The sequence below is a fragment of the Hordeum vulgare genome, chromosome 7H, assembly GCF_904849725.1.
Source record: "Hordeum vulgare subsp. vulgare chromosome 7H, MorexV3_pseudomolecules_assembly, whole genome shotgun sequence".
Taxonomy (NCBI): domain Eukaryota; kingdom Viridiplantae; phylum Streptophyta; class Magnoliopsida; order Poales; family Poaceae; genus Hordeum; species Hordeum vulgare.
Window position 1 is genome coordinate 507,394,821 of NC_058524.1, and position 72,089 is coordinate 507,466,909.

A 72,089-nucleotide genomic window follows, 5' to 3' on the forward strand; every position below is an offset into this window, starting at 1 on the left:
GTTGAAAGTTGGCATGCTATCATCATTTCACCCACATAGCATGTGTTAAAAAGTTGAGAGGGCTACGACAAAAACTGGATGCACTTCGTGTACAAAACGGACAATCTCTCTCGAAGTATCAGGGTTTCGAACGAGAACTCATCTCTTACAAAGGGATTTCATTTTTTTGAACTTATTTGAACTCCATACTTTTTGTGTGTTCAAAATGCACCATTCAAAGGAGCATCACAAAATTTCAACAATTTCTGACTTCATTTGGTATTCTTCGTGCATTAACTTATTTTTTTTGACCTAGTTGACCCTGAAATTGAAAAGCACTACAAATGAACTCTCAAAATGTTCAAAGTTGGCATGCTATCATCATTTCACCCACATAGCATGTGTTAAAAAGTTGAGAGGGCTACGACAAAAACTGGATGCACTTCGTGTACAAAACGGACAATCTCTCTCGAAGTATCAGGGTTTCGAACGAGAACACATCTCATACAAAGGGATTTCATTTTTGTGAACTTATTTGAACTCCATACTTTTTGTGTGTTCAAAATGCACCATTCAAAGGCACATCACAAAATTTAAACAATTTCTGACTTCATTTGGTATTCTTCGTGCATTAACTTATTTTTTTAGCTAGTTGATCCTGAAATTGAAAAGCACTACAAATGAACTCTGAAAATGTTGAAAGTTGGCATGCTATCATCATTTCACCCAAATAGCATGTGTTAAAAAGTTGAGAGGGCTACGACAAAAACTGGATGCACTTCGTGTACAAAACGGACAATCTCTCTCGAAGTATCAGGGTTTCGAACGAGAACTCATCTCTTACAAAGGGATTTCATTTTTTTGAACTTATTTGAACTCCGTACTTTTTGTGTGTTCAAAATGCACCATTCAAAGGAGCATCACAAAATTTCAACAATTTCTGACTTCATTTGGTATTCTTCGTGCATTAACTTATTTTTTTTGACCTAGTTGACCCTGAAATTGAAAAGCACTACAAATGAACTCTGAAAATGTTGAAAGTTGGCATGCTATCATCATTTCACCCACATAGCATGTGTTAAAAAGTTGAGAGGGCTACTACAAAAACTGGATGCACTTCATGTACAAAACGGACAATCTCTCGAAGTATCAGGGTTTCGAACGAGAACTCATCTCTTACAAAGGGATTTCATTTTTTTGAACTTATTTTAACTCCATACTTTTTGTGTGTTCAAAATGCACCATTCAAAGGCACATCAGAAAATTTCAACAATTTCTGACTTGATTTGGTATTCTTCGTGCATTAACTTATTTTTTTGAGCTAGTTGACCCTGAAATTGAAAAGCACTACAAATGAACTCTGAAAATGTTGAAAGTTGGCATGCTATCATCATTTCACCCACATAGCATGTGTTAAAAAGTTGAGAGGGCTACGACAAAAACTGGATGCACTTCGTGTACAAAACGGACAATCTCTCTCGAAGTATCAGGGTTTCGAATGAGAACTCATCTCTTACAAAGGGATTTCATTTTTTTGAACTTATTTGAACTCCATACTTTTTGTGTGTTCAAAATGCACCATTCACAGGCACATCACAAAATTTCAACAATTTCTGACTTCATTTGGTATTCTTCGTGCATTAACTCATTTTTTTGACCTAGTTGACCCTGAAATTGAAAAGCACTACAAATGAACTCTGAAAATGTTCAAAGTTGGCATGCTATCATCATTTCACCCACATAGCATGTGTTAAAAAGTTGAGAGGGCTACGACAAAAACTGGATGCACTTCGTGTACAAAACCGACAATCTCTCTCGAAGTATCACGGTTTCGAACGAGAACTCATCTCTTACAAAGGGATTTCATTTTTGTGAACTTATTTGAACTCCATACTTTTTTGTGTTCAAAATGCACCATTCAGAGGCACATCACAAAATTTAAACAATTTCTAACTTCATTTGGTATTCTTCGTGCATTAACTTATTTTTTTTTAGCTAGTTGACCCTGAAATTGAAAAGCACTACAAATGAACTCTGAAAATGTGAAAAGTTGGCATGCTATCATCATTTCACCCACATAGAATGTGTTAAAATGTTGAGAGGGCTACTACAAAAACTGGATGCACTTCGTGTACAAAACGGACAATCTCTCTCGAAGTATCAGGATTTCGAACGAGAACTCATTTCTTACAAAGGGATTTCATTTTTTTGAACTTATTTTAACTCCATACTTTTTGTGTGTTCAAAATGCACCATTCAAAGGCACATCAGAAAATTTCAACAATTTCTGACTTCATTTGGTATTCTTCGTGCATTAACTTATTTTTTTGAGCTAGTTGACCCTGAAATTGAAAAGCACTACAAATGAACTCTGAAATGTTGAAAGTTGGCATTCTATCATCATTTCACCCACATAGCATGTCTTAAAAAGTTGAGAGGGCTACGACAAAAACTGGATGCACTTTGTGCACAAAACGGACAATCTCTCTCGAAGTATCAGGGTTTCGAACGAGAACTCATCTCTTACAAAGGGATTTCATTTTTGTGAACTTATTTGAACTCCATACTTTTTTTGTGTTCAAAATGCACCATACAAAGGCACATCACAAAATTTAAACAATTTCTGACTTCATTTGGTATTCTTCATGCATTAACTTATTTTTTTTAGCTAGTTGACCCTGAAATTGAAAAGCACTACAAATGAACTCTGAAAATGTGAAAAGTTGGCATGCTATCATCATTTCACCCACATAGCATGTGTTAAAAAGTTGAGAGGGCTACTACAAAAACTGGATGCACTTGTGTACAAAACGGACAATCTCTCTCGAAGTATCAGGGTTTCGAACGAGAACTCATCTCTTACAAAGGGATTTCATTTTTTTGAACTTATTTTAACTCCATACTTTTTGTGTGTTCAAAATGCACCATTCAAAGGCACATCAGAAAATTTCAACAATTTCTGACTTCATTTGGTATTCTTCGTGCATTAACTTAATTTTTTTTTGAGCTAGTTGACCCTGAAATTGAAAAGCACTACAAATGAACTCTGAAAATGTTGAAAGTTGGCATGCTATCATCATTTCACCCACATAGCATGTGTTAAAAAGTTGAGAGGGCTACGACAAAAACTGGATGCACTTCGTGTACAAAACGGACAATCTCTCTCGAAGTATCAGGGTTTCGAACGAGAACTCATCTCTTACAAAGGGATTTCATTTTTTTGAACTTATTTGAACTCCATACTTTTTGTGTGTTCAAAATGCACCATTCAAAGGAGCATCACAAAATTTCAACAATTTCTGACTTCATTTGGTATTCTTCGTGCATTAACTTATTTTTTTTGACCTAGTTGACCCTGAAATTGAAAAGCACTACAAATGAACTCTCAAAATATTCAAAGTTGGCATGCTATCATCATTTCACCCACATAGCATGTGTTAAAAAGTTGAGAGGGCTACGACAAAAACTGGATGCACTTCGTGTACAAAACGGACAATCTCTCTCGAAGTATCAGGGTTTCGAACGAGAACTCATCTCATACAAAGGGATTTCATTTTTGTGAACTTATTTGAACTCCATACTTTTTGTGTGTTCAAAATGCACCATTCAAAGGCACATCACAAAATTTAAACAATTTCTGACTTCATTTGGTATTCTTCGTGCATTAACTTATTTTTTTAGCTAGTTGATCCTGAAATTGAAAAGCACTACAAATGAACTCTGAAAATGTGAAAAGTTGGCATGCTATCATCATTTCACCCACATAGCATGTGTTAAAAAGTTGAGAGGGCTACTACAAAAACTGGATGCACTTCGTGTACAAAACGGACAATCTCTCTCGAAGTATCAGGGTTTCGAACGAGAACTCATCTCTTACAAAGGGATTTCATTTTTTTGAACTTATTTTAACTCCATACTTTTTGTGTGTTCAAAATGCACCATTCAAAGGCACATCAGAAAATTTCAACAATTTCTGACTTCATTTGGTATTCTTCGTGCATTAACTTATTTTTTTTGAGCTAGTTGACCCTGAAATTGAAAAGCACTACAAATGAACTCTGAAAATGTTGAAAGTTGGCATGCTATCATCATTTTACCCACATAGCATGTTTTAAAAAGTTGAGAGGGCTACGACAAAAACTGGATGGACTTCGTGTACAAAACGGACAATCTCTCTCGAAGTATCAGGGTTTCGAACGAGAACTCATCTCTTACAAAGGGATTTCATTTTTTGAACTTATTTGAACTTCATACTTTTTGTGTGTTCAAAATGCACCATTCAAAGGCACATCACAAAATTTCAACAATTTCTGACTTCATTTGGTATTCTTCGTGCATTTACTTTTTTTTTAGGTAGTTGACCCTGAAATTGAAAAGCACTACAAATGAACTCTGAAAATGTTGAAAGTTGGCATGCTATCATCATTTCACCCACATAGCATGTGTTAAAAAGTTGAGAGGACTACGACAAAAACTGGATGCACTTCGTGTACAAAACGGACAATCTCTCTCGAAGTATCAGGGTTTCGAACGAGAACTCATCTCTTACAAAGGGATTTCATTTTTTTGAACTTATTTGAACTCCATACTTTTTGTGTGTTCAAAATGCACCATTCAAAGGCACATCACAAAATTTCAACAATTTCTGACTTCATTTGGTATTCTTCGTGCATTAACTTTTTTTTTTGAGCTAGTTCACCCTGAAATTGAAAAGCACTACAAATGAACTCTGAAAATGTTGAAAGTTGGCATGCTATCATCATTTCACCCACATAGCATATGTTAAAAAGTTGAGTGGGCTACAACAAAAACTGGATGCACTTCGTGTACAAAACGGACAATCTCTCTCGAAGTATCAGCGTTTCGAACGAGAACTCATCTCTTACAAAGGGATTTCATTTTTTGGAACTTATTTGAACTCCATACTTTCTGTGTGTTCAAAATGCACCATTCAAAGGCACATCACAAAATTTAAACAATTTCTGACTTCATTTTGTATTCTTCGTGCATTTACTTATTTGTTTTGAGCTAGTTGACCCTGAAATTGAAAAGCACTACAAATGAACTCTGAAAATGTTGAAAGTTGGCATGCTATCATCATTTCACCCACATAGCATGTCTTAAAAAGTTGAGAGGGCTAAGACAAAAACTGGATGCACTTCGTGCACAAAACAGACAATCTCTCTCGAAGTATCAGGGTTTCGAACGAGAACTCATCTCTTACAAAGGGATTTCATTTTTTTGAACTTATTTTAACTCCATACTTTTTGTGTGTTCAAAATGCACCATTCAAAGGCACATCACAAAATTGCAACAATTTCTGACTTCATTTGGTATTCTTCGTGCATTTACTTATTTGTTTTGAGCTAGTTGACCCTGAAATTGAAAAGCACTACAAATGAACTCTGAAAATGTTGAAAGTTGGCATGCTATCATCATTTCACCCACATAGCATGTGTTAAAAAGTTGAGAGGGCTACTACAAAAACTGGATGCACTTCGTGTACAAAACGGACAATCTCTCTCGAAGTATCAGGGTTTCGAACGAGAACTCATCTCTTACAAAGGGATTTCATTTTTTTGAACTTATTTTAACTCCATACTTTTTGTGTGTTCAAAATGCACCATTCAAAGGCACATCAGAAAATTTCAACAATTTCTGACTTCATTTGGTATTCTTCGTGCATTAACTTATTTTTTTTGAGCGAGTTGACCCTGAAATTGCAAAGCACTACAAATGAACTCTGAAAATGTTGAAAGTTGGCATTCTATCATCATTTCACCCACATAGCATATCTTAAAAAGTTGAGAGGGCTACGACAAAAACTGGATGCACTTCGTGCACAAAACGGACAATCTCTCTCGAAGTATCAGGGTTTCGAACGAGAACTCATCTCTTACAAAGGGATTTCATTTTTGTGAACTTATTTGAAATCCATACTTTTTTTGTGTTCAAAATGCACCATACAAAGGCACATCACAAAATTTAAACAATTTCTGACTTCATTTGGTATTCTTCGTGCATTTGGTGTTTACCACTATCGGGAGGTTCATCTCTTCGCTCCTAATGTCATGCATGTATGCAAAATTTTCCGACATAAAGGAATGCGATGCTCCTGTATCAAACAATACAGAAGCAGGTACTGAGTTAACGAGAAGTGTACCCATCACGGTAGCAGGTTGGTCTTGAGCTTGACCCATATCAATGTTGTTGGCCTGACCACGAACATAAGCAGGCTTAGTGTTGAAGTTGCGGTTCTGGTTGTTGCCACGGCCAGTTGCGGGAAGTGCCAGCTGATTCTGATTCTGCCTGCAGTCTCTAGCACGGTGACCTGGACGGCCACACTTGAAGCACAACCCGTCCTCAGGACGGGAAGGAGGAACTCGAGGCGGTGGAGCTGGGAGCCTCGGCTGCCTAGGCGGTGGAGGAGGCAGGCGAGGTGCAGCATAGGACGGCCTCGGAGTAGGAGCAGGTGCATGGTACATGTTGTTGGGAATCCAGATCTTCCGCTTCTGTGCAGATGAGCCCGAAGATGAGCCCATGTCACGGTTGCGCTTGCTGCTATCTTTGTATTCCTGCAGACCAGTCTCAACCTGAATAGCCTTGTTCACGAGGGTGGCGAAATCAGCATAGTCCTGAACGAGGAGTGTCAGCTTGATATCAGGGTGGAGGCCTTCACGGAACTTCTCCTGCCTGCGTGCATCAGTCGCAATGTCTTCTTCAGCATAGCGAGATAATTCCAGAAATTCCCGCTGATAAGCATCCACAGTCTTGTTGCCCTGGACCAAGTTGCGGAACTCACGCTTCTTCCGGTCCATGATTCCCTGGGGAATGTATCGAGCACGGAAAGCAGCCTTGAACTCTGCCCAAGTGATGATAGTTCCATCGGGCTGAGAGCGCCTGTGGCTGTCCCACCATTGAGCAGCGGGACCCTTCAGAAAGTAGGCGGCAAAGTTGACATAGCTCGCCAGGGGCACATTGGCAGACTCCAGCTCATAAGAAATGTCACGGAGCCAGTCATCAGCATCTAGAGGCTGAGTTGAGCTGCGGTAGATCGCAGGGTTGAGACGGCAGAAGTCTTGCAGTGTCACGCCTTGTGGTTGGTTCATGTTCGGCCTTTGGAACTGATCCATGAGCCCTTGCATAAACTGGCGGTTCAGCTCAAACTGTTGGATCATCCCCGCCATATACTCAGGAGGCGGGGGTGGTGCATCGTTGGCACGGCCACGCGGGCGGCCAGCTGGTCTAACCATCCTGTTAAATATTTAGCAGGGGTAGGTTAGCTTAAAGTAATCGAAAGGCATCGCACGCATTCCTGAAGTAATCAAGCAAAATGAAAGGGAAATGCGATAGATACTCCATAGTAGTTGAGTTCGACATACAGACCCATACATAAGTTCGATTACAGACTAACGATTAAAAACTCGAAATTTGGCGATAGCCCGGACGCATTTGACGATACCCTAGACTCAGTAGGCGGCGCGCAGGCACGCGGTGGAAGAGTACCACAACGAGATGTAGCGATAAGGCTACATCAACGTCGGAGAGGACGATCGAATCCTGGTAGCTGGCGGTGATAGAAGGTAGGGACAGGACCCTGTGTCCCGTTGTGACTCTGATGAGGGTACCGCATCCAGTCGAGCAGCTGAGGTCCAAGTGCAGGGGTTCTACCCCCAACATCAGTCCACTCGAGAGCTGATGGTAGCTCTGTCCTGCTCGGCTCGCGGATGCGCATAGGTGGAACCCTCGGACAGTGTGATGGCTGCAGCTCTGTCAACGCGTCGTAAAGACGAGCGCGCGTAGCATACAGCTCCACAGTCAGAGCTCGGAAAGCACGATCCATTGCCTCAGTGTACTGCACCAGAATCCGCGCGTCGTAGCGACGCGTCACGTAGGGGGCGCAGACAGCGACGTAGGAACGGTCGCTGCGCTCCCGAACGTCAGAAGCGTAGGCAGTGAGATCAGACCCAGTCTCATCCCCAGCAGGAGCATGCGGGATGTATCTGAAAGGGCTCTCCTCCAGGTGAGGGTACGCTCCACGGAGTCGGGTGATGGCGATGTAGGCCGCATCGTGGACGGCCATCTCGACCGACACTCCAATACCACAGAACACGTGGCGCTCGAGGGTCTCGCCGCCCCTCTGGTCGAAGATGCGAACCTCAGCCTGGTACTGGTACTGGTTATACTCGCGGAAATCCTCGAACACAGTGTACTCGGGGTACCAGCGATATCCCAGCCTGGTCAGGAGATCGACCAAAATGGCCGGGAACCCAGTCGTCTCAGTGGCCTGGGTCAGGCGCACGTGCTGCCTTGCGGGACGCATCTGAAAATAAGATTGACGGATGTCAATGACAGTGTGTGTAATACATATTCAGGAGAAAAAGAGTAGATAGTCCAGCGCTCCGGATTGATGTGATTCGAGAACCTAATGTTAGAGTTAGTAAAATCTTTGACCCGAAAGAGAAGAGAAAGTAGAGCCCAGAGTATAGGAAAGGAGTAAAAGATACTAATACCACCCAATTGAGATGTGGGCCCGTAAGCCACAACATCAGTGTTAGTAAGTTTTTCAAACACTAGACTCAACTTCGGCCAAGGAGTTGGAAAGGGGGCTACCTACAGGCAGTTGGCTCTGATACCAACTTGTGACGCCCTCGGCTTAATCGTACGCTAATCATACACGCAAATGCGTACGATCAAACCCAAGGACTCACGGGGAGATATCACAACACAACTCTAGACACAAATAAAATAACATCAGCTTCATATTACAAGCCAGGGGCCTCGAGGGCTAGAATACGAAAGCTCGATAAGCACACGAGTCAGCGGAAGCAACAAATATCTGAGTACAGACATAAAACATGGGGTGCCTTAGAGAAGGCTAGCACAAAAGATACAACGATCGAACGAGGCGAGGCCTCCTGCCTGGGAACCTCCTAACTACTCCTGATCATCAGCGGCCTCCACGTAGTAGTAGGCACCGTCGGGGTAGCAGTCGTCGGTGGCGGGGACCTCCATCTTCTGGGCTTCATCATCTGATCGCAGCAAACGGATCAAGGGGACAAGGGGGGAGCAAAGCAGCGGTGAGTACTCATCCAAAGTACTCGCAAGTCTTACATCAGAACTATTCTAATTATGCATCAGTATCAAAGAAGGGGGTTTATATGTGGACTGACGGCAGCAATGCGAGAATAGAGAGAGAAGGCCTAGTCCTATCGAAGACTAGCATCTTCAGGGTCTTGCAGCAATAGACGAGAGTAGAACAGGGGGGGGGACACATAAATAATCATATTGTTGCAGCAATATTAAAGTGAGGTCACGCCTAAGGATCCTCCCTCGACTCCCTGCGAGGGAGCAATCCCGAGGCAAACTAATTCCAGTTAAGTAACAATTGTAGTTGTATAAGATCGGGGCACAACTCCAAGTCGTCCTGTAACCGTGGACACGGCTATCCGAATAGTTAATTTTCATCCCTGCAGGGGTGCACCACATGTCCCGTCACGCTCGATAACACTCTGGCCGGACATACTTTTCTGGGTCCTGCCCGGCCTCGGAATATCGACACGTCGCAGCCCCACCTAAGACTAATCAGAGAGGCCAGCCCGCCGGTCTAAATCCTAAGCACAAAGGGTTCATGGGCCCAGTTCCCCTTCACGCTCCTGCACGTGGCGTGGGCGGCCGACGTCAGTCCTAGCATCCCTTAATCACAAGCGCGATGCATCTCGGGACCACTCGGGCGCGTGCCGCTACACTGCTGGCATCTGAAAAGCTTCGGCTGATACCGCGACGTCGAGTACCCATAATTCTTCCCGCGTAGCCGGTTAGTGCGAAAAGGTCTCCGACCAACCCAGATCAAATACCCAAATCCATTAGCATTTTAATTAGGCCAACAACACAGTCTCGCGGGAATCCACCCGTCTTACATCTAATCACCAATGATCCCAGTAACAGGGTCGAGTAACTGTGTGGTTGTAACATCGGGGGAATCCGAGGTATCACCCTCGTTGGATTCCGAACGACGTACCCGGCAAGGTGGGCTTAGAGGAATCACCCTCGGGGGTCCCACACTCGCGGGGTGGCACGACAGAGACGTCATCGGGAATGGTGAAAGAGGAATCACCCTCGATAACCACGACCGACTAGCTATACTACAGAGATATCATCAGGAGTACTTAGCGAGGTGTCACCCTCGGTACCCGATAGTATCCCTGTAGCGTCGTACAACGAAGGGGGTGAACGTGCTGTGTCGGGTCTGGCTCGTCGATCAGAGATCGAGATTTGAAAACAAGCGGGGCAACTGATCTACGGGGTCAGAGGGGATGACTGCTCCACCTATACTAAGCAGATTAAAGGTACAGGACTGAAAGTAGCAGTTCATCAAAAACAGGCTATGCATCAGATATAGGAGCTAACTACAACAGTAGCAAAAAAAACTAATGCAAGCAGTAGGAAGAAAGACATAGGCGATATAGGAATGATCAAGGGGAATTTGCTTGCCTTGCTGCTCTGCGGCAAAGGACTGATCGGCAGGGTCGTAGATGTACCCGGCAGCAGCGTCAGTCTCGGGGTCTACCGGTAAGAAGAGGGGGAAGAAACAATAAATAATAGCACCGATGCAACACAAAGCATGACATGAAAAATATGCAGGCTAGACATGAGCTAACGCAGCAACATCCGTCATAGACGGGTCGGAAGAATATCTGACGATATTTTCCCGGGTCTCGGGCTACTACCGGTTACACTGGAAACGATGGAAAAGTTCCATGTTTGCTATGCTAGGGACGCGTGACAGACGAACGGGCCGTGCATCCGGGTTCGTCTCGCTTTGCTGATCAACTTTCATGTTGAAATTATTTTGATCTGACTTACGGATTATTTAATATTAATTCTTAAAGTTTTATTAATTATTTAAGAATTAAAAACAGATTTAAAAGATTTAGTAAAATCCTATTATGACATCATCGCGATGTCAGGCTGACATCACATTTGACCGGTCAACTGACCAGCGGGTCCCGAACGTCATAGGCACAAGTTTTTATTAAGATTAATTATTTATTAATCAGATTAATTCAACGAGGGACCCACGTGTCATACTCTAATTATGTTAAATAATTATTTTAACTAATATATCTATTTATTTATCTATTTTAAGAAAACATTATTTTTAATTATCGCGTGGGGCCTCCCTGTCATTGACAGCGGTGCATTGGCCCCACCGGTAAGTGGCCTAAGGTTATTTCCTCATTTATTTTTTTATTAGATACCTAACCGCTCAAATACCGTATTTCTCTAAATACCCAAATACACAAATACATACATCACATCTCATACATACATTCATACATACGCATCTAATACACAATTTATTCCTTTTCATTTTTCTTTTCTCTCAACACTCATCTCTCATCTCTCTGTTAACAGAGAAGTTCTTTAGCTACTCCACCTAGAAGAACACGAACTTCGAATCCTTCTACCGGAGTCCACCGTCGACGGATCGAGGCCCCGTTTGCCGGAACGGAACCGTGACGTCGAGGAGAACGGTAATGTGGGAGGAGCCCGAGGAGGGGCTCACCGACGGTGACGTGACGGCCCGGTGAAGCCGGAGTTCGCGCGAGGTGACGGTGGAGACGGTGACGGTGAGGTTCCGGTGGTGATGTGCCGGCGAGGAGGAGCCGGTGTGGAGGCCCCGGTGAGGAGAGGCCCCCGGAGATGGGGCCGCCGACGGTGAGGGGCTCGGCCGGCGTGGTGAGGGGGCCGAGAGAGGCCGGCCGAGGTGGAGGCCGAGGGAGCCGGGGCCCCCTGCCGGCGGGGGTGGAGGGGCCGCCGGGGAGGAGGATGAGGGGAGGGGCGGCCGCGGGAGGAAGGGGGCCGTGGAGGGAGGAGGCCGGCGGGGTGGAGGGCTGCCGGCGGGGAGTGGTGGAGGCCGTGGGGGAGGTGAGGTGGGTGGCCGCCGGCGGAGGGAGAGGGGCCGCCGGGGGGGGCTGCCGGCGGGAGAGGGGTGGCCAGGGAGGGGCGAGATGGGGGGAGAGGGGCGTCGGGAGTTAGGAGAGGAGGGAGGCGACGGGGTGTTGGGAGAGGAGGGAGTCACGGGACTGGGAGGAGGTCGTGGGGAGGACAGGAGGCGCGGGGGGGGGGGGGGGGGGAGCCTGGCGTCGTGGGGGTGGGGCCCCCCACGAGGGGGGCTGGCGGCGGCGGCGTGGGAAAAGGGAGGGAGCAGCGAGGGGGGGGGGTGGCGCCCAGGAGGGATTAGGGTTGCGGGAGGGGGGGCCGGCTGGGCCCTTTTTGGCCCAGCTTGGGCCGGCTGGGGGGGGGGGGGCTTTCTCTTTTTTTTTTGTTTGTTTGTTTTGTTTTGTTTTTATTTCGTTTTCTCTTTTCCCTTTTCTTTTTATTATTTCTTTCTTTCAGTTTTCTTTCTTTCTTTTATCATTACTATTTCTTCAATACTTTCCTCTTATATGTATATCCTTTTAATACTTGTAATGAACCGATAAGGTGCTTCCCATTGCTTTCAAATCATCGATCCGGACAAACGCGAATCCACGCGGGTCTGAGATGGGAATTCGATGACGTGGCATCATTAGCGGTGATCACTGTAGCTTAATTACAATTACTACTGTAGCAAAAGTCGAGGATGTCACAATTCTCCCCTACTAACAAGAATTCTCGTCCCGAGAATTAAGAGGTAGAGGGAAAGAGCCCGGGGTATTCATCACGAAGATGATCCTCGCGTTCCCAAGTGGCTTCATCTTCAGAGTGATTTGACCACTGCACCTTAAGGAACTTAGTGACCTTGCGACGAGTCTTACGTTCAGCTTGGTCGAGAATGCGGACCGGATGCTCTTTATAAGAGAGGTCTTGTTGTAGCTCAAGCATATCGTGATCCACTGCTCGAATAGGGTCCTTGAAGCAGCGACGGAGCTGAGAAACATGGAAGACATCGTGAACCTGAGAAAGGTTCGCCGGCAGTTCCAATTGATAAGCCACTCTTCCACGCCTTTCGAGAACAGTGAAAGGACCAATATAACGAGGAGCTAACTTGCCCTTGATTCCGAAACGGTGCGCACCTCTCATTGGTGTGACACGAAGATAAGCCTTTTCGCCAGGTTGATAGACCATATCTTGATGATGACGGTCATACTGACTCTTCTGACGAGACTGAGCAGCCTTCAGATTCTCATGAATAATGCGGACTTGATCTTCGGCATGTTGAATAATATCCGGACCGAAGAGTGATTTTTCCCCAGTTTCTGACCAATTCAGAGGAGTCCGACACCTTCGCCCATACAATACTTCGAAAGGGGCCATCTTCAGACTAGCTTGATAGCTATTGTTATAAGAGAACTCGGCATACGGGAGAGATTCCTCCCATTTCTTACCGAAAGAAATGACACAAGCTCGAAGCATGTCCTCGAGAATTTGGTTGACTCGTTCAACTTGTCCCTGGGATTGAGGATGAAATGCAGTGCTGAAGGACAGATGAGTCCCCATAGCCTTCTGAAAACTTTCCCAGAATTTTGAAGTAAACAAGCTGCCACGGTCCGAACTGATTACCAACGGAATACCGTGAAGTGAAACAACTCTTGACATATAAAGATCTGCCAGCTGACTAGCATTAATCGTTTCTTTGACGGCCAGGAAATGTGCAACTTTGGACAGTCGATCAATGACGACAAGAATAGCATCATTACCTTTCTGAGATCTGGGAAAACCAGTGACGAAGTCCATTTCAACGTGATCCCATTTCCACTCGGGAATAGAGATAGGTTGCAGAGTTCCAGCAGGCTTTTGGTGCTCTGCCTTGATACGCCGGCATATATCGCATTCTGCCACATAGCGTGCAATGTCTTGTTTCATATTGGGCCACCAGAATCTTTGCCGGATGTCTTGGTACATCTTGGTACTACCCGGGTGAATAGACAATGGTGTGTCATGAGCTTCTTCCATCACCTTCCCAGTCATCCTGAGATTTTCCTTCTTATTTGGAACAAATAGGCGACCCTTGAAATACAAGGCGCCACCTTCATCAACAGTGAAAAAGGAGGGTTTACCCTTCGCAATATAACTCTTAATCCTGTCGACATCATCGTCAAAGTTTTGTATATTCTTTATGGAGCTCACAAGATCTGGTTCAACCACTAGGTTACTGAGGGAACCCTGATTAACAACACGAAGGTTCATCTTTTGATACTCTTCAGGAGGCGGAACAAGGTAACCCTGAGGAACAATGTGGAGGTTCAGCTTACGGAATTCCTCTTGCAGACGATCGTGAACCTGATGAACCTGGAGGTGGTTGCAGTATGACTTGCGACTTAAGGCATCAGCCATTACGTTAGCCTTGCCAGGGGTATATGATATACTACAGTCAAAATCTGCTATACGCTCCATCCATCTTTGTTGACGCAGGTTCAGCTCCGGTTGAGTGAACAAGTACTTCAGACTTTGATGGTCGGTGTAGATTTCACAGCGATTACCGACAAGGTATTGTCGCCATTCCTTCAATGCATGAATGACTGCGGCAAGTTCGAGATCATGAACTGGGTAGTTCTCTTCATGAGCACGCAGTTGACGTGAACCATAAGCGATCACCTTGCGATCCTGCATTAGGACACAACCTATTCCTTGACGAGAAGCATCACAGTATATGACGAAATCCCTTTTCGTATCTGGAGGAGCAAGTACTGGAGCGGACGTCAGTTTGTCCTTGAGTGCCTGAAAACTTTCCTGACATTTATCAGTCCATTCATACTTAACACCTTTGTGAAGCAGGTTGGTTAAGGGCTTCGCAATCTTGGAGAAGTTCTCGACGAATCGACGGCAATAGCTGGCGAGTCCGAGAAAACTTCTGACTTGCTTGACATTCTTCGGGGGAGTCCAATCAAGAATAGCTTGAATTCGTTCGGGGTTGACCGCAATACCATCCTTGGAAATCACATGACCAAGGTAAGTCACTTCGTCTAGCCAGAACTCACATTTGGAATACTTCGCATAGAGTTTATGCTCCCGAAGCTTATCCAGTACAAGACGAAGATGTTCAGCATGCTCTTCTTTGTTCTTCGAAAACACCAGAATATCATCCAGATATACCACGACAAATTTGTCGAGGTAGTCCATGAATATATAATTCATCAGTCGAGAGAAGGTTGCCGGTGCATTGGTTAAGCCGAAGGACATGACGGTGTACTCGTATGATCCATATCGAGTAACAAAGGCGGTCTTTGGAATATCCTCCTTGCGAACACGGATCTGGTGGTATCCCAATCTCAAGTCGAGCTTAGAGAAAACGGTGGAACCAGCAAGTTGATCATACAAATCATTTATCCGAGGGAGAGGATATTTGTTTTGAATAGTGGCCTGGTTGATAGGACGATAGTCTTGAACCAATCGATTTGTCCCATCCTTCTTCTTAACAAAGAGAGAAGGTGCTCCCCAAGCAGAGGAACTCGGACGGATGAAACCCAGACGGAGCGAGTTGTCAATTTCTTGCTTAAGTTCAAGGAGTTCATGTGGTGGCATTTTATAAGGACGCTTGGCAATAGGAGTGGTACCGGGTACCAAGTCAATGACAAACTCGACAGCTCGAGCAGGGGGAATCCCCGGAAGTTCTTCTGGAAAGACATCTTGAAACTCTCGGACCACTGGAATGTTTTCAATCCCTTCAAGAGGCGACGCATTTAATGCATTCAAGGCATATAGCCGTGCCTCAGCATTACGGACGAGATGAGCATGGTAGCTTACTAGTTCATCTGAAGGGTGTAGGAGGTGGACGGTTTTGGTGGCACAAACGATCGATGCTGTATGAGCCTTCAACCAGTCCATCCCCAATATGAGATCAATGTTGGATGACTTTAGTAGGATGGGGTTGGCAAGGAATTCTAATCCTTCAATTTCAACTGGAACATGGGGGCAAACCACAGAGGTTCGACATTCGCCCCCAGGGGTGTTTACCACTATCGGGAGGTTCATCTCTTCGCTCCTAATGTCATGCATGTATGCAAAATTTTCCGACATAAAGGAATGCGATGCTCCTGTATCAAACAATACAGAAGCAGGTACTGAGTTAACGAGAAGTGTACCCATCACGGTAGCAGGTTGGTCTTGAGCTTGACCCATATCAATGTTGTTGGCCTGACCACGAACATAAGCAGGCTTAGTGTTGAAGTTGCGGTTCTGGTTGTTGCCACGGCCAGTTGCGGGAAGTGCCAGCTGATTCTGATTCTGCCTGCAGTCTCTAGCACGGTGACCTGGACGGCCACACTTGAAGCACAACCCGTCCTCAGGACGGGAAGGACGAACTCGAGGCGGTGGAGCTGGGAGCCTCGGCTGCCTAGGCGGTGGAGGAGGCAGGCGAGGTGCAGCATAGGACGGCCTCGGAGTAGGAGCAGGTGCATGGTACATGTTGTTGGGAATCCAGATCTTCCGCTTCTGTGCAGATGAGCCCGAAGATGAGCCCATGTCACGGTTGCGCTTGCTGCTATCTTTGTATTCCTGCAGACCAGTCTCAACCTGAATAGCCTTGTTCACGAGGGTGGCGAAATCAGCATAGTCCTGAACGAGGAGTGTCAGCTTGATATCAGGGTGGAGGCCTTCACGGAACTTCTCCTGCCTGCGTGCATCAGTCGCAATGTCTTCTTCAGCATAGCGAGATAATTCCAGAAATTCCCGCTGATAAGCATCCACAGTCTTGTTGCCCTGGACCAAGTTGCGGAACTCACGCTTCTTCCGGTCCATGATTCCCTGGGGAATGTATCGAGCACGGAAAGCAGCCTTGAACTCTGCCCAAGTGATGATAGTTCCATCGGGCTGAGAGCGCCTGTGGCTGTCCCACCATTGAGCAGCGGGACCCTTCAGAAAGTAGGCGGCAAAGTTGACATAGCTCGCCAGGGGCACATTGGCAGACTCCAGCTCATAAGAAATGTCAGGGAGCCAGTCATCAGCATCTAGAGGCTGAGTTGAGCTGCGGTAGATCGCAGGGTTGAGACGGCAGAAGTCTTGCAGTGTCACGCCTTGTGGTTGGTTCATGTTCGGCCTTTGGAACTGATCCATGAGCCCTTGCATAAACTGGCGGTTCAGCTCAAACTGTTGGATCATCCCCGCCATATACTCAGGAGGCGGGGGTGGTGCATCGTTGGCACGGCCACGCGGGCGGCCAGCTGGTCTAACCATCCTGTTAAATATTTAGCAGGGGTAGGTTAGCTTAAAGTAATCGAAAGGCATCGCACGCATTCCTGAAGTAATCAAGCAAAATGAAAGGGAAATGCGATAGATACTCCATAGTAGTTGAGTTCGACAAACAGACCCATACATAAGTTCGATTACAGACTAACGATTAAAAACTCGAAATTTGGCGATAGCCCGGACGCATTTGACGATACCCTAGACTCAGTAGGCGGCGCGCAGGCACGCGGTGGAAGAGTACCACAACGAGATGTAGCGATAAGGCTACATCAACGTCGGAGAGGACGATCGAATCCTGGTAGCTGGCGGTGATAGAAGGTAGGGACAGGACCCTGTGTCCCGTTGTGACTCTGATGAGGGTACCGCATCCAGTCGAGCAGCTGAGGTCCAAGTGCAGGGGTTCTACCCCCAACATCAGTCCACTCGAGAGCTGATGGTAGCTCTGTCCTGCTCGGCTCGCGGATGCGCATAGGTGGAACCCTCGGACAGTGTGATGGCTGCAGCTCTGTCAACGCGTCGTAAAGACGAGCGCGCGTAGCATACAGCTCCACAGTCAGAGCTCGGAAAGCACGATCCATTGCCTCAGTGTACTGCACCAGAATCCGCGCGTCGTAGCGACGCGTCACGTAGGGGGCGCAGACAGCGACGTAGGAACGGTCGCTGCGCTCCCGAACGTCAGAAGCGTAGGCAGTGAGATCAGACCCAGTCTCATCCCCAGCAGGAGCATGCGGGATGTATCTGAAAGGGCTCTCCTCCAGGTGAGGGTACGCTCCACGGAGTCGGGTGATGGCGATGTAGGCCGCATCGTGGACGGCCATCTCGACCGACACTCCAATACCACAGAACACGTGGCGCTCGAGGGTCTCGCCGCCCCTCTGGTCGAAGATGCGAACCTCAGCCTGGTACTGGTACTGGTTATACTCGCGGAAATCCTCGAACACAGTGTACTCGGGGTACCAGCGATATCCCAGCCTGGTCAGGAGATCGACCAAAATGGCCGGGAACCCAGTCGTCTCAGTGGCCTGGGTCAGGCGCACGTGCTGCCTTGCGGGACGCATCTGAAAATAAGATTGACGGATGTCAATGACAGTGTGTGTAATACATATTCAGGAGAAAAAGAGTAGATAGTCCAGCGCTCCGGATTGATGTGATTCGAGAACCTAATGTTAGAGTTAGTAAAATCTTTGACCCGAAAGAGAAGAGAAAGTAGAGCCCAGAGTATAGGAAAGGAGTAAAAGATACTAATACCACCCAATTGAGATGTGGGCCCGTAAGCCACAACATCAGTGTTAGTAAGTTTTTCAAACACTAGACTCAACTTCGGCCAAGGAGTTGGAAAGGGGGCTACCTACAGGCAGTTGGCTCTGATACCAACTTGTGACGCCCTCGGCTTAATCGTACGCTAATCATACACGCAAATGCGTACGATCAAACCCAAGGACTCACGGGGAGATATCACAACACAACTCTAGACACAAATAAAATAACATCAGCTTCATATTACAAGCCAGGGGCCTCGAGGGCTAGAATACGAAAGCTCGATAAGCACACGAGTCAGCGGAAGCAACAAATATCTGAGTACAGACATAAAACATGGGGTGCCTTAGAGAAGGCTAGCACAAAAGATACAACGATCGAACGAGGCGAGGCCTCCTGCCTGGGAACCTCCTAACTACTCCTGATCATCAGCGGCCTCCACGTAGTAGTAGGCACCGTCGGGGTAGCAGTCGTCGGTGGCGGGGACCTCCATCTTCTGGGCTTCATCATCTGATCGCAGCAAACGGATCAAGGGGACAAGGGGGGAGCAAAGCAGCGGTGAGTACTCATCCAAAGTACTCGCAAGTCTTACATCAGAACTATTCTAATTATGCATCAGTATCAAAGAAGGGGGTTTATATGTGGACTGACGGCAGCAATGCGAGAATAGAGAGAGAAGGCCTAGTCCTATCGAAGACTAGCATCTTCAGGGTCTTGCAGCAATAGACGAGAGTAGAACAGGGGGGGGGACACATAAATAATCATATTGTTGCAGCAATATTAAAGTGAGGTCACGCCTAAGGATCCTCCCTCGACTCCCTGCGAGGGAGCAATCCCGAGGCAAACTAATTCCAGTTAAGTAACAATTGTAGTTGTATAAGATCGGGGCACAACTCCAAGTCGTCCTGTAACCGTGGACACGGCTATCCGAATAGTTAATTTTCATCCCTGCAGGGGTGCACCACATGTCCCGTCACGCTCGATAACACTCTGGCCGGACATACTTTTCTGGGTCCTGCCCGGCCTCGGAATATCGACACGTCGCAGCCCCACCTAAGACTAATCAGAGAGGCCAGCCCGCCGGTCTAAATCCTAAGCACAAAGGGTTCATGGGCCCAGTTCCCCTTCACGCTCCTGCACGTGGCGTGGGCGGCCGACGTCAGTCCTAGCATCCCTTAATCACAAGCGCGATGCATCTCGGGACCACTCGGGCGCGCGCCGCTACACTGCTGGCATCTGAAAAGCTTCGGCTGATACCGCGACGTCGAGTACCCATAATTCTTCCCGCGTAGCCGGTTAGTGCGAAAAGGTCTCCGACCAACCCAGATCAAATACCCAAATCCATTAGCATTTTAATTAGGCCAACAACACAGTCTCGCGGGAATCCACCCGTCTTACATCTAATCACCAATGATCCCAGTAACAGGGTCGAGTAACTGTGTGGTTGTAACATCGGGGGAATCCGAGGTATCACCCTCGTTGGATTCCGAACGACGTACCCGGCAAGGTGGGCTTAGAGGAATCACCCTCGGGGGTCCCACACTCGCGGGGTGGCACGACAGAGACGTCATCGGGAATGGTGAAAGAGGAATCACCCTCGATAACCACGACCGACTAGCTATACTACAGAGATATCATCAGGAGTACTTAGCGAGGTGTCACCCTCGGTACCCGATAGTATCCCTGTAGCGTCGTACAACGAAGGGGGTGAACGTGCTGTGTCGGGTCTGGCTCGTCGATCAGAGATCGAGATTTGAAAACAAGCGGGGCAACTGATCTACGGGGTCAGAGGGGATGACTGCTCCACCTATACTAAGCAGATTAAAGGTACAGGACTGAAAGTAGCAGTTCATCAAAAACAGGCTATGCATCAGATATAGGAGCTAACTACAACAGTAGCAAAAAAAACTAATGCAAGCAGTAGGAAGAAAGACATAGGCGATATAGGAATGATCAAGGGGAATTTGCTTGCCTTGCTGCTCTGCGGCAAAGGACTGATCGGCAGGGTCGTAGATGTACCCGGCAGCAGCGTCAGTCTCGGGGTCTACCGGTAAGAAGAGGGGGAAGAAACAATAAATAATAGCACCGATGCAACACAAAGCATGACATGAAAAATATGCAGGCTAGACATGAGCTAACGCAGCAACATCCGTCATAGACGGGTCGGAAGAATATCTGACGATATTTTCCCGGGTCTCGGGCTACTACCGGTTACACTGGAAACGATGGAAAAGTTCCATGTTTGCTATGCTAGGGACGCGTGACAGACGAACGGGCCGTGCATCCGGGTTCGTCTCGCTTTGCTGATCAACTTTCATGTTGAAATTATTTTGATCTGACTTACGGATTATTTAATATTAATTCTTAAAGTTTTATTAATTATTTAAGAATTAAAAACAGATTTAAAAGATTTAGTAAAATCCTATTATGACATCATCGCGATGTCAGGCTGACATCACATTTGACCGGTCAACTGACCAGCGGGTCCCGAACGTCATAGGCACAAGTTTTTATTAAGATTAATTATTTATTAATCAGATTAATTCAACGAGGGACCCACGTGTCATACTCTAATTATGTTAAATAATTATTTTAACTAATATATCTATTTATTTATCTATTTTAAGAAAACATTATTTTTAATTATCGCGTGGGGCCTCCCTGTCATTGACAGCGGTGCATTGGCCCCACCGGTAAGTGGCCTAAGGTTATTTCCTCATTTATTTTTTTATTAGATACCTAACCGCTCAAATACCGTATTTCTCTAAATACCCAAATACACAAATACATACATCACATCTCATACATACATTCATACATACGCATCTAATACACAATTTATTCCTTTTCATTTTTCTTTTCTCTCAACACTCATCTCTCATCTCTCTGTTAACAGAGAAGTTCTTTAGCTACTCCACCTAGAAGAACACGAACTTCGAATCCTTCTACCGGAGTCCACCGTCGACGGATCGAGGCCCCGTTTGCCGGAACGGAACCGTGACGTCGAGGAGAACGGTAATGTGGGAGGAGCCCGAGGAGGGGCTCACCGACGGTGACGTGACGGCCCGGTGAAGCCGGAGTTCGCGCGAGGTGACGGTGGAGACGGTGACGGTGAGGTTCCGGTGGTGATGTGCCGGCGAGGAGGAGCCGGTGTGGAGGCCCCGGTGAGGAGAGGCCCCCGGAGATGGGGCCGCCGACGGTGAGGGGCTCGGCCGGCGTGGTGAGGGGGCCGAGAGAGGCCGGCCGAGGTGGAGGCCGAGGGAGCCGGGGCCCCCTGCCGGCGGGGGTGGAGGGGCCGCCGGGGAGGAGGATGAGGGGAGGGGCGGCCGCGGGAGGAAGGGGGCCGTGGAGGGAGGAGGCCGGCGGGGTGGAGGGCTGCCGGCGGGGAGTGGTGGAGGCCGTGGGGGAGGTGAGGTGGGTGGCCGTCGGCGGAGGGAGAGGGGCCGCCGGGGGGGGCTGCCGGCGGGAGAGGGGTGGCCAGGGAGGGGCGAGATGGGGGGAGAGGGGCGTCGGGAGTTAGGAGAGGAGGGAGGCGACGGGGTGTTGGGAGAGGAGGGAGTCACGGGACTGGGAGGAGGTCGTGGGGAGGACAGGAGGCGCGGGGGGGGGAGCCTGGCGTCGTGGGGGTGGGGCCCCCCACGAGGGGGGCTGGCGGCGGCGGCGTGGGAAAAGGGAGGGAGCAGCGAGGGGGGGGGTGGCGCCCAGGAGGGATTAGGGTTGCGGGAGGGGGGGCCGGCTGGGCCCTTTTTGGCCCAGCTTGGGCCGGCTGGGGGGGGGCTTTCTCTTTTTTTTTTTTTGTTTGTTTTGTTTTGTTTTTATTTCGTTTTCTCTTTTCCCTTTTCTTTTTATTATTTCTTTCTTTCAGTTTTCTTTCTTTCTTTTATCATTACTATTTCTTCAATACTTTCCTCTTATATGTATATCCTTTTAATACTTGTAATGAACCGATAAGGTGCTTCCCATTGCTTTCAAATCATCGATCCGGACAAACGCGAATCCACGCGGGTCTGAGATGGGAATTCGATGACGTGGCATCATTAGCGGTGATCACTGTAGCTTAATTACAATTACTACTGTAGCAAAAGTCGAGGATGTCACAGAGGGCTACTACAAAAACTGGATGCACTTCGTGTACAAAACGGACAATCTCTCTCGAAGTATCAGGGTTTCGAACGAGAACTCATCTCTTACAAAGGGATTTCATTTTTTTGAACTTATTTTAACTCCATACTTTTTGTGTGTTCAAAATGCACCATTCAAAGGCACATCAGAAAATTTCAACAATTTCTGACTTCATTTGGTATTCTTCGTGCATTAACTTATTTTTTTTGAGCTAGTTGACCCTCAAATTGAAAAGCACTACAAATGAACTCTGAAAATGTTGAAAGTTGGCATGCTATCATCATTTCACCCACATAGCATGTCTTAAAAAGTTGAGAGGGCTACGACAAAAACTAGATGCACTTCGTGTACAAAACGGACAATCTCTCTCGAAGTATCAGGGTTTCGAACGAGAACTCATCTCTTACAAAGGGATTTCATTTTTTGAACTTATTTGAACTCCATACTTTTTGTGTGTTCAAAATGCACCATTCAAAGGCACATCACAAAATTTCAACAATTTCTGACTTCGTTTGGTATTCTTCGTGCATTTACTTTTTTTTGAGCTAGTTGACCCTGAAATTGAAAAGCACTACAAATGAACTCTGAAAATGTTGAAAGTTGGCATGCTATCATAATTTCACCCACATAGCATGTGTTAAAAAGTTGAGAGGGCTACGACAAAAACTGGATGCACTTCGTGTACAAAACGGACAATCTCTCTCGAAGTATCAGGGTTTCGAACGAGAACTCATCTCTTACAAAGGGATTTCATTTTTTTGAACTTATTTGAACTCCATACTTTCTGTGTGTTCAAAATGCACCATTCAAAGGCACATCACAAAATTTAAACAATTTCTGACTTCATTTGGTATTCTTCGTGCATTAACTTATTTTTTTTGAGCTAGTTGACCCTCAAATTGAAAAGCACTACAAATGAACTCTGAAAATGTTGAAAGTTGGCATGCTATCATCATTTCACCCACATAGCATGTCTTAAAAAGTTGAGAGGGCTACGACAAAAACTGGATGCACTTCGTGTACAAAACGGACAATCTCTCTCGAAGTATCAGGGTTTCGAACGAGAACTCATCTCTTACAAAGGGATTTCATTTTTTGAACTTATTTGAACTCCATACTTTTTGTGTGTTCAAAATGCACCATTCAAAGGCACATCACAAAATTTCAACAATTTCTGACTTCGTTTGGTATTCTTCGTGCATTTACTTTTTTTTTTGAGCTAGTTGACCCTGAAATTGAAAAGCACTACAAATGAACTCTGAAAATGTTGAAAGTTGGCATGCTATCATCATTTCACCCACATAGCATGTGTTAAAAAGTTGAGAGGGCTACTACAAAAACTGGATGGACTTCGTGTACAAAACGGACAATCTCTCTCGAAGTATCAGGGTTTCGAACGAGAACTCATCTCTTACAAAGGGATTTCATTTTTTGAACTTATTTGAACTTCATACTTTTTGTGTGTTCAAAATGCACCATTCCAAGGCACATCACAAAATTTCAACAATTTCTGACTTCATTTGGTATTCTTCGTGCATTTACTTTTTTTTTTAGGTAGTTGACCCTGAAATTGAAAAGCACTACAAATGAACTCTGAAAATGTTGAAAGTTGGCATGCTATCATCATTTCACCCACATAGCATGTGTTAAAAAGTTGAGAGGGCTACGACAAAAACTGGATGCATTACGTGTACAAAACGGACAATCTCTCTCGAAGTATCAGGGTTTCGAACGAGAACTCATCTCTTACAAAGGGATTTCATTTTTTTGAACTTATTTGAACTCCATACTTTCTATGTGTTCAAAATGCACCATTCAAAGGCACATCACAAAATTGCAACAATTTCTGACTTCATTTTGTATTCTTCGTGCATTTACTTATTTGTTTTGAGCTAGTTGACCCTGAAATTGAAAAGCACTACAAATGAACTCTCAAAATGTTGAAAGTTGGGATGCTATCATCATTTCACCCACATAGCATGTGTTAAAAAGTTGAGAGGGCTACGACAAAAACTGGATGCATTTCGTGTACAAAACGGACAATCTCTCTCGAAGTATCAGCGTTTCGAACGAGAACTCATCTCTTACAAAGGGATTTCATTTTTTGGAACTTATTTGAACTCCATACTTTCTGTGTGTTCAAAATGCACCATTCAAAGGCACATCACAAAATTTCAACAATTTCTGACTTCATTTTGTATTCTTCGTGCATTTACTTATTTGTTTTGAGCTAGTTGACCCCGAAATTGAAAAGCACTACAAATGAACTCTGAAAATGTTGAAAGTTGGCATGCTATCATCATTTCACCCACATAGCATGTGTTAAAAAGTTGAGAGGGCTACTACAAAAACTGGATGCACTTCGTGTACAAAACCGACAATCTCTCTCGAAGTATCAGGGTTTCGAACGAGAACTCATCTCTTACAAAGGGATTTCATTTTTTTGAACTTATTTGAACTCCATACTTTCTATGTGTTCAAAATGCACCATTCAAAGGCACATCACAAAATTGCAACAATTTCTGACTTCATTTTGTATTCTTCGTGCATTTACTTATTTGTTTTGAGCTAGTTGACCCTGAAATTGAAAAGCACTACAAATGAACTCTGAAAATGTTGAAAGTTGGCATGCTATCATCATTTCACCCACATAGCATGTGTTAAAAAGTTGAGAGGGCTACTACAAAAACTGGATGCACTTCGTGTACAAAACGGACAATCTCTCTCGAAGTATCAGGGTTTCGAACGAGAACTCATCTCTTACAAAGGGATTTCATTTTTTTGAACTTATTTTAACTCCATACTTTTTGTGTGTTCAAAATGCACCATTCAAAGGCACATCAGAAAATTTCAACAATTTCTGACTTCATTTGGTATTCTTCGTGCATTAACTTATTTTTGTGAGCTAGTTGACCCTGAAATTGCAAAGCACTACAAATGAACTCTGAAAATGTTGAAAGTTGGCATTCTATCATCATTTCACCCAAATAGCATGTCTTAAAAAGTTGAGAGGGCTACGACAAAAACTGGATGCACTTCGTGCACAAAACGGACAATCTCTCTCGAAGTATCAGGGTTTCGAACGGGAACTCATCTCTTACAAAGGGATTTCATTTTTGTGAACTTATTTGAAATCCATACTTTTTTTGTGTTCAAAATGCACCATACAAAGGCACATCACAAAATTTAAACAATTTCTGACTTCATTTGGTATTCTTCGTGCATTAACTTATTTTTTTTAGCTAGTTGACCCTGAAATTGAAAAGCACTACAAATGAACTCTGAAAATGTGAAAAGTTGGCATGCTATCATCATTTCACCCACATAGCATGTGTTAAAAAGTTGAGAGGGCTACTACAAAAACTGGATGCACTTCGTGTACAAAACGGACAATCTCTCTCGAAGTATCAGGGTTTCGAACGAGAACTCATCTCTTACAAAGGGATTTCATTTTTTTGAACTTATTTTAACTCCATACTTTTTGTGTGTTCAAAATGCACCATTCAAAGGCACATCAGAAAATTTCAACAATTTCTGACTTCATTTGGTATTCTTCGTGCATTAACTTATTTTTTTTGAGCTAGTTGACCCTCAAATTGAAAAGCACTACAAATGAACTCTGAAAATGTTGAAAGTTGGCATGCTATCATCATTTCACCCACATAGCATGTCTTAAAAAGTTGAGAGGGCTACGACAAAAACTGGATGCACTTCGTGTACAAAACGGACAATCTCTCTCGAAGTATCAGGGTTTCGAACGAGAACTCATCTCTTACAAAGGGATTTCATTTTTTGAACTTATTTGAACTCCATACTTTTTGTGTGTTCAAAATGCACCATTCAAAGGCACATCACAAAATTTCAACAATTTCTGACTTCGTTTGGTATTCTTCGTGCATTTACTTTTTTTTTGAGCTAGTTGACCCTGAAATTGAAAAGCACTACAAATGAACTCTGAAAATGTTGAAAGTTGGCATGCTATCATCATTTCACCCACATAGCATGTGTTAAAAAGTTGAGAGGGCTACTACAAAAACTGGATGGACTTCGTGTACAAAACGGACAATCTCTCTCGAAGTATCAGGGTTTCGAACGAGAACTCATCTCTTACAAAGGGATTTCATTTTTTGAACTTATTTGAACTTCATACTTTTTGTGTGTTCAAAATGCACCATTCCAAGGCACATCACAAAATTTCAACAATTTCTGACTTCATTTGGTATTCTTCGTGCATTTACTTTTTTTTTTTAGGTAGTTGACCCTGAAATTGAAAAGCACTACAAATGAACTCTGAAAATGTTGAAAGTTGGCATGCTATCATAATTTCACCCACATAGCATGTGTTAAAAAGTTGAGAGGGCTACGACAAAAACTGGATGCATTTCGTGTACAAAACGGACAATCTCTCTCGAAGTATCAGGGTTTCGAACGAGAACTCATCTCTTACAAAGGGATTTCATTTTTTTGAACTTATTTGAACTCCATACTTTTTGTGTGTTCAAGATGCACCATTCAAAGGCACATCACAAAATTTCAACAATTTCTGACTTCATTTGGTATTCTTCGTGCATTAACTTTTTTTTTGAGCTAGTTGACCCTGAAATTGAAAAGCACTACAAATGAACTCTGAAAATGTTGAAAGTTGGCATGCTATCATCATTTCACCCACATAGCATGTGTTAAAAAGTTGAGAGGGCTACCACAAAAACTGGATGCATTTCGTGTACAAAACGGACAATCTCTCTCGAAGTATCAGCGTTTCGAACGAGAACTCATCTCTTACAAAGGGATTTCATTTTTTGGAACTTATTTGAACTCCATACTTTCTGTGTGTTCAAAATGCACCATTCAAAGGCACATCACAAAATTTCAACAATTTCTGACTTCATTTTGTATTCTTCGTGCATTTACTTATTTGTTTTGAGCTAGTTGACCCCGAAATTGAAAAGCACTACAAATGAACTCTGAAAATGTTGAAAGTTGGCATGCTATCATCATTTCACCCACATAGCATGTGTTAAAAAGTTTAGAGGGCTACGACAAAAACTGGATGCACTTCGTGTACAAAACCGACAATCTCTCTCGAAGTATCAGGGTTTCGAACGAGAACTCATCTCTTACAAAGGGATTTCATTTTTTTGAACTTATTTTAACTCCATACTTTTTGTGTGTTCAAAATGCACCATTCACAGGCACATCACAAAATTTCAACAATTTCTGACTTCATTTGGTATTCTTCGTGCATTAACTTATTTTTTTTGAGCTAGTTGACCCTGAAATTGAAAAGCACTACAAATGAACTCTGAAAATGTTGAAAGTTGGCATGCTATCATCATTTCACCCACATAGCATGTGTTAAAAAGTTGAGAGGGCTACTACAAAAACTGGATGCACTTCGTGTACAAAACGGACAATCTCTCTCGAAGTATCAGGATTTCGAACGAGAACTCATCTCTTACAAAGGGATTTCATTTTTTTGAACTTATTTGAACTCCATACTTTTTTTGTGTTCAAAATGCACCATACAAAGGCACATCACAAAATTTAAACAATTTCTGACTTCATTTGGTATTCTTCGTGCATTAACTTATTTTTTTTAGCTAGTTGACCCTGAAATTGAAAAGCACTACAAATGAACTCTGAAAATGTGAAAAGTTGGCATGCTATCATCATTTCACCCACATAGCATGTGTTAAAAAGTTGAGAGGGCTACTACAAAAACTGGATGCACTTCGTGTACAAAACGGACAATCTCTCTCGAAGTATCAGGGTTTCGAACGAGAACTCATCTCTTACAAAGGGATTTCATTTTTTGAACTTATTTGAACTCCATACTTTTTGTGTGTTCAAAATGCACCATTCAAAGGCACATCAGAAAATTTCAACAATTTCTGACTTCCTTTGGTATTCTTCGTGCATTAACTTATTTTTTTTGAGCTAGTTGACCCTGAAATTGAAAAGCACTACAAATGAACTCTGCAAATGTTGAAAGTTGGCATTCTATCATCATTTCACCCACATAGCATGTGTTAAAAAGTTGAGAGGGCTACGACAAAAACTGGATGCACTTCGTGTACAAAACGGACAATCTCTCTCGAAGTATCAGGGTTTCGAACGAGAACTCATCTCTTACAAAGGGATTTCATTTTTTTGAACTTATTTGAACTCCATACTTTTTGTGTGTTCAAAATGCACCATTCACAGGCACATCACAAAATTTCAACAATTTCTGACTTCATTTGGTATTCTTCATGCATTAACTTATTTTTTTTTACCTAGTTGACCCTGAAATTGAAAAGCACTACAAATGAACTCTGAAAATGTTCAAAGTTGGCATGCTATCATCATTTCACCCACATAGCACGTGTTAAAAAGTTGTGAGGGCTACGACAAAAACTGGATGCACTTCGTGTACAAAACCGACAATCTCTCTCGAAGTATCACGGTTTCGAACAAGAACTCATCTCTTACAAAGGGATTTCATTTTTGTGAACTTATTTGAACTCCATACTTTTTTGTGTTCAAAATGCACCATTCAAAGGCACATCACAAAATTTAAACAATTTCTGACTTCATTTGGTATTCTTCGTGCATTAACTTATTTTTTTTTAGCTAGTTGACCATGAAATTGAAAAGCACTACAAATGAACTCTGAAAATGTGAAAAGTTGGCATGCTATCATCATTTCACCCACATAGCATGTGTTAAAAAGTTGAGAGGGCTACTACAAAAACTGGATGCACTTCGTGTACAAAACGGACAATCTCTCTCGAAGTATCAGGATTTCGAACGAGAACTCATCTCTTACAAAGGGATTTCATTTTTTTGAACTTATTTTAACTCCATACTTTTTGTGTGTTCAAAATGCACCATTCAAAGGCACATCAGAAAATTTCAACAATTTCTGACTTCATTTGGTATTCTTCGTGCATTAACTTAATTTTTTTGAGCTAGTTGACCCTGAAATTGAAAAGCAATACAAATGAACTCTGAAAATGTTGAAAGTTGGCATTCTATCATCATTTCACCCACATAGCATGTCTTAAAAAGTTGAGAGGGCTACGACAAAAACGGGATGCACTTCGTGCACAAACCGGACAATCTCTCTCGAAGTATCAGGGTTTCGAACGAGAACTCATCTCTTACAAAGGGATTTCATTTTTGTGAACTTATCTGAACTCCATACTTTTTTTGTGTTCAAAATGCACCATACAAAGGCACATCACAAAATTCAAACAATTTCTGACTTCATTTGGTATTCTTCGTGCATTAACTTATTTTTTTAGCTAGTTGACCCTGAAATTGAAAAGCACTACAAATGAACTCTGAAAATGTGAAAAGTTGGCATGCTATCATCATTTCACCCACATAGCATGTGTTAAAAAGTTGAGAGGGCCACGACAAAAACTGGATGCACTTCGTGTACAAAACGGACAATCTCTCTCGAAGTATCAGGGTTTCGAACGAGAACTCATCTCTTACAAAGGGTTTCATTTTTTTGAAGTTATTTTAACTCCATACTCTTTGTGTGTTCAAAATGCACCATTCAAAGGCACATGAGAAAATTTCAACAATTTCTGACTTCATTTGGTATTCTTCGTGCATTAACGTATTTTTTTTGAGCTAGTTGACCCTGAAATTGAAAAGCACTACAAATGAACTCTGAAAATGTTGAAAGTTGGCATGCTATCATCATTTCACCCACATAGCATGTCTTAAAAAGTTGAGAGGGCTACGACAAAAACTGGATGCACTTCGTGTACAAAACGGACAATCTCTCTCGAAGTATCAGGGTTTCGAACGAGAACTCATCTCTTACAAAGGGATTTCATTTTTTTGAACTTATTTGAACTCCATACTTTTTGTGTGTTCAAAATGCACCATTCACAGGCACATCACAAAATTTCAACAATTTCTGACTTCATTTGGTATTCTTCGTGCATTAACTTATTTTTTTTACCTAGTTGACCCTGAAATTGAAAAGCACTACAAATGAACTCTGAAAATGTTCAAAGTTGGCATGCTATCATCATTTCACCCACATAGCACGTGTTAAAAAGTTGAGAGGGCTACGACGAAAACTGGATGCACTTCGTGTACAAAACCGACAATCTCTCTCGAAGTATCACGGTTTCGAACGAGAACTCATCTCTTACAAAGGGATTTCATTTTTGTGAACTTATTTGAACTCCATACTTTTTTGTGTTCAAAATGCACCATTCAAAGGCACATCACAAAATTTAAACAATTTCTGACTTCATTTGGTATTCTTCGTGCATTAACTTATTTTTTTTAGCTAGTTGACCATGAAATTGAAAAGCACTACAAATGAACTCTGAAAATGTGAAAAGTTGGCATGCTATCATCATTTCACCCACATAGCATGTGTTAAAAAGTTGAGAGGGCTACGACAAAAACTGGATGCACTTCGTGTACAAAACGGACAATCTCTCTCGAAGTATCAGGGTTTCGAACGAGAACTCATCTCTTACAAAGGGATTTCATTTTTTTGAACTTATTTTAACTCCATACTTTTTGTGTGTTCAAAATGCACCATTCAAAGGCGCATCAGAAAATTTCAACAATTTCTGACTTCATTTGGTATTCTTCGTGCATTAACTTATTTTTTTTGAGCTAGTTGACCCTGAAATTGAAAAGCAATACAAATGAACTCTGAAAATGTTGAAAGTTGGCATTCTATCATCATTTCACCCACATAGCATGTCTTAAAAAGTTGAGAGGGCTACGACAAAAACTGGATGCACTTCGTGCACAAAACGGACAATCTCTCTCGAAGTATCAGGGTTTCGAACGAGAACTCATCTCTTACAAAGGGATTTCATTTTTGTGAACTTATTTGAACTCCATTCTTTTTTTGTGTTCAAAATGCACCATACAAAGGCACATCACAAAATTCAAACAATTTCTGACTTCATTTGGTATTCTTCGTGCATTAACTTATTTTTTTTAGCTAGTTGACCCTGAAATTGAAAAGCACTACAAATGAACTCTGAAAATGTGAAAAGTTGGCATGCTATCATCATTTCACCCACATAGCATGTGTTAAAAAGTTGAGAGGGCTACTACAAAAACTGGATGCACTTCATGTACAAAACGGACAATCTCTCTCGAAGTATCAGGGTTTCGAACGAGAACTCATCTCTTACAAAGGGATTTCATTTTTTTGAACTTATTTTAACTCCATACTTTTTGTGTGTTCAAAATGCACCATTCAAAGGCACATCAGAAAATTTCAACAATTTCTGACTTCATTTGGTATTCTTCGTGCATTAACGTATTTTTTTGAGCTAGTTGACCCTGAAATTGAAAAGCACTACAAATGAACTCTGAAAATGTTGAAAGTTGGCATGCTATCATCATTTCACCCACATAGCATGTCTTAAAAAGTTGAGAGGGCTACGACAAAAACTGGATGCACTTCGTGTACAAAACGGACAATCTCTCTCGAAGTATCAGGGTTTCGAACGAGAACTCATCTCTTACAAAGGGAGTTCATTTTTTTGAACTTATTTGAACTCCATACTTTTTGTGTGTTCAAAATGCACCATTCAAAGGCACATCACAAAATTTCAACAATTTCTGACTTCATTTGGTATTCTTCGTGCATTTACTTATTTTTTTTAGGTAGTTGACCCTGAAATTGAAAAGCACTACAAATGAACTCTGAAAATGTTGAAAGTTGGCATGCTATCATCATTTCACCCACATAGCATGTGTTAAAAAGTTGAGAGGGCTACGACGAAAACTGGATGCACTTCGTGTACAAAACGGACAATCTCTCTCGAAGTATCAGGGTTTCGAACGAGAACTCATCTCTTACAAAGGGATTTCATTTTTTTGAACTTATTTGAACTCCATACTTTTTGTGTGTTCAAAATGCACCATTCAAAGGCACATCACAAAATTTCAACAATTTCTGACTTCATTTGGTATTCTTCGTGCATTAACTTTTTTTTTTTGAGCTAGTTGACCCTGAAATTGAAAAGCACTACAAATGAACTCTGAAAATGTTGAAAGTTGGCATGCTATCATCATTTCACCCACATAGCATGTGTTAAAAAGTTGAGAGGGCTACGACAAAAACTGGATGCACTTCGTGTACAAAACGGACAATCTCTCTCGAAGTATCAGCGTTTCGAACGAGAACTCATCTCTTACAAAGGGATTTCATTTTTTGGAACTTATTTGAACTCCATACTTTCTGTGTGTTCAAAATGCACCATTCAAAGGAGCATCACAAAATTTCAACAATTTCTGACTTCATTTGGTATTCTTCGTGCATTAACTTATTTTTTTTGACCTAGTTGACCCTGAAATTGAAAAGCACTACAAATGAACTCTCAAAATGTTCAAAGTTGGCATGCTATCATCATTTCACCCACATAGCATGTGTTAAAAAGTTGAGAGGGCTACGACAAAAACTGGATGCACTACGTGTACAAAACGGACAATCTCTCTCGAAGTATCAGGGTTTCGAACGAGAACTCATCTCATACAAAGGGATTTCATTTTTGTGAACTTATTTGAACTCCATACTTTTTGTGTGTTCAAAATGCACCATTCAAAGGCACATCACAAAATTTAAACAATTTCTGACTTCATTTGGTATTCTTCGTGCATTAACTAATTTTTTTCACCTAGTTGATCCTGAAATTGAAAAGCACTACAAATGAACTCTGAAAATGTGAAAAGTTGGCATGCTATCATCATTTCACCCACATAGCATGTGTTAAAAAGTTGAGAGGGCTACTACAAAAACTGGATGCACTTCGTGTACAAAACGGACAATCTCTCTCGAAGTATCAGGGTTTCGAACGAGAACTCATCTCTTACAAAGGGATTTCATTTTTTTGAACTTATTTTAACTCCATACTTTTTGTGTGTTCAAAATGCACCATTCAAAGGCCCATCAGAAAATTTCAACAATTTCTGACTTCATTTGGTATTCTTCGTGCATTAACGTATTTTTTTGAGCTAGTTGACCCTGAAATTGAAAAGCACTACAAATGAACTCTGAAAATGTTGAAAGTTGGCATGTTATCATCATTTCACCCACATAGAATGTCTTAAAAAGTTGAGAGGGCTACGACGAAAACTGGATGCACTTCGTGTACAAAACGGACAATCTCTCTCGAAGTATCAGGGTTTCGAACGAGAACTCATCTCTTACAAAGGGAGTTCATTTTTTTGAACTTATTTGAACTCCATACTTTTTGTGTGTTCAAAATGCACCATTCAAAGGCACATCACAAAATTTCAACAATTTCTGACTTCATTTGGTATTCTTCGTGCATTAACTTTTTTTTTTGAGCTAGTTGACCCTGAAATTGAAAAGCACTACAAATGAACTCTGAAAATGTTGAAAGTTGGCATGCTATCATCATTTCACCCACATAGCATGTGTTAAAAAGTTGAGAGGGCTACGACAAAAACTGGATGCACTTCGTGTACAAAACGGACAATCTCTCTCGAAGTATCAGCGTTTCGAACGAGAACTCATCTCTTACAAAGGGATTTCATTTTTTGGAACTTATTTGAACTCCATACTTTCTGTGTGTTCAAAATGCACCATTCAAAGGAGCATCACAAAATTTCAACAATTTCTGACTTCATTTGGTATTCTTCGTGCATTAACTTATTTTTTTTGACCTAGTTGACCCTGAAATTGAAAAGCACTACAAATGAACTCTCAAAATGTTCAAAGTTGGCATGCTATCATCATTTCACCCACATAGAATGTGTTAAAAAGTTGAGAGGGCTACGACAAAAACTGGATGCACTTCGTGTACAAAACGGACAATCTCTCTCGAAGTATCAGGGTTTCGAACGAGAACTCATCTCATACAAAGGGATTTCATTTTTGTGAACTTATTTGAACTCCATACTTTTTGTGTGTTCAAAATGCACCATTCAAAGGCACATCACAAAATTTAAACAATTTCTGACTTCATTTGGTATTCTTCGTGCATTAACTAATTTTTTTCACCTAGTTGATCCTGAAATTGAAAAGCACTACAAATGAACTCTGAAAATGTGAAAAGTTGGCATGCTATCATCATTTCACCCACATAGCATGTGTTAAAAAGTTGAGAGGGCTACTACAAAAACTGGATGCACTTCGTGTACAAAACGGACAATCTCTCTCGAAGTATCAGGGTTTCGAACGAGAACTCATCTCTTACAAAGGGATTTCATTTTTTTGAACTTATTTTAACTCCATACTTTTTGTGTGTTCAAAATGCACCATTCAAAGGCACATCAGAAAATTTCCACAATTTCTGACTTCATTTGGTATTCTTCGTGCATTAACTTTTTTTTTTGAGCTAGTTGACCCTGAAATTGAAAAGCACTACAAATGAACTCTGAAAATGTTGAAAGTTGGCATGCTATCATAATTTCACCCACATAGCATGTGTTAAAAAGTTGAGAGGGCTACGACAAAAACTGGATGGACTTCGTGTACAAAACGGACAATCTCTCTCGAAGTATCAGGGTTTCGAACGAGAACTCATCTCTTACAAAGGGATTTCATTTTTTGAACTTATTTGAACTTCATACTTTTTGTGTGTTCAAAATGCACCATTCAAAGGCACATCACAAAATTTCAACAATTTCTGACTTCATTTGGTATTCTTCGTGCATTTACTTTTTTTTTTAGGTAGTTGACCCTGAAATTGAAAAGCACTACAAATGAACTCTGAAAATGTTGAAAGTTGGCATGCTATCATCATTTCACCCACATAGCATGTGTTAAAAAGTTGAGAGGGCTACGACAAAAACTGGATGCACTTCGTGTACAAAACGGACAATCTCTCTCGAAGTATCAGGGTTTCGAACGAGAACTCATCTCTTACAAAGGGATTTCATTTTTTTGAACTTATTTGAACTCCATACTTTTTGTATGTTCAAAATGCACCATTCAAAGGCACATCACAAAATTTCAACAATTTCTGACTTCATTTGGTATTCTTCGTGCATTAACTTTTTTTTTGAGCTAGTTGACCCTGAAATTGAAAAGCACTACAAATGAACTCTGAAAATGTTGAAAGTTGGCATGCTATCATCATTTCACCCACATAGCATGTGTTAAAAAGTTGAGAGGGCTACAACAAAAACTGGATGCATTTCGTGTACAAAACGGACAATCTCTCTCGAAGTATCAGCGTTTCGAACGAGAACTCATCTCTTACAAAGGGATTTCATTTTTTGGAACTTATTTGAACTCCATACTTTCTGTGTGTTCAAAATGCACCATTCAAAGGCACATCACAAAATTTCAACAATTTCTGACTTCATTTTGTATTCTTCGTGCATTTACTTATTTGTTTTGAGCTAGTTGACCCTGAAATTGAAAAGCACTACAAATGAACTCTGAAAATGTTGAAAGTTGGCATGCTATCATCATTTCACCCACATAGCATGTGTTAAAAAGTTGAGAGGGCTACGACAAAAACTGGATGCACTTCGTGTACAAAATGGACAATCTCTCTCGAAGTTGAAGCGACCCGACAATAAGAGACGACATTCTTCTTCTCTCATATATGGTGGACACTAGCTCACCTGATTTTTCAACCGTCGATGATGGTCGCTACTCCTACTTCCCCTAGTGCATAACGAATATCTAGCACAAGGAGAAGAAGGAGAAACGACCCCCCACAGCAACAGTCGACATTCTTCTTCTCTCATGTATGGTGGACACTCCCTCACCTGATTTTTCGACCGTTGATATTGGTCGCTACTCCTTCTTCCTCTAGTGCATAACAAATATCTAGCACAAAGAGAAGAAGGAGAAGCAAACCCCACAACAACAGTCGGCATTCTTCTTCTCTCATGTATGGTGGACACTCCCTCACCTGATTTTTTGACCGTCGATGATGGTCGCTATTCCTTCTTTCCCTAATGCATAACAAATATCTAGCACAAGGAGAATAAGGAAAAGCGACCCCCACAACAAAAGTGGTTCCGCAGCACGCCACGTGGTTCCGCTGCACGCCACGTGGTTCCGCTGCACGCCACGTGGTTCCACTACACGCCACGTGGGACTAACGGTCTTTCATTTTTAAATGATTGTTTTAATCAAAAACAAATCTGTTACAAAAGGGATTTCATTTTTTGAACTTATTTGAACTGAAGACTTTTTGTATATATATGTGGTCGAAATGCATGATACCATGAAGTTAGAAAGGGCTAAACCATTCAAAAGTAGCAAATGAAGTTAGAAAGGGCTAAACCATTCAAATTTGGAAACTATAATGGCACAAACAGAAACTAGACATATATAAATTGGTCCAAGCAGTACATGATACTAGTCCAAACAGTACATAATAGTAGCTACCATAGATATATATACAAGTGTTCGACGTTGAGAACACTACTCGTCTGAATCGTCTGAATCAGAATGTCCACCTTCCTCGAGGTGACGCTGGCCATAGTTGACGACTCGAATTTTGCGGTACAACTCGTATGAAACGTATGCATCTTTTGCTGCATACTCAATGTTGATACGATCAAGTGGGGCCTTCTCCCAAAGTTTGTGCTGAGACTTTGGGAAACTGGTCTTCATATCACCATATTCATCGTCGATCAAGGCAACTGCCATATGAGCCATCGAAGTCCTGACATGTCGAAGCCCGAATACCGTTTGGAGATCAATGAGGCAACCAGTTGGTATCTCAATACCGAAGCTGTGCCTCATCTTCAGCATGTCGTTCCTTATGTCAACGCTAGCAAAAGTGATGCCGCTACGAAGGAAGTCCATGAGTTCTGGACAATGCTTGTCACTACTGCAACAGAAACAAATTAAAATGGAACAAATGTTACATACTGCTGCAATAAGGAAACATGTTTCACTACAACTAAAGATCAAATTATCTTCAGTATTCAAATAGAACATATGCAATGGAACCTAGAGAGATCACTATAACTATCCAATGGAACCTAGAGAGATCACTAGCTCTATGCAATTTTCATGACTATGACATATCATATTGCTATCCAATGGAACCTAGAGAGATCACTAGCTATATGCAATTTTCATAACCTTCGATCAAAGATCATCGCATAAAATTGTATCACTACAACTATGATTTCAATGGAACATATTGAACCAATCAGATTTTTCAGATTGTGGAACACTATTCCAATCAGATTGTGTTCCCTTCAACTAATCAAAATTGTTTCACTACAACTATTTGAAGTGAACCAACTATGATTCCAATGGAACATATTAAACACTAGTTGATTCTAATACGATTTTTCAGATTATGGAACACTATTCCAATCAGATTGTGTTCCCCTTCAACTAATCAAAATTGTTTCACTACAACTATTTGAAGGGAACCAACTATGATTCCAATGGAACAAATTAAACACTAGTTGATTCTAATACGATTTTTCAGATTATGGCACACTATTCCAATTAGATTGTGTTCCCCTTCAACTAATCAAAATTGTTTCACTACAACTATTTGAAGGGAACCAACTATGATTGAAACAAATAAACTTGCAATGTCATTATCTTGGATCAAAGAAAGCCTCAAAACTTACCTCGCCCATTGGAAGATCAAGACATGGTGTGCGAAGCATAGTTGGATGACGGCAACACCGCGTTGATCGGCCATGTACTCCAGATCAAGCCCCAAGAACTTCTCATGATCCATTGCGGCTTCAAGCCATCCTTCCTTCAACTGTTCAAGAAAAAACGGCATCTCCCTGCTCTCGTTCGTGTACATGACATCGAGCATGGTCGTGCCATGTGCGAGCACCTCTTCAAAGCGAGTTGGCATGGTGGAAGACGAGAAGGGAAGAAGAGAGGAGAAGAACAGAGAGAGAGAGCGAGAGAGAAGAAGAAACACAGAAATGGCGACTCTGCTTCGGTTCGTGCTTTTCATCGCCCGAAACGACGCGGGATGCAAACCGTTTGGGCCTTTAGTCCCGGGTTGAGCCACTAACCAGGACTAAAGAGGTATACCAACGGTTGCCACCACTACGGTAGGCCACGTGTTAGGCCTTTAGTCCCGGGTTGAGACACCAACCGGGACTGAAGGGGGATACGAACGGTTGCCACCACCACTGCCCACCGCGTAGCCCTTTAGTCCCGGTTTGGGACACGAACCGGGACTAAAGGCTCCTTACGGGTCGGGACTAAAGCCTCGAGGGAGGCATTGAGAATTGGGGCGACGTGGCCGGGCCTTTAGTCCCGGCCCAGAGGCAGGCCGGGACTAAAGGGTCCCGGCCAAAGGCCCGTTTTCCACTAGTGTAAGCACAAGGAACAACAGGATCACTAAAAGCAATGACTTTCTCCTCAACTAGATTGGTTTTGGCTATGTTGCTTTCTACAGGAGGATGATATTTAAACCACTTCTCTTTGGGAAGATCAACATGAGCAGCAAAATATTCACATAGAGAAGCTACTATCTCAGAGTCAAGTCCATACTTAGCGCTAAAATCTCTAGAAGTGTTTGTCTCAACAAAAGATTTAACGCAATCAAACTGGAAATTCATACCTGACTCCTTACCTTCCTCCAGTTCCCAATCTTCAGAGTTGCATTTGATTCTCTCCAATAAATTCCATTTGTGATCAATATCCTTCTTCATAAAAGAACCGACACAAGAAGTGTCAAGCATGGTACGATCTTCATGAGAAAGCCGAGCATAAAAGTTTTGAGTGATGATTTCTCTCGAGAGCTCATGATTGGGGCATGAATATAGCATTGATTTAAGCCTCCCCAAGCTTGAGCTGTGCTTTCCCTGTCACGAGGCCAAAAGTTATAAATAAAGTTCCGATCACGATGTACTAAATGCATAGGATAGAACTTTTGATGAAATTCCAATTTCAACCGATTGGAGCCCCATGATCCAGTATCATCACATAGCCTATACCATGTCAACGCCTTATCCTTCAAAGATAAAGGAAAGACTTTCTTCTTTACCTCATCCTCGGGAAAACCTACAAGCTTAAATAAACCACAAACTTCATCTACATAGATTAGATGCAAGTCTGGATGTGAAGATCCATCTCCTGTGAAAGGATTAGACAGCAGTTTCTCAAGCATACCCGAAGGAATTTCGTAAAAGATATTTTCAGTAGGTACCTCAGGTTGAGGAGCAACTCCTCATGCTTCCGTTCGTGGTGAAGATACCCCGAACAAATTCTTCAAAGGAACAGTTTCCATAGTCACAAGTGACAATAAATTTCAGCAGAGTATAAAAATGTTTCCTTACCAATTTCCACTTACCAAAGGGGCTTCACTCCCCGGCAACGGCGCCAGAAAAGAGTCTTGATGACCCACAAGTATAGGGGATCAATCTAGTCCTTTCGATAAGTAAGAGTGTCGAACCCAACGAGGAGCAGAAGGCTCTGATGAACGGATTTCAGCAAGGTAATAACTGCAAGCACTGAAAGTAGCGGTAACACTACAAGGAATATGCTAGTACACGACGCTATTTTTTCGTCGCTACATCGTCACGGTTTTTCATTTACGACGATCACACGACGAAAAACCAAGCGTCGGAAACGGAACGTTAGAAATGAACAGCAACGACGTTTCGGTCAAAATCGTCGTAACTTTACGACGATTCCTGGATTGTCGTAACCTTTACGACGATCCTAAATCATCGCTGACAATCAAACTCAGTCCTACGTGGCAGTCCTACGTGGCAAAATTATGACGAAATCAAAACGTCATGGCTGAAATCAGCCCAACCCATTTCAATTGATCACATGGGCTCGTTTTATTTTTTTGCGCTTTTTTTATTGGGCTTCTTTTGGGCCTTGGCCTATTTTCAGCCACTTTAGTTTTTTTCGAATTTTTTTTATCATTCTAATTTGGACCCTGGCCTTTTCATGCCCAAATACATTTGATCCAGTTTCAGTTGTGGCCTTTTTCATTTTTGAATTCAGTAACTTTTTGTTCCAGAACTTGGTTTCATTTCTATTTGTTGGGACTTTTCAACCCCCAATTATTTGTCCAATATAAAATCCAACACTATTTAATATTCAAATCGACAAAACTCCAAGTCGAATTAAAATCTTCCATCATATAACATCACATAATACACCTCCCAAGTTTACATAACACAATAAGACATCTCCTAAATACATTTCCTTACACAGAAATATAGCAAAAACAAACAGAATTCCACTTGAGAAATAGAACAATGGCACATCTGCTATTGACACTACAATGGACTTCATTTCACTCTCAACTTCCATCTTCGGTACATCTGCTACCGTCACTACACTGGACTACTGTCACTATAGCAAAAACATCTGCTACTGTCACTACAATGGACTTCATTCCACTAGCAAAAACAAACAGAAAGGTACAGGTAGATTCGTTATTCCAGATAACAACTGTTCCCTCTTTGTAGTTTCCTCGACTTCCATCTCTGGCAAGAGCTTTGACGACAGCATCACAAGCAGTACTGCAATACTCATACAGGTCAAACAGGAAAAATGATGTGATACTAGTAGCAAATGAAGAACAACTGTATGAATCGAAAAAAGTAATACGGGACAACTAAATTGCAACGCATCAGACCAACTTAGAGAAATCAAAAATAGCATTTTGGTAGTTCATTTGGTACTGATTCCTGTCACACTTATCTATCCCTGAAACATACTCATGAAAGAAGATGCAACTATTCCTGTTATACTGATTCCTGTCATAACCTCATTAACATTAGTTGGCAAGATTAATGGAGCAGGCCATTTAATCATTGTCTACTCATGAAAGAAGATGCAACTATTAATCATAAGAAATACTCACGCATTCCCCATCGAGTGCCGTTGGTCACTTTTATCTTTATGTACAAACAAGCAAGGGTGATTACTCATTACATGCAACATACTATACGTTTTATGTAATGCATATATAATGAAATATAATATGACTGGCAAAATCATGAGAAAATATGCAACTGAGGAAGACTTTAAGAAATTATATTGTACAACAGGGTTATAAATCATTGTGGGTACAATCAGTGGGAGCATGAATACCTTGCAATGAAAAATTTAAACTAAACACAAATAGACCGCTTGGGTCTCTTTTTCTCAGCTCGTTGCAATAGAGTATCAATTGAGGAAAATGTCTACAACAGAAAGTACTACATCATGCAATAACTAAACACCTGACATAACCTGCATGTAAGCAAACGTGGGGCCTAAAAATGCTATGCAAAGTAGGCATGGCATCAACGAGAGAAAAAGCAGAGAGAGAATCCAGTGGCTAACCACTTATGCCAGAGTGGAAGAACTGCTTCTGACCAAACTCCTGCCGAACAACGTTGGCTCCACGCTGTGTCACCAAAGGCACATCACGAAATAAGAGCAGCCTGACCATGGTGGTTCCATGCTGCTTCCAGGGAAGGAGGATGCACAAGTCTAGGATAACACTCTTGTGGACACCAACCTGAAGGAAACTTAGTCAATTCAATTAACGTTCTATTATTTTTTCACTAATACCAAGCAATCTGGGAAGCTAGCTCTTATTCTAAAATCATGTCGTTATCTTCTTCCCCATCAGAATTGGTAATATATATTTCGAATTTATTCACAAAATCCTAAGAAAGCATCCACAATATAAATAAAAAAATTAAGGGAACACATCATACAAGGAAACGCAAGCTTCCATCAATCATCAACAAGGAAGCATCATATCTTGAAGTTATGTGCTCAGCTTTATTTGGAAAAACCAAAGAACATGAAAACAACTAATAACAATGGTCAATTTCAAGTTTTCAGTTTTCCTATCAACTCGAAATGAGTAGCACCAGATTACATTGCACCAAGGCAAAATATAAACCACAAGTTATTATTGCTCACTGAACATGCCAGGCTTTCTAAACAAACTACTACAGCACTGTATACGTCAGCATCAAATGCTGAACAAGTCAAGCCTGCAACACAACGCGGTGCTTTGATTTTAGCATAGAATTCAGAACAGGTTAAGCGTCGCAAAGCACGACACCTTACTAGTGAACTAGATATTAGCTAGACAGAATATATTACCGAGTAAGTGTCCTTGATGTCCAGGAAGTCCCAGCTAACGGTGATGTTTCCGCTCGGATCGAGTGGGTCGTAGGCACTCGCCTGAACGCAGCACAGTACCAGCAGAAGAAGCAAGAGCAAGCTGCAAATTAAAGGTAGGTAATATACTGATTAAAGGTAATCCCACATGCAGATTAAAATTTGATGTATTTGAAGGAAATAAGATGCGCATGTCAAACATTTGCTTTTTAGAACATGCCAAAGCATACAAAAATATGGCAGATTGCACAATGAATGTAGAATTCGAGCTCAACTCTTGATGATCAAACAGAGTTGATAAAGCGTGACAAAAACTGATAGTGCAAGGCTACAAAAGGTAATCCTCTATCAATGGTCTGGTTGATCTGAATCTCCCATGACCACACCAACAATGGTACAAGAACCAATACCTTCAGGAAATAAATAATAGAATATCATAAGGAAAGGCACAGACATAAAGTTAAATAGCTAATCATTGATGCAAATTTTCATCTTGGATTTCTAAACATGAAACTGATAACAAAACATGCTTCATACAAAACATGTTTATAGCAAAAAAAAAGAACACAGAAAAAGGACACACATGGGAATAACCCATCTGCCTGAATCGGGGAATGGATGTAAAACTTACTAATTCTCTGCCTGATACAAACTACTGTTTTTGACTAATAGGGAAAAGAACTAGTGCTTATCTCTACTTGGTCCAACCTACTGGAACCAACAAAAAAACACCTCATATATACAGTATACACAGCGAAACGGGAAAAAAATCCTCTACCTGATTCAACATTAACCAAGGCACACCGTGACCGGGCTATTGACTGGTTGCACGTTCGACTTCTCGATGAGTATCTCCTTAACCTGGATGGTGATCAGCCACATACACCTCGGTTACACAGTGGGCACGCAGTACACAGACACGGTTCACTTAGCCTCTCGGCGGGCGGCAAAAGCGACTGATTTTGCCCATCTACCTGCCACCGCTAATAAGAACCCTAAACAACAAAGACACGGCCACGCCGCAGCGAACGCGCGCCGGTCGAACAAAACCGTAGCAGGAGCGATGAATACAACACAGGGGGGAGGACGCTCACGTATTCGCAGAGGGTCTGGAGCTCGTGCTCGGCGAGGTGCTGGCCCTCCTTGACCTTGGAGATCCACAGATCAAAATCCATGGTTGGCTCAGGGGTCGGCGAACCGGCGGCGGAGGATTCCGGGCAGAGGCGCGGACCGGGGGGGAGGGCCGATCCCCTCTTGATTCCTGGTGCGGGGATATTGGTTTCGCCCCCTCGATCGCGGCTGGGAAGGCCTCGCCCCCGCGCGAGAAGTCGGCGGTCGCGGCCGCCGTGTAGGACGCGGTGGAGGCCACCATGGAGGAGATGGACCCGCCGCTCTCTGGCTGCTACGGCGGCAGCGACGAGTCGGCGGCGGGAGCGGGCGGCGCGTCGGTCATGGCGTCGCTGCGGTGGGGTTGCGGCTGCGGCGGCGCGGGGCGGCGTCGGTTGCCCCGATCCAATCTGGATCGGGAGGGAGAGGGGAGAGTGAATCGGGGGTGGGGGAGTGGGTAGGGTTTCGGGGCAGTGGAGATATACCCGCCCGTGATGGGGTGGGCTGGCCGGTTGGCTGATTGGGCCGGTTAGCCTATTGGGCCTAGGCCCAGTTGGGCTGGGGGTTTATTATATTTCATTTTTCATATATTTCATTTATATTTTATTAAAAAGGATATGTTTTAATTAATTTCAGCACATTTCGTGACTTCCTTCATTAAATAACATGCAATATTATGCATGTCCACAAAAAAGCTTCGGAATTATTTCCCAAAAATCATGTATAGGTATATAAGTATCTATTTAATCAGAAATACATGGTGTGGTGCCTTGACGTTGAGGTTTCGATGGTGGTCGAGGGCCCTAACTCCAGAGCGCGTGAACTTGCATGCCAGTCGCATGGTCACCGCCTAACCGTTGCATTGCCACGCGTTCTAGGTGAAATAGTCATGTCTGGTGGGTTGGACAATCCCTCGATAGGTGTTAGCAAGAATAATACAATAGAATAATCTCATGAGGAGACTGAACTAAGCAAAAAACATGAATTTGCAGCCAAGTGTTTGATTAGCGGTGCGGGTAATTCACATAGACAATGGGCCTAAATTTTGGCTCAGGAGGATCATCTACTAAGGAGACTCTCTTGGCAAATTTTTATCTCAAATGGATGAATCTAGGTGGCACTTGCTTTGCAAAGTAACACATTGTGCAGAAATATGGATGTTGAAGCTAGGATCAAATGAATGAATGGATTGAGCTGAAATTTGGTGTATGATGTTAATTTGGGCATATGAAGGCACTGTATAAAAATTATACCATTTGGACATGCCAAAAATTGTACTTCCTTCACAATGCTCTCTACTGAACAGAATATTGGGAAAAATATTGAGAGAAACTGGCTGAATTAAATGAGCTAAAATTTGGTGCAGTGAGGTTATATGGTCAGTATCATCCCGTGGTAAATTTTTCATCAACTATAAAGCAATATAAAACATAGTTGCTTCACAAAATGAAAATATTACCAAAAAAAGATTGGATGATGAGCTCCCATGAATTGTTAGATGTGGCTAAAATTTTATGGAGAGCTACGTTTTGGGCACACAGATGATGTGGAAAAAATTCAACTCATCAGGATATTCCTATCTAGTACTTCCTTCACAAAGCTGTTAGCTGAACACAAACTTTGGAAATTTGCTGAGAAAGATTTACTAGGCAAATTGTTACGAAAGTTTTCATGAGGCAATGATTTGGATAGGAAAGAGTGCCCAAACAATATGAGGGTAATCAAAGAAATAGAAATAACACTTCCTTCACAAAGTGCTATTCTGAACAGAATAGGAAAATGAATATTTTTGAATTATTTTTGAACTATGGAAGGGAGGGTTTTCACATATTTGAGAAATATATAGTCCAAAGTATTTATGAGAATTTTTCGAGAATTTTTGGAATTATAGAATAGTAGGTTTCTTCACAAACTAGGATCAGGTGGGATAGAATGGACCCACGAGTGACATGTCAACATAGTTAGAACGTGTTACGACATTTTTACAATCGTCGTAAAAGTTATGACGATTTCATCTTATGCGGTTACGATGTTTTGACTCACATCGTCGTAATTTATATGTAGATTTGATCCCCTCAAACGGTTTACGACAATCTCGGATGAAATCGTCATAGATTTATGACGAATTCATCAACGACATTTAAAAAAACATCACATATGAGTATATTTCTTGTAGTGTAACAAGTGATGGTGTAGTGAGGTGAAACGTAGCGACCAAAAAGTAACAAGTAACAAGTAGTAGCAACGGTGCAGCAAGTGGACTAATCCCTTTTGTAGCAAGGGACAAGCCTGAACAAAGTCTTATAGGAGGAAAAACGCTCCCGGGGACACACGGGAATTTCTGTCATGCTAGTTTCATCATGTTCATATGATTCGCGTTCGTTACTTTGATAGTTTGGTATGTGGGTGGACCGGCGCTTGGGTACTTCCCTTAGTTGGACAAGCATCCCACTTATGATTAACCTCTCTCGCAAGCATCCACAACTACAAAAGAAGAATTAAGACAAAGTCTAACCATAGCATTAAACTAGCGGATCCAAATCAACCCCTCACGAAGCAACCCATCATCTACCTACTACTTTGCAATGCCTTCCTCTAGGCCCAAATATGGTGAAGTTTTATGTAGTCGACGTTCACATAACACCACTAGAGGAAAAACAACATACAACATATCAAAATACGGAATGAATATCAAATTCACATGACTATTATCAGCATGACTTATCCCATGTCCTCAGGAACAAAAGTAACTACTCACAAAACATAATCATAATCATGATCAGAGGTGTAATGAATAGCATCAAGGATCTGAACATAAATTCTTCCACCAAATAATCCAACTAGCAAGAACTACAAAGAGTAATCAACACTACTAGCAACCTTACAAGTACCAATCGGAGTTGCGAGACGAAGATTGGTTACAAGAGATGAACTAGGGATTGGAGAGGAGATGGTGCTGATGAAGATGTTGATGAAGATGCCTCCCCTCCGACGAGAGGAGTGTTGGTGATGACGATGGCGACGATTTCCCCCTCCGACAGGGAAGTTTCCCTGGCAGGATCGTCCTGCGAGAGCTCTAGATTGGATCTTCTCAAGTACCGCCTCGTGGCGGCGGCGAAACCACGAAAAAGCTCCCTCTGCATTTTTTTTCTAGACCAGGACGCTTCATATAGCAAAAGAGGGGGGCTAGTGGGCCGTCAGGCAGACCACAAGCTTGCCCTCCACCACCAGGGGGGTGGCGGAGTGGGGGCTTGTGGAGCCCTGGTGGCCCCCCTCCGGTAGTTCTTTAGCCCAGTATTTTTTATTTAATCCAGAAAAAATCCACGTAACTTTTCAGGGCATTTGGAGATGTGCAGAATAGTGGACTAGGATTTGCTCCTTTTCCAGTCCAAAACTCGACCTGCCTTAATTCTCCCTCTTTAAATAAACCTTGCAAAATAATAGAGAAAAAGGCATAAATATGGTACCACAAGTAATATAACAATCCAAAAAGCAATAAATATCAACATGAAAGCATGATGCAAAATGGACGTATCAGACCACCACCCATCGTGTCTATGATAAACATGGGCATGAGGGACTAGGTCATGTTGGACCACAAAACCCTCGGCCAGCAACCACCCATAGCGAGTAACCGTTCTCCTCACCTGTCTCATGAGCATTGTGCTTATGTCATGCTTGGGAAAAATATGTTGTCATACTCACTGATGACATACTTATTCACCCAATAAAAGGAAGAACACCTTAGTCCTGTTTTGATGAGCCTCAGGAACGCCGATTGCTATGACTCTTGAGGGTATGGTGTTGTCTCGAGAAGGTGGGCTTCTTGAAGCAAACCCAACACAATGGAAGTCTTTCCTACTCAAGTCGAGACGAAGAACCACCAGGGTTGGGAAGCCACGACAATGACGAAGAAGCAATAGAAGTCAACCACCGATCATGCACCGACTACATCAACGACGTCAAGAAGCCTCGACGATGAAGCCTTTGGACAAGCGAGAGAATCAAATAGACTCTTCTTGTTCCAAACCAAGGACGAGAGTTCTAATTGGGTCATGATGAAAAACGTGCTAAAGGTGATTCCCCGCTTGCCGAGCCGCAGACCTTGGGAATGGATGACTGGTTTATACTCTTGGGTAGCCAACCCATCTAGAACCCCTCGCGAACATTCCGTGGCGATAGTACCCGTCCTGAATACCGAGCCTACGAGCTTAAGTCTCATGGGCGAGATCCATCCCAGACCCTTCATGAGAAGCCTTCGAAGACCACTACAACACCCTTGAAGATGAAGACCACCCGCGACCATAGCTTGCCTGTCTTAAGGGAGTCTAGGACTTCCCCGTAAGCAGGAAGCTACATGAAGACTTTAGCAGTGCATTCTAGCATGAGACATCTAGATGTCACTAACCGGTATGCGAAGCCCCAGGACCAGGACCCAGGCACACTATCTTGCCACGTATTCCTATCTTGGGATGCACTTGCATGCCAGAATCTTGCACGAACTTAGCTCACCAAGCCCTTGACCTCAGTCATGCATAACCTATTACCAGACCTCGCTCACGATCAGGCAAGGATGTGTAAAGCATTCAAAGTTGTATCATCAAGCACCTCAAGACCACAACAACAACAACATGGGGACATGAAGACTACCTCTGACTCAAGATTTTGTATCTCTCCAACCCCTAGCCTAGAAATCTTGGGGACGAGATTTTCTTCACGGGGTAAGGTCTGTAACACCCTGTGTTTAGCTTTCCTGACTAATTAACTTATTTCAAAAATTAGGACCAATTAAAAAAATTGTGAATGCTTGTGATGCTTGAAGTGACTATTGTTTGCTTGCTTGCTTGTATGCTTCTGATTGATTCTCCACAATAATTCTTGCTACACTCCACACTCACCTACTTAGCCCAAAACTCTTGCCTAATAATCATGCCATGTGCTTAGGACAAGAAATCATTTTTTTACCAAATATTATTTTCACCAAAATGCATTTCCTTGAATTAAGCTTTCAAAACCCGTGAGATGAGATTTGTATTACAAGTCCTCAAATTAGGAAATTTATTTTGCACCAATTATTTTATTTAAAACCTATTATCAAAATGTCTTCCAAAAACCATAATATTATTATTTTAAAAGTTATTTTATTATTTTATTTAAATGCCTTTCTGTGAGGCCAGAAATGGTCTCTTATGAAGGAAAGTTATTTTTATTGCTTTCAAAATATTTGATAAAATTTAGGGAAACTCACTAAGCATATATATTACTTATATATGAGTTTCAACACATGGTCATGTTCAAAATATTGGGCAAACCCCTTCAAAACCCTTCCTGCCTATTTCAAGCTTTTAGAATATTTCTATAAGAAATATTCTCCATAAATTCCTGTAAAATTCCAACATGTCACCTATGATATGTTTGACGATTTCGCCAAGTTTCATCTCAATCCAAATTGATTTGACTCCCCTAATTATTCTAAAACCCTATTTGTCCAGATCCAAATTTGAGCAACTCTAAATTGTCAATTATCTCCAAATGTGCTCAAATTTGGCAGACATGTTCTGATACTCCAATAACGCATCCATACCAAGTGGCGGATCAAGGAGAATAGAAGAACTTGTCCCAAGCCCTTCAAAACCATCTCTATCAATTTCTGACTTTGGGAAACTTTACATTATAAAGTTTCTCCAATTGAACCCAAACTTTTTGTGCATGCCTTAATGCTCAAATAATGCCTCCACACCAAATATTGGATTTGTGGGAATTGATTTGAATGGATTTGTAGTCAGAAAGCCATATCTGCCCATTTCATGAGTTTTCCAAGTCTACATTGGAAACCTTCTCCACCAAATACCAAATTGGTGTCCAAGCTTATTTTTATCTATTATTTGATCATGTTAAGTTTCATATCCATTGAAGTCCATGTGGTTGCCTTGCTACTCATCAAACACCTTGTGTGCATTCACTTTATTGGCTACTTTGGCTCCTTCCACTTTAACCCTTGAGCTCAACTTTCTACCACAGCTTCATATAGTTACATTTTACCTCCACTAGCATTTCCATGGCCACTGGTGAATTATTGGAGAGAGGATCCATGTAACTATTCCTCATTTTACCCTTGGAATCACTATTTTACCCCTCTTGCCCCACTTATGTTTAAGCCAAAGCCCCCACCTCTTGCCAGAGGGTTCATAGCAACCCAAGGCATTGTTTCAAGCCAAGAGATGGATGCTCATGTGGAGAAACTGAGCAGCACATCCTCAAGTTGACTTCTGGCTGAAAAGTAGCTTTGTACAGCAAGTACTAGCTACCCTCCCTTGCTTGAGTTGAAACTTTGCAGAAGTGTAGTCCTTCCAAGACTAAGGCTGCTAGACATGTCTTTTCCCCATTATCTCTCATGTGAGTGCCGTCATTAGTAGCCCTAAGTTTGCTGCTGCAAACTTAACAGCAGTCAAAACCCCACCTAGAGAACTCCAACTTGGTCCAAACTTCACCAGTACATTGTGGCAAATATGCCTTGCATGTTTGACACCTTGGCATGGCCAAGGGGAGGCCCAGGACACTAAGTGGGGTGGTGACCACCTTCCTGGGGTGCAGAAATGGTATTATGCACCTTGTCTGTTTCTTCCAGGCCGCTTCTTGCCGTTGCAACCTGTCTGAGCATGTCATGGGACCTCCCCTTGACTGGTCCTAGCCATTCCCATCATCAGCTAGCTTCCAAGCCCTTCCAGGGGTGCGTGGCATCCATGCACCAGGAACCTCCAAGAACTCCCGGGCTCTCTCTTCTCTCCCCCTCTTATTTCCTCTTCACTAAGCCCTCTCTGCCTTTCCCCCGATCCTCCTCTCTCCCTCGAATGCCCATGTGCCCCAGTCTCGCTCCCGTGCCCTCGTTTCCCCGCCATGGACGAAGGAGCTCGGGCGACCTCGACTCAAATTTGAGCATGTCGGGCGTCCCCTCCTTCTTTGAGCCGCGCCATGGGGTTCCCTTTGCATTCGTGAGCCCTCCCCCGCAGCTCCCCCTTCCTCCTTGGTGGCCACGACATCGTGCCCCGTCGACTGCAGGCCGCATCTGCCATGGCAGAGGCTGGCCGCGACCAAGTCCTCCCTGGGCGCGTGGAACCTTCCCCTCCAGGCCGCCGCCTCCCGCTCGGGCTCCGAGTGGCCGGGCCTCACCGGACGCAGCGCTCAGCGCTAGCTTAAGCGGCGCCGACGCCCTCTACTCGTCTCCAGCCAGCAGCGACGTGAGGTTGAAGAAGGCCAGCGGGCCCGCGCGTCAGCTAGATGAGGAGCCCGCCAGGTGGGCCGCACCACTTAAGTGGCCACACCTCAGTGGAAGGCCGTCTCCTCGCACGAAAGGCACATTTCGTGCAAGGCATCTCCTACGTACCACGGCTGGCCAAGCCGAGCCAGTGGGCCGGCCCGAAAGCCTATCTAACGCCCTGGGCGCAAAATAACCCCGAGGCTGAGCTTCTTTTCTCATTTTCCTATTTTGATTAACTTCAAAAATCCATATAAAATTTATTTTAACTCCAAATTATTTGATTCCAACTCCTGCAGGCTCCTAAAATTCAGGGCTATCCAAATATGTGCCATGCACATTTTTCCAGGCAACCTTTCTGTGGTGTTTTTATTTAAATCCAAATATGGATATTCGAAACACCCCCTTTGTAAATTCTTATAGGTTTCCAATGAACTCCAAATGGAGTGATTCCAAATTCCAGAGTCTTAAAATATCCTATCCTATTTTTGAAGCCTTGGTCAACATTTTTGTATGACATATTTCTGTTGCAATGAATAAATAGCTTCCTATTGCTATTTATCCACTATTAGGAAACCCATAGAGTAGTCATTTTAACTCCACATCCAGTGAAACAACTTCCTAAATATTTCTAAAGTTGTTCTGTGTTAAATGAGTGCCTCCACTCAATTTTTATCATAATAATTTCTGTGGGCTTCATTAAGAACCCCCTACTCCTCCTTTCCTCCATTCAGAAATCCCTGATGATCCAAATCCTCTATGGCCAGCTTCAGGTATTTTTCTTATGACCAGAGAGGTCCAAGAAAAATATAACTTCTATTTTGTAGCACTTCTATTTTTGCCTTCTATGTGGCTTACCATGGTTGTTTCCGATGATAGTTGACGGGTAGACAGAGTACTCAAAGTTGGAGCATATGAGAGCAGAAGACCTCGAAGACCCCGAGGACTTATGTGAGCAAAGGCTAGCAGCCCTTTGACCATGACTGAGCATATCTTATATTGCATGTTAATACAGCAAGTATATTCGTTGCATATGATCATAAGTGCCGGTAAATCACTAAGGTGATGTTACCGATGGCTCCTCCAGAGCACATGCATTGAGCTTGATCCTACCCCTTTTGAGGATCATGCTATTATCATGTTGACAACTAATGTTAGAGTAAATAGCATGAGCATGTTGTTGGTATAATCAAAGATTTATTAAAACCCCGTCGGGTGCCACTAATGCCCGAGGGTGATGATGAGTTAGGTGGCCACTTTTGGTGAAGTGGTGCGCCGGATATTTGTGTGAGTATGGTTTTGGAAATGGGAACAGATTTATGATGTGTCGACCGTCCCAACCTTACATGTACGACCACGTTACCCCTTATGGAACGGGGCTATGTTGATTACTCTGGTCGGTGCTAGCAAAGAGCCACATTACTAGTGGCGGGAGTGATGTGTGGTCACTCTCGTGATGGGTCGTGCCAGGTAGGGCGACTATGCCATTTTTATGAGTTCCAGGCACACCGTTGGTCCCCACATGGTTGATACTGTCTAGTGTCGGTGCTCGTAACACGTACAACATGTGGTCTGGGTACCAATCGAGTAGACCTCTTTGTCTAGTATCGTCGGGGGAAAGGCATTGATCGGGTACTTACCTCGGGTATGTTATATACTGCAAGTCATGGATGTCATAGAAGTTTCCCGGATCTCGTAGGTCTAGCGTACTACCTCTGCAGAGTGTAAAACTATTTGAATAGCTGTTTGCGAGTATCATGGGTTGTTTGCGAGTACAATCAATAGTACTCATTGGCTTGCTACTAGTTATTTTATTGACCAGGTATGAGAGAACATGATATGGTGAAGAGTAACCTGGTGACGTTCTTGTGAGCTACGACGCTTCCCAGTCAGAATGCATGTAAGTTGAGGCTGATGGCATGGGTTCACGCTTTCGACCAATAATTCCGCTATTGGTCCAGTTAGCTGTGTTGGCCCTCAAGGCCCTATATATGTAAGACTTGACCGATAAGGTCACTTATTGTATGAGTGGGTATGTATGGATGTAAGACCCTTAATATTCAGTATATGTGTGTTCAGTGAGCATTGATCTCTGGGATCACTGAGCACGTTCATTCGGCAATCTCGACTCGTAAGTCGGGGTCCCCACAATGGCTAAGGGTTTAGGGATGGCGGCTTGAACGCCAACAGCGCACTTCGGATGTGGTCCATGAGAGGAGGCATCGTAATCGTCTACCAGCCGATCTGAACCCTAGCCGACTCTTTGACAGCCCACATACTCCTCGGATGGAACCTAACCCGCCATGGTGAGTCACTCAGCAGGTTGAACCGGCTCAGCTGCCGCCCAATCCGCAGTCGCTTCGGCCAATGCCGGCACAACCGCCACGCTTCAAGACACTGCAGGGTCACTTTTGTAACCCCGTCGACAATGTGCTAGCCGCGACCCACAACTTAGAGTCTCTTCCCATCCACAGAAACTCCATAGCCAAGGTGGAAGCAAGGAACGCCATCGAGATGTTGAAAACTGCAGTCGTCCGACATGCACAGTACTCGTATAGTCGTGATCGGCTGCACTCTACATCTCATGCAAGTCATACTAACAGTCGCCGTGTCAACTCGCCCACGGTGTCTAGTGGTGAGCAGCGTCGACATCCGCAGACTAACCCGCCTGCGCTGCCAGGCACACATGCCCAAGACCTCGTGGATGCAGCATGAGCCGCCCGTCTGGCTGAGGCGGCCACGGCGTCGGGTCAACGCTATCAGGCTTATGCGACACCCCTCTGGTGCACGGCGAGTCTGGAGGCAGGAACATACGGATTCCCTGTTTATCACATGGCCTCCGCAATGAGCGTATGCCCAAGGACTTTAAGGTTTCGCGCAAAGTTCCCAACTACATGCCTGACCTTGAGCCAGGAGCGTGGGTTGAGAGTTACGAGCTTGCTATGGACATGCTCGACGTTATGATGCGGTGTGTGCCAAGTACTTCACAATGATGCTTGAGGGGACAACATGCACTGGGCTCAAGAATTTGTCGCCCAACTCCATCATCACCTGGGCCGAGCTAAAGGAGCGTTTCGTCAAGAACTTCACACGAACTTGCAAGCGTCCAATGACTATTGTCGACTTAAAGCACTGTGTCCAATGCTCAGATGAGTCGGCCCATCATTGGACATGGCGGGTTGTAGAGATAATACATTCATTGGATGGTATCACGACGGCTCAGGCTGTGCTGATTTGGGAGAAAAACTGTCTCTTCTAGCCCTTGGTGTTGAAACTTGGGCGACTCAAGCGAAAGTGCAGGATATGGGCGAGTTGATGGACACTCTAACTAGATATGCCGAGTCAGATGGTACCAAAGATCCCGGAGAGGACGACGACAAAGTTAGCGATGCCAGGAAGGGAGAATCATCCAGAGCCATTCTCAGGCCCAGGGACGTAACAACAATAACTCTGGGAACCATGGGAAGAAAAGGCAGCAGGAACACGTTACTAATTTCGTTGCCAATACTAACACCGGGACCGGGAATTAGCATTAGAAGAAACGTGGGCAGCGGGACTTCGGTGGAAAAAGACCACGTAACTATCAGGAGATGCTAAAGGGTCCCTGTCCATAGCATAGCACAACAGAAGGTCCGGCCACTCATTCATGAGAAAACTGTTTTGTGATGCAGGAGTTTCGTGCCGAGGCACTCAAGAACAACCAAGGAGGGAGTAGTGGTGGACACCCGGATCGATTTTGGTTCGGGCGGTTCACACGGGAGTCCATTTGGCGGGTTTCCCAACCCTAGTTCATAGGGCGGGTTACACTCCAATGCTAGGTAGTACCTAGTCCATAGTAACCAGCAATATAATGTGAGGGCGGTTTTTAGCAGCTCCTTCACCCAGGCAGCTCTCAGCAGTAGAATGACAACAACAGCTTCCAAAACAACCCCAAGGAGTTGAATTGCGGGTAGTATAACATGTTTACCACCAATTCTTGCAAGAGGGACAAGAAGGTTAAGCAGAGAACCCTCAGCATACCTAAGCCGGCGCTTCCCAGGTATCTCGACTGGTCTGAGCAGCCTGTTACCTGGAGTAGGGAGGACCACCCGCCCTGGGTTGATAACCCTGGCGACTTGGCATTGGTTGTGGCACCACAGGTGGGGGGCTATGCCCTCTCCACAGCCCTCATGGACGGTGGCAGTAGTATCAACATCCTATACTATGACACTTTCCGTAGAATGAATTTCTGTGAAGGCGACCTGATGCCTTCCTCCCTGGTCTTCCACGGCATCGTCCCGGGTAAGTCGGCATATCCTGTTGGGCGGATTAAACTCAATGTGGCTTTCCGCACCGAGTCGAACTACATGAGCGAGTCTCTCATGTTCGAGGTCGTCCAGATCAAGAGCCCTTATCATGCACTATTTGGTCGGTCAGCTTACGCCCGCTTCATGGCCCGGTCGTGTTATGTCTACCTTAAGCTCAAGATGCCATGCCCTAGGGGAACCATCACGATAAGTGGAGATTGTAAGATTGCTCAGGAGTGCGAAGAAGGAGATGCCGCTTATGCTGAGTCAGCTTGCGCTACTGAGGATCTCAAGTTTCATCAGGCCATTGTTGACCCGGCAGACATGTCCCCACTCAAGAAGCCCACAATTGATTCAGAGTCGCCCCTTAAGTTTAAACCTACAGATGACACCAAGTAGGTTGATTTCACGCCTCGTGACTCTTCCAAGCAATTCACTATTGGGACGGGTCTGGATCCCAAATAGGAAAGCACGCTCATCGAATTCATCCATGAGAATCGGGACATTTTTGCATGGAAACCTTCTGACATGCTAGGTGTACCAAGAGACTTCGCTGAGCAACACCTTAATATAGATCCCAAGGTGAAGCCGGTTCAGAAGTACCTCCGTTGTTTCAACGAGGAGAGGCGTAAGGCAATCGGGGAAGAGGTAGCCCGGCTCTTGGCTGTTGGGTTCCTTGTGGAGGTTTTTCATCCAGAGTGGAGGCGAATCCAGTCTTGGTCCTCAAGAAGAATGGCACTTTTTGCATGTGCATTGACTACACCGATCTTAACAAGGCATGCCTGAAGGAACCTTTGCTCTGCCTTGTATCGATCAAATCATTGACTCTAGGCTGGTTGCAAGCGGTTGTGTTTTTCGGATGCATGCTCAGGCTATCACCAGATCAAGATGGCTCTGGGGGATCAAGAAAAGACGGCCTTCATAACTCCTTTTGGTGTTTTTTTCTATGTCTCCATGCCATTTGGGCTCAAGAGTGCGGGGGCGACTTATCAGCGCTGTATCCAGAATTGTCTGCACAATCATATCGGGCGCAACGTTCACGCCTATGTTCATGACACAGTGGTGAAATCCCAGAAGAAAGAGTCACTTCTGGAGGACCTCAAGGAGACGTTTGACAGTTTGTGCGTGTATCAGATGAAACTTAACCCGACCAAGTGTGTTTTCGGTGTCCCTACAGGGAAGTTATTGGGCTTCTTGGTGTTAGAGCGAGATATTGAGGCCAACCCGGACAAGATTAAGGCGATTACTTCTCTTGGCAAGCCGGATAATATCAACCAGGTCCAGCGTATGGCGGGTTGTATCGCGGCTTTGAGTCGCTTCATAAGCCGCCTTGGTGAGAAGGCCACCCCCCTTTATCAGCTCCTCAAGAAAACATACCGTTTTGTGTGGACAAACGCGACCAACGAAGACTTAGAGGCCCTGAAGAAGCAATTGTTTTAGCAGACCTAACGGACAACGAGCCTATGCTCCTGTACATTGCTGCTAACTCTAAAGAACTAAGCATGGTAGTGGTTGTCAAACGCAAGGAAGAAGGAAAGCAGTATCCAGTCCATAGACATGTATACTTTGTCAGCGAAGTATTGACCCTCTCCAAACAACGTTATCCACACTGGTAGAAGCTGGTTTTTGGGATCTTCATGGTGAGTCGGAAGCTGAAGGACTACTTCCAAGAGCATCCGATCATGGTGGTCAGTTCCGTGCCACTGGGCGATATCATACAAAACCGTGAAGCGACCGGGCGGATTGCTAAGAGGACTATCGAGCTTGCACCTCACCACGTGAAGTATATGCCCCGCACGGCCATCAAGTCTCAGGCCTTAGTTGATTTCATGAACGACTGGACCGAGTTGCAAATTCCAGATGACAGACCTGATCACACATATTGGACTATCCACTTTGATGGGTTCAAGCAGCTGGAAGGCTCGGGGGATGGCGTAGTACTGACCTCCCCGCAAGGTGACAAGTTTTGCTATGTTATACGGCTCATGTTTCCATGTACTAACAATGCAATGGAGTACGAGGATTTGCTCCTGGGCTTAGGATCGCCAAAGAGATGAACCTCAACCGAGTTAGATGCTTGGGCGACTCCGATCTGGTGGCGCAACAAGTTTCCGGGACATGGGATCCAGGTATCCGTTGATGGTGGCATACAGGCGTGCCGTATCATATGTGGTGGGTCACTTTCATGGTTATCAAGTTGATCATATTGACCGCCGGCTCAACGAGGCAGCTGACGTTCTTTCGCGACTCGGGTCACAACGTAAGCCGGTTCCTCCCAATGTATTTTTTGATATCTTGCATAACCCGGTGGTGAAGTTGCCCTCTGAGAAGGATATAGCGGTCCCTGACCCGGAATCTCAACTTGTGGCAGCTCTTTGTGCCACTCCGGATTGGGCGGTCCCTTACATGGATTATCTCGCACGCGACGATTTACCAGCTGAGGAGTTGTTGGCTCGCCAAATTATCCCGCAATGCAAGTCCATGGTCAAATATAAAGGCGAGTTGCACAAGCGAAGCACATGTGGAATTTTTCAAAGATGCGTCTCGCCCGAAGAGGGACGTGTGATCCTTAATGAGATTCACGCTGGCGACCATGGTCATCACGCCGGGTCACGATCTTTGGTATCAACGGACTTTAGACATGGATTCTATTGGTTGACGGCGCACGCAGATGCTGAGGATATAGTGCGCAGGTGTGATGGGTGTCAGAAATTTGGGCATCAGATGGATGTGTCGGCTCAAGAGTTGCGGATGATCCCAATTACATGGCCTTTTGCAGTCTCAGGGCTTGACATGGTTGGTCCTTTCAAAATTTCTTCCAACAAAAATACTCATCTACTGGTGGCGATTGACAAATTTACCAAGTGGGTTGAAGCAGAGCGAGTTAGCAGTTGCGATGCACACACGACCATCAAGTTCCTCAAGAAGTTGATCTTTCGCTCCGGGTATCCTCATAGTATCATCACTGATAATGGTACTAATTTATACAATGGCGCCATGCAAGAATTTTGTGAAAAGGAGCACATCCGGCTTGATGTCTCTACGATTGCACATCCCCAATCCAATGGACAGGTGGAAAGAGCAAATCAAGAAATCTTGTGAGGGATCAGGCCCCGACTCATGGCTCCTCTGGTGCGCACTCCGGGTTGCTGGGTTGAAGAGCTTCCTTCAGTACTTTGGAGCATAAGGACTACCCCTAATAGGTCCACTGGCTACACGCCCTTTTTCTTGGTCTACAGAGCTGATGCGGTCCTACCAAGTGACAACAGGCATGACTCGCCATGAGTCGCCGCTTATGGTGAGGAGGACAACAAGTTGGCGCATCAAGATTCATTGGATGCATTGGAACAGGAGCGTGACTTGGCTGCAGCACGGTCGGCGAGTTACCAGCAAGACCTGCGACACTATCATACCCGCAGAGTCAAAACTCGGGTCTTCCAGGATGGCGACTTAGTGCTTCGATTGATTCAAGATCATACCGGTATGCACAACTTATCACCTCCATGGAAGGACCTTTTTGTCATCAGCAGAAGTCTTCGTAATGGTTCATACTACGTGGTGGATGATGTTTGCTGTGTATCCCTTGCAATACCGCCAGAAATAGTTGTGTCGATGGCACCAGGAATCCTTCAGCTACGACTATGCCTTAAGGGACTTCCTAGGCAAGTATGCAAAGGATTTCCCCTGTGGCCTTGGAGCCTTGCGTTGGTGTTCCCTCGAAGCGGAAAGGGTGATGTAGCACAGCGACGATAAGTATTTCCCTCAGTTTGAGAACCAAGGTATCAATCCGGCGGAAGAGTATCTCAAGATCCTGCACAAACACAAAAGCTTGCACCCAACGCTATGAAGGGGTTGTCAATCCCTTATAGATTGTTTGCCAAGTGAGAACTGAAAGCAACAAAGTAACAAAGCAAAGTAAAAGCGGAGATGTAAACGATGGATGTGAATAGACCCGGGGGCCGTAGTCTTTACTAGTGGCTTCTCTCATGAAAGCAAGTAGACGGTGGGTGAACAAATTACTGTCGAGCAATTGATAGAACTATGCAGAGTCGTGACGATATCTATGCAATGATTATTTCTATAGGCATCACGTCCGAAACAAGTAGACCGATACTTTCTGCATCTACTACTATTACTCCACACGTCGACCGCTATCCAGCATGCATCTAGTGTATTAAGTCCATAAGAACAGAGTAACGCCTTAAGCAAGATGACATGATGTAGAGGGATAATCTCAAACCAATGATAAAACCCCCATCTTTTTACCCTTGATGGGAACTCCTTGATGTGTGCCTTTCTGCCCCTACTGTCATTGGGAAAGGTCACCACATGGCAGAACCCAAAACCAAGCACTTGTCCCATTGCAAGAATCATAGATCTAGTTGGCCAAACAAAACCCAAGACTCGGAGAGACTTACAAGGATATCAAATCATGCATATAAGAAATCAGCAAAGACTCAAATATATATCATAGATAATATGATCACAAGTCCAAAATTCATCGGATCTCGACAAACACACCGCCAAAGAAGATTACATCGGATAGATCTCCATGAAGATCATGGAGAACTTTGTATTTAAGATCCAAGAGAGAGAAGAAGCCATCTAGCTACTAACTACGGACCCGTAGGTGTGAAGTGAACTACTCACGAGTCATTGGAGGAGCGATGATGATGATGAAGAAGCCCTCCAACTCCAAAGTCCCCTCCGGCAGGTCGCCGGGAAGGGTCTCCAGATGAGATCTCACGGAAACGGAAGCTTGCGGCGGCGGAAAAGTATTTTCGATGCTCCCCTGATTTTTTGCGAAATATTTGGGAATTTATAGGCCAAAGATCTAGGTCAAGGGCGGCCAGGGAGGCCACAAGCCTGCCCACCGCCGCCTCCCCCTGGTGGCGGAGTGGGGGCTTGTGGGCTCCCTGGAGCCCACCTAGCTTGGCCCAAAGGCCCATTGGACTTCTTCCGTTCGGGAAAAAATCATTTCGGGGTTTTTCTTCCGTTCGGACTCCGTTCCAAAATCAGATCTGAAAAGAGTCAAAAACACGGAAAAAACAGGAACTCGCACTTGGCACTGAATTAATAAGTTAGTCCCAAAAAGATATAAAAAGGTGCATAAAACATACAAACAAGGCAAGATAACAACGTGAAACCATCAAAAATTATAGATCCGTTTGAGACGTATCAAGCATCCCCAAGCTTAACTCCTGCTCGTCCTCGAGTAGGGAAGTGATAAGAATGAATTTTTGATGCTTTCATGCTACCTAGCATAGGTGTCCTTTGTAATTCCTCTTATGTGACGTGAATGTTCATATCCATTAGATTCAAAACAATAGTTTGCTATTGACGTGGAAACAATAATAATTCAAGCAAACTAGCAAATTAATCATGAACTTTCAAAATAACAAGGCCAAAACAAAGTTATCCCTACAAAAACATATAGTCTGGCTATGCTCTATCATCATTGCACAACAAGTTTAAATCATGCACAACCCAGGTATTGTCCAAGTAATTGTTTAACACCTTTACTTTCTCAAACATTTTCAACTCTCACGCAATACATGAGCGTGAGCCATGGTTATAGCACTATAGATGGTGTGGAATGTGGTGGGGGTTGCAAGACAAAAAGGAGAAAATAGTCACATTAATGAGGCATATCAATGAGACGTGGAGATGCTCATCAATAGATATCAATGTGAATGAGTAGGGCAGATGCACTAGAGCTACAAGTATGTGAAAGCTCTTAAAGAAAACTAGTGGGTGTGCATCCAACTTGCCTGCTCACGAAGACCTGAGGCAATTTTGAGGAAGCCTATCATTGGAATATACAGGCCAAGTTATATAATGAGAATTTCCCACTAGCTATATGGTGGTGACAAACCGAGAGACTCTCAATCATGAAGATCATGGTGCTCAAAATGCACAACTGTGGAAAAAAGTGGTAGCATTGTCCCTTCTCTCTTTTTCTCTCATTTTTTTAATTTTGGTGGGCTCTTTGGCCTCTTTTTTTATGAGCTTCTTTGGCCTCTTTTATTTCCTCACATGGGACAATGCTCCAATAATGATGATCATCACACTTTCAACTCAAAACTTAGAGCAACTATGACTCTATATGGAATGCCTTCGGTAGTGTACCATGACAATGATCTAGCATGGCATAGACATAAATGGAAACATCATGCTAGCTATCTTACGATCGTGCAAAGGCAATGTAGACGTGGTGGCACATATCATGGCGGTAGTTGCATGGCAATATATCTCGAAATGACTTTGAAAAATCCATTGTAGGTAAGTATGGTGGCTTTTTTGAGGAAGGCTAATGGTGGGTTTTGTGCACCGGTGAAAGTTGCACGACACTAAGAAGATAGTGATGGTGGAAGGTGAAAGTGCATCTAAACCATGGACTCAACATTAGTCATGAAGAACTCATATACTTGTTGCAAAAGTTTTATTAGTAATCGAAACAAAGCATTCGACGCATACTCCTAGGGGAAGGGTTGGTAGGTATAAACCATCGTGCGATCCCGACCGCCACGCAAAGGATGACAATCAATAGACTAATCATGCTCAGATTTCATCACATAGCGGTTCACTATATGTGCATGCTACGGGAATCACTAAATTCAACACAAGTATTTCTAGATCCACAACACCTTACTAGCATGACTTCAATATTACCATAACCTCAACTCAAAACTAATTGAGATGAATCAAACTTCTCTAACTATTCAATGCACATGAAGGTGGAAGTTTTCGTATCCCTTTGGATAACTACCCCTTTTGAGACTACTTTCAAGGAATAGATCCACTACCAAGCCACGCACCTCTGTGCTCTAAAAGATATAAGTGAAGCACACAGAGCAAAAGTATCTAGCTCAAAAGATATAAGTGAAGCACATGTGAGTTGAATTGTCTACCAAAAGATATAAGTGAAGCTCGACAAAATCACGGTGTGTGCATGTATCTCTCTCTAGGTGTGCAGCAAGGATGATTGTGACACAGCAAAATAAAAGACTCCTGCGATACAAGACGCTCCAAGCAAAAACACATAACATGTGGTGAATAAAAATATAGCCCCAAGTAAGGTTACCGATGGATTGAAGACGAGAGAGGGGATGCCTTCCCGAGGCATCCCCAAGCTTAAGCTTTTACGGCATCCTTGAATCTCTTGGGGTGCCTTGGGCATTCCCAAGCTTGAGCTCTTGCCACTCTTTATCTTTTTGTCCATAAGAAGTTCACCCAAAACTTGAAAACTTCACAACACGAAACTTAAACAGAAACTCGTGATAACATTAGTACAAGAAAGCAAACAACCACTTCCTTAGGTACTGTAGCAAACTTAAATTCTACTTGTGCTGATGTTGGGTTACTGTACTTTCAATCTTCCATGGCTAATACCCCCCAATACTAACCATAGTTTCATCAAAATAAGCAACCAACACAACAAAAACAGAATCTGTTAATAGAAGACGAGTCTGTAGCAATCTGTATGTTTCGTATACCTCTGGTAATTCAAAAATTCTGAAAAATTATGACAGTCTGAAGAATTTGCGAAGCAATCAGCAGCAAAAAGAATCAACTCAAAAGCTCTTACAGAAAAAAATAAAAATTCTTTTCGTGAGCCTAAAGTTTCTGTCTTTTCCAGCATGACCAAACGATCATCCCCAAGACTAATCGTAACGGTTTTGCTTGGCACAAATGCAAAAAGAAACACAAAAACACAATCATAACAGAATTACGAAAGTGTGGAAAACGAAAAATAGAAAGAAAAAGGATAGATTCGTTGGGTTGCCTCCCAACAAGCGCTTTTGTTTAACGCCCTTAGCTAGGCATTCAATGATGCTCTCCCAAAAGACAAGAATTGAAGCACAACGAGAGCATCCTAAAGCATGTGAAAATCACATCTTAGTCTAATATACATCCTATGCATAGGCATTTTATAGGAAAACAAATTGTCAAGACAACCAATAGCTGCCATATGCAAGGAAGAAGAAAGAGACAAGAGCAATCTCAACATCACGAGACGTGATTTGGTAACATGAAAGTTTCTACCACAATATTTTCCTCTCTCGTAGCAATTACATGTGGCATCATATTCAAATTCAACAATATAGCTATCCCATAGGATATTCTTATCATGATCCACATGCATGCAAAGTTGACGTTCTTCAAAAATAGTGGGATTATCATCAAGCAAAGTCATGACGTCTCCAAACCAACTTCCAATATTATTGCAAATATCATATTCATCATGGGGTTTGAACAACTTTTCAAGATCATAACAAAGATCATCACCCCAATCATGATTATTGCAATAAGTAGTGGTCAAAACAAAACTAGTATCCCCAAGCTTAGGGGTTTGCATAATTTTAGCATGATTGTCACTAATAGGATTTATAGTGAAATCATTGCAATCATGCTTTTCATCCAAGGAGCCCTCGTGAATCACTTCATGAATTTCTTCCTCACAATTTTCAGATTCACGCATCTTACGCAAAACTCCAAAGAAATAGTCAATTACCCTCAACTCACTAGCAATTTGTTCCACACGAGTGGGTCTCTTAAAGAGATTAGCTAGGGGATGAGGATCCATATCAATGGATTTTCAGCAAGCAAAGATGCAAGCTAAAAGAAGGCACATGGTAACACAAGCAAACAGAAAGCAAGCGGAAGAAGGGCGAGCGGAAAAACGCAAATGAAAACGGCAAATGTGAAGTGGGGGAGAGGAAAATGAGAGGCAACTGGCAACAAAAGTAAATGCAAGAGAAGAGTTTGTGAGACCTACTTGGATAGATCTTGATTTCTCCTCCCCGGCAACAGCGCCAGAAATACTTCTGATGTTTGCTGTGTATCCCTTGCAATGGCGCCATAAATAGTTGGGTCGACGGCACGAGGAATCCTTCAGCTACGGCTACGCCTTAAGGGACTTCCTAGGCAAGTATGCAAACGATTTCCCCCGTGGCCTTGGAGCCTTGCGTTGCTGTTCCATCGAAGCGGAAAGGGTGATGTAGCACAGCGACGGTAAGTATTTCCCTCAGTTTGAGAACCAAGGTATCAATCCGGCAGAAGAGTATCTCAAGATCCTGCACAAACACAAAAGCTTGCACCCAACGCTATGAAGGGGTTGTCAATCCCTTATAGATTGTTTGCCAAGTGAGAACTGAAAGCAACAAAGTAACAAAGGAAATTAAAAGCAGAGATGTAAACGATGGATGTGAATACACCCGGGGGCCGTAGTGTTTACTAGTGGCTTCTCTCATGAAAGCAAGTAGACGGTGGGTGAACAAATTACTGTCGAGCAATTGATGGAACTATGCAGAGTCGTGACGATATCTATGCAATGATTATTTCTATAGGCATCACGTCCGAAACAAGTAGACCGATACTTTCTGCATCTACTACTATTACTCCACACGTCGACCGCTATCCAGCATGCATCTAGTGTATTAAGTCCATAAGAACAGAGTAACGCCTTAAGCAAGATGACATGATGTAGAGGGATAATCTCAAACCAATGATAAAAACCCCATCTTTTTACCCTTGATGGCAACTGTTTGATGTGTGCCTTGCTGCCCCTACTGTCACTGGGAAAGGTCACCACATGGAAGAACCCAAAACGAAGCACTTGTCCCATTGCAAGAATCATTGATCTAGTTGGCCAAAAAAAACCCAAGACTCGGAGAGACTTACAAGGATATCAAATCATGCATATAAGAAATCAGCAAAGACTCAAATACATATCATAGATAATCTGATCACAAGTCCACAATTCATCGGATCTCGACAAACACAACGCCAAAGAAGATTACATCGGATAGATCTCCATGAAGATCATGGAGAACTTTGTATTGAAGATCCAAGAGAGAGAAGAAGCCATCTAGGTACTAACTACGAACCCGTAGGTCTGAAGTGAACTACTCACGAGTCATTGGCGGTGCGATGATGATGATGAAGAAGCCCTCCGGCAGGTCGTCGGGAAGGGTCTCCAGATGAGATATCGCGGAAACAGAAGCTTGCGGTGGAGGAAAAGTATTTTCGACGGTCCCCTGATGTTTTCCGGAATATTTGGGAATTTATAAGCCAATGATCTAGGTCAGGGGGCGGCCAGGGAGGCCACAAGCCTGCCCACCGCCGCCTCCCCCTGGTGGCGGAGTGGGGGTTTGTGGGCTCCCTGGAGCCCACCTGGCTTGGCCCAAAGGCCCCATGGACTTCTTCCGTTCGGGAAAAAAATCATTTCGGGGTTTTTCTTCCGTTTGGACTCCGTTCCAAAATCAGATCTGAAAAGTGTCAAAAACATGGAAAAAACAGGAACTGGCACTTGGCACTGAATTAATAAGTTAGTCCCAAAAAGATATAAAAAGGTACATAAAACATACACAGAAGGCAAGATAACAGCGTGAAACCATCAAAAAATATAGATACGTTTGAGACGTATCAGTGGACCTACGTCCACATAGGCCAACGACAGATGTAGAAACAACCCGAACGTGGAACATTGCCCACTTGCGGCCTTATTATACTTAGAGCCATTGGCTCCTTATCATTGTACCTAGTTTAGTTCTTGTACTGCTTTATATATATATAGTAACAAAGCCGGCACCCATGAAATTTGGGGTCTCTGCCATTTCAGCTTCTTGAAAGCATGGTTTTTTATTGTTTCACAAGTCGTCCAAGCATGGACGCTATCAGTATCAAAGAGCATAAGTCGCCATGCTGCACTTATATCAAAACTGGATATTGGTAAGCCAAAGATGACCAAAGTTGCCACGTTGCATGGTTTAAACATGGGCGTCTTATATGATTTTGAGAATTAATCCGGCTTACTTGGGGGCTACTATTTCCTAAGTCGTTTTGCAGTAAGAGCGTAAATGCTTCTGCAATCCTATGTCCGACTTTTCCCTAATCATAGGTCACTTGGGGGTTTCTACTCACTGAGTTCAGCCTGAATACCCTCTTGGCTAGTGATACGTCCCAAACGTATCTATAATTTCTACTTGTTCCATGATCTTTTGGGTGACATTGTTATATATTTTTCTACACTTTTATATCATTTTACACATATTTGGACTAACCTACTAACTCTGTGCACCCAGTGCTAGTTTATATCTGCTGGTGTCAATTTTGCATGGGCTTTTACCCAATATTCAGAAGCCCAAAAATATATATAAAAAATCAGCGAAACAAAAGCTTCCGGATCATCGAAGGGGGCCAGAGGGGCGGCATCCCTAGGCCGCACCAGGAGGTCGCCTGGGTGGGTCCCACCTCCTCTAGTGCCATCCTTTGGCCTATATTTAGAGTCCCGAGAGGAAACCCTTTGTACATTTCATTGTGAATTTCCTAACTAGATAGAGAGTTACTGATAATAAGTGTATGATTTCTTCGGACTAATGTGAGTATTCGATTGTTGGCACTTCCACTATCCATATTTTGCTAGCCTCTTCGGTACCGTGCATTTCCCTTTCTCACATTTAGAGTTGGTGCAAAATCTGCCGGTGCATCCAAACCCATGACATGATACGCTCTGTCATACATAAGCCTCATTATATGTTTCCTCAAAACAGCCACCATACCTACCCATTAAGGCATTTCCATAGCCTTTCCGAGATACATTGCCATGTAACATCCATCATCTCATGACTTGATCTTCATGTCAAATATGCTTTTGCTTGATCATAGAGCCGCATAATAGTTGGGCCTTGCCCTCATTACTGCTACATGACGCGCTAGTATCATTGCATATCCTACTACACTGGCACATGCATACATTTGCATACAGCATGATAGTTTTCACTTGTCTTTATGTTGAATACTTCTTTAAAGTGTGATGATTTTTCTTTTTATTAATGTAAAACATAGAGTGTTGCCCTTAAAATAGGAAACGATCCCAAAGAGGACAAACAAAAGATCCCAAAGAGGACAAATGAGAGATAAAAAGAAAGAGCCAAAGAGGCCACAAAAAAATAAAGAAAAAAAGAAAAAAAGAAAAAGAAAAAATAAATAAAAAGAGAGAAGGGGGCAACACTACTATTCCTTTGAAAGATCCACACTCGTACTCCATTGCTACATTGGTACTACATAGAGATTATCATTCATGCATAACTATGTGGGGACCCTTACACTATAGAACTTGGTTTGCATATTCCGATGATGAGCCTCCTCAAATGAGCTCTAGGTCTTCATGAGCATGTCACCACAGAAATTATTGTGTTATCATTTATCTACTCGAGGACGAGCAGAAATTAAGCTTGGGGATGTTGATACATCCCAAACGTATCTATAATTTCTACTTGTTCCATGATCTTTTGGGTGACATTGTTATATGTTTTGCAACACTTTTATATCATTTTACACATATTTTGACTAACCTACTAAATCAGTGCACCCAGTACTAGTTTCTGTCACCTGATGTCAATTTTGCACGGGCTTTTACCCAATTTTCCGAAGCCCGAAAAAATATATAAAAATATATATAAATTCAGCGAAACAGAAGCTTCCGGATCACTGAAGGGGGGGCAGAGGGGGGCCAAGGGCCTCCCAGGCAGCCTGCTGGCGCGGCCAGGCCCTAGGCCGCGCCAGGAGGTCGCCTGGGTGGGTCCCACCTCCTCCGGTGCCCTCCTTCAGCCTATATCTAGAGTCCCGAGAGGAAACCCTCGCAGACTTTCTGGAATCGCGAACATCTCCATCGTTCCGCCGCCGCAATGGTTCCGAGATCGGGAGTGTCAGGAGACCTCTTCCCGGCACCCTGCCGTAGGGAGGATTGACCTTCGGGAGCTTCTCCACCGCCATGGACGCTTCCCGAACGTGCTGTGAGTAATTCCCCTTGAACCATGAGTCCATGACCAGTAGCTATGTGATGTCTTCTCTCCAATCTTGTGCTTCAATGGTTAGTCCTTGTGAGCTGCCCTACATGATCAAGGCATCGATGTAATTCTCTTGCTATTGCTATGCTCGGTTTGTTCGGATCCGATAGATTATGTGATTATGTTTAGATTGTTATGAGCTATATATTTCATTATCCTTTTATATTATGTTCCTTAGTGATTCATGCATGTTCTCCGTTGCTTTTTATTGCTTTGGCCAATAGTAGATTGTGACTCCAAGAGGGAGCATTATGCATGATTGTCGGTTCGGGCCCTTCGATGTCTTGCTCGAGTGACAGAAACATGAGACTAGGGGATATGCTTCTTGCCACCAGGGACAAAACAACAGTGCTTGTGACCACTGTTGCAAGGATTTTTACCTTACGCATAGTTCGTTAATGCAGTTGTCCATTGCTTTGAGTTTACACTTTGGGTGGAGGTCGCTACTTAATACCGGGGAGATGTTCTGGATAGATATCTGAAGGTGTATGATTAGTAAGTAGATGCTGATGAATAAACGGTCTACTTGTCTTGGCGTACTGCCCGTTACTATTGGACCTCTAACTATCAAGGAGCATAATTAGCATTGCGGTGCGATCATAATTTTGTCAATTCCCCAATTGTGATTTGTTTACCCTAACATAGTTGTTTATTGTCTTTAGGGAGAGAGACATCACCAGTGAACGTCATGTGACTCCGGTCCATATCACCGTCATTGCGTACACCTCGATCGTTTACCGCTTTCTTTACTTTTCTATTGCAATCACTATTACCTTATGCTTGTGTTTTAATTCTTTGCAAACTACAAGGTCAGAGAGATTGAGAACCTTTCTATACTTGTTGGGAGCAAAGTTATTTGTTATGTGTGCAGGTCTACATCTTCCGCTAGTGCCAGGGTGGAAGACACCTACTTGTTGAGCCTAGGAGTCCTCCTGGTTCGATATACCTTACTGTCGTGGTTTTGTCACGGCAGATGTCCTCGTGAAAGGACTTAGTACTGGTGCCATCGCACCTTGGTGGCGACTCAAAGGGGTTAAGCGGGAGAGACACGGCGATTTACCCAGGTTCGGCCCCTCGCGTGGAGGTAATAGCTTACGTCCTGCTTGGCGTGTATTGATGTGGATTCGATTACAAGAAAGGCGTAACTCGCCTTACCTAGCACTCGATGATTTCTAACCTGCCTCTCCCCTTCCAGACTCGCCTATATATATAGGTCGAAGCGTTAGGGTTTACATTAGTCCCTTCCTCTTTACAAATCGTGACCACCGCGGTCTCTAAGTCGCCGTCTTGCAAAACCCAGAGTCCTTCCCTAAATCATAACCATCCTGCGACTTTAAACCGCCCAGGCTGTGGCCCAACTAGCCCTAAAGGATGAATCGCCTTAACAGTAACCCGGCCCATATTCGGCGGGTCACTTAACAGGCAATATCCCCAACATTAGGCCCCAAATTGACTTGAATCTTCATGCCAATGCTTCCATTTTAGTTGAAGGCGATTCACTCCTCTGTGTTCCTCCGTACGCCAGAAATCTTAACTCGCCGACTGGTACCGGAAAAAGTCTTTGAGCCGCCAACGCATTTCCCATCAGTACTTTCCTTAGCCCCCGATTTTCGGGAACTCCAACACAATCCCAACGGATCTTTTAGTGCGTCATTATCCCAAAATTTTCGAGCGCCATCATGGCGAATCTTTCCTTCCTCGACGGTTCCCGCTCATAGCGCCTCGATCCCCGCGCATGTCCTGATAAATAGGCGGAAGGGACAGGGCTGACACCGGCCACCTACCTGTCTCGTCAATCCCTCCACCATCATCTCAGCGAGAAGAGACGCTCCGCATCCCGAAGGCTTCGCCGCCGGCCGCAAACTCCACCCCCGTCCGAAGAACTCCAGTGCTGCCTGCAAGCCGTCGCCGTTCGAAGAACTCCGGCGCCGCACGCAAGCCGTCGCCGCCCGAGGAGCTCCGGCGCCGCCCGCAAGCCGCTGCCGTTCGAAGAACTCCTGCGCCGTTCGAGGAGCTCCGGCGCCGCCCGCAAGTCGTCGCCGTCGCCAGGCTCCGCCGCCGCCGAGGGTCCCTTCATTCTCCAACAGCCTCCATCATCGCCGATCTTCTTCGACCAAGATCTTCAGGTTAGGCCACTGTTTCCCCTTCTTTAAGGGTAGATTTATTTCTTGTTCATGCTGCCGCCATTGCCATAGTTCCGAAGCCCTATGCTCGTCACCATCTTAACTGTCGAACTGATTAGTCCGAGCGCCATTAGGGCACCCAGTGTTTCGAATAATCCTATCCATCTGTGCCCTTGCGAATTTTCTAAATAGACTAGTCTTTTCAAACATGAGGCACTACCCTGATCACACATCGTTCATGTTTTAGCCACGTCCGTAAGCTTTTATATCTGTTGAACAGATCCATTCCTCTTTCACTGTTTGTAAAAAGCTGTTTGGAAGCCTCGTCCTTCCCTTAGTGTTTCGGAAAGAATAAATTTTACCACCCACAGTAGCGTCGCTTCTGAGAATAGCCCTGCTCCGATAGGTCGCCACATCAGTCCAACCCGGCCTCCTAGTCCGGCGGGTTAAGCAGGAGCTAGTCCCGACTCACATAGTAAATGTTCGAGACATGTAATACCATTTTCTTGCCTATTTGTAGCATGGGTGCCGTTTTCAAGAGCTATTGGCTTCCTACCAAAGTCGATGATGCTGTTTTGGCGAATTACGTGAAAGCGGGCTGCTTGGATCCTCAAGACGTCATTGGATGGCGCACCGGGTTAGGAGAAGACCTCCCCAACCCCAAGGAAGGGGAGATAGTAGTTTTCGTGGAACACTTAGAACGGGGTTTTAAGCCGCCCGGATCTAAATTCCTTAGAGACGCCCTGAATTTTATGAACGTCCGACTCCAGGATTTGGGACCCAATTCCATAAGCAACCTAAGTCAATTCCAAGTCCTTTGCGAAGCTTATTTGCGGATCGAGCCTTCCATCCCTCTGTTTTGGTACTTTTTCCACTTGAATCGCTAGACGGAATTCCACAATGGCCCCAGTTTGGAACTCGGCGGGGTCAACGTCCAGCGTCGCAGGGACAGTCCGTTCCCTTCACTCACTATGCCTAGCCATCCCAAAGGCTGGGGTGAATCTTGGTTTTACTACAAAGAAACATCCCCTGCCGGCGAGAACAAACTTCAGGGCTACAGGCCAAGCCGCCTTCCGGTCAACTTCAAGCTCCCTGACAAGCTCACCGAGGAAGAAGAGTCGGAATTCGTCCCAATTCTGTCCGAACTGAGATCCTTGACTAACAACGGTCTCCCCGGGGTTGACCTGATCCGTTGCTGGGTCGAATGGCGGATCCTTCCTCTGAGCCGCCGAGAAGGCTTGATGTGCGAATTTGACGGTACTCTGGATCATCCCCAATGCTACTTTCACACAGCATTAACAGAAAAAGACATCGTCGCCATCATCAAGATGCTGACCGGCGAGCCTACAGCAAAGTGCGGCCAAATCGGCCTTAAGCCCTTCTGCAAGATTAACCCGGCGCCCAAGGTAACCAAGGCTAACTCGCCCTCAAATTTTATTCCATCTGTTTTATTGCCATCATGACTTTATGCCATATATCTTTCCAGAAAGGCGACAAGTTCTGGTCTAGGAGACCTAAGAAACAAGCCATGAAGAGTGCTAAGCCGCCTTCCAAGAAAAACAAGGGCAAAAGTAAATCGGCTGCGGCCGAGCCATCTGAAGTCGACGAATCTCAAGCTGGCGACGCACTCTCAGAGGTACCAATCCGTCCTCATTTTCACTCGCCACCTATCACCTTTTAACTTTTATTTATCTCTCACTCCTCTTATAATAGAATGAAGATAACGAAAGCCAAGAAGACTCTGTCGAGGTAATTTCCGTCTCCTCCGATTCATCTCCTTCTCCACCTAAGCCGGCCCGGCGAATATGTGGGAAAGTTCCTCTCTCACATCCAAATGCCCATTTGGACCCAAATTTCTTACTGAAGAAAACGCAGCACGCCTCG